Consider the following 70,801-nt stretch of genomic DNA (forward strand, 5'->3'; position numbering starts at 1 on the left):
TTTCTACTTTATCTTTTAACTTGTTTCTTCTATAGTAATATCAATATTATTATCTTTCACCATATAGTTATGTTATAATACAATAATAACCACCAAAAATCTCTAGAAATCAGCTTTAAAGTCTTGTTGTATTCAAAATGTTCAGCTACTAGAAAATCGTGGCATGCTTGAAGATTACGTAAACGTGCTTTTCTTTTTGGAACATATAGGCATTCTTCAAAATAGAGTAGATTTTTTTTGAATTCAAATTTAGAAGCATCATAAAAGAAGGATTTTTGATAACATGAACAAGAGGATTTAAAGACATACTTGATTGAATTTGTTTGACAAAAGTTGAATTAATAGTCAATGTTGATTTCATTACTTTAAGATGAAAATACTTAGGCTTCAAGAGAATCTTTCTTTGTTGATCAAAAGATACATCTCCTTCTTTTGGTGTAAGATAAAAACATCTAGAAAAGGCATTTGACAAACCTTGTTATTTTTCAAGTTGATTTGTGATCTGAAAATAAAATCTTGATAAAAACATATTCCAATGGATTTTGTGACGATTTAACATACGTATTGACATGAAATATTCAAGATTCTTGTAATCTATTTATACAATGATTGGATTCAAAGTCCCTTCTAAATAATAAAGCCATACTTAAAAAGAATCCACAATTATAAGAAATTCTTTGTTGTGGATTTCATAGTTAATCTCGATTGCTAAAAATTTCTTGGAATGAAAAGCTACTAGGTGGAGTTTATCATTTATTTCCATTTGTGATAATACAACATCCAAAGCAAACTCGGATGCATCTGTTTTTATAAAGAATACATTAGAATAGTCAATAAGATATAAGATTGGTGTAGAAACAAAGGTTGTCTTTAAAGCTTCAAATGTTGCTTTTGTTTCTTATTTTCACTAAAGTTTATCTTTATAAGTCAAATGTATAAATAGAGCTACAACTTGAAATAAGTCCTTGATAAAGATTTGATAGTAATTAACAAATCTCAAAAAATATTAGACATCTTGTACCATTTTTGAGATCTTCTAATCCATAATAGCTTGAATTTTCTTAGGATCTATCATAAATGCATCATTTGAAATGATGTAATGTAAGAAGTTAACTTGAGTAGTATAGAATACACATTTTTTTTTTTTTTTTTTTTTTTTTTTTTTTTTTTTTATCTTGGTATAGAGTCTAGTATCTCTTAATTTTTGTAAAACATAATAAATATGAAATTTATATTCTTCTATATTTTTAAAGTAGATCAATATGTCATCTAGATAGCAGATAACAGATAATAAAATCGTCCAGAGACTCTTGAAAAACATCATTTATAAAATATTGAATTTTTTTTGGTGCATTTATAAGTCTAAAAGACATAAAATTATATTTGAAATGTCTGTACTTGATTCAAAATGCAATCTTTCATTTATCTCCTTCTTTGATGCGTATTAGATTGTATGCTCTTTGTAGATTTATTTTTGTATAGATCTTAACTTGATTCAACTAATCAAGAAATATAGATATTAAAGGTAGTGGATACTTGTTCTAAATGGTGATCTTGTTGAATCTTTGATAATCAACACACATCTGCAATGATCCATCTTTTATCTTCACAAATAGAATTGGAGCTTCTGCTAGAGATTTGAAATGGCGTATGAAATTTGGCTAGATTTTCTTTAATATACTCTTTGAGTTTAGGCAATTTATTTTGGGATAAATTGTAGATTGGTCCAAATGGCAGTTATGCTCCTTTTTGAAGATCAATTGAATAGTTATAGGGATAATATTTTAGAAGAGTATCTACATTTTTTTTTCTCAAATACATCTTTAAATTCTTGATATTGGCTTGGAATGCCACTTGAAATCTTTGCACCATTAGAAAGAAGTGTGGCATAAATGAAACAAGATGATCATTTTTTTGCAACATGCAAGAAATTTCTTGCATCTACAAACATAGGTTTAATTGTATTAGAATTGTGATTTTTTACTTGATTAACTACACTCTTAGTTATATTTTTTAAAAATTCTAGAATACAAAAAATCTAGTCTACTCAAGAGTTGTATTTTTTTAACCATAATAAGCCTAAAATGATTGAATTAGAGAAAAATCTAATAATATTAAATACTACAAAGCTATTATGACTATTGGTTATTACTTCTATAGAAAGGGTTTTGTAAATATCATCTTTACTAGATGATGAATATATTTAGTTTTTGTCATTAAAGATATGCTAAGTCTTTTAAAAAAAAATTTATCTAAAAAATACGTTAAGACTCTTGAATCTAACAAGGTAGAGGTTTTGTAATGTTTAGGTCCTAAAATAATATTTAATGTAAAACAAGGAGATGGTTCTAATAAGAGAATAGGACCTTCATTAGATATTGTACAAGATTTCAGCCACATGGTCCCTATTGTAGCTAGGCAAACTTGTTTTCCAAATATTTTTTTCTTTGACATTCATACTCTTCATTTTATAATTACATCATTTTTTTGGATAATGTTGAGTAGTATACTTAGGTTCTCTACAATATAAGCACAATCTTTTTTGATAGTGACAAGTTTTTTCTTGCTCAATAAGAGATTTGAAACATATTTTATCAATTTTCATGTCCTCTACTCCCAAATATATATATATATATATATATATATATATATAGTTAAGATGCACTAGTGTTGCCATTAAATTATAGTAATGTTGAGACTTACTTGTCCAACTCTCAGATCAAAATTCAAAAAGTTGATTGTTACACTTCACAACTATATTAAAATTGGCTAATAAATGCAATATCATCTCACTTGATATCAATTATAAGTTATTAAAATTGTAAAGCATTTAATGTTATGGATTGATTATCTTCTTATAAAATATAGAACTTTTTAGTTGCAATATGAATTATATCATGTTTTCCATACATAGATCAAAATTCCACCAAAAAAGACTTCAAATTATCTAATATTAGATCTTATTGTTCAAGAAAAGATAAAAAAACTATAATAATGCTGAATTTGAAAGAAGTGTATCAATGAATCTAACTTATGAACTTGGAGTTGGATAGCTTTGGAGTTGAAGTTCAATCATGAGTTGTACTTGATTAATAAATCCTCAAAACTTAGATCATGTGCCATCAAACTTTTCAGGCTAGATAACTCTTAGTTTTGAATACCAAAAGGATATTCTATCATAGGAAAAAGGATATGATTTGGTACAGATGTTGAAGTAGCTCCAATCATATCTATATCTTCACTTCTTACCATTTTTATTGCTACTTGTAGTGGTAAATTGAGTTGATGCATTGCAAGCATCAACTCTCTCAATTGCTCTTACATTTGTGCCATTGCATTTTTTATTTTAATAAGCTCTACCATGATAATATTTTAAAAAAAATATCTAATATTACTGAAGACAAGCAGAAGAGAAGACTTGAGAACAAAGAAGATACTAACAACAATATTATTTTAGAAGAGAGTAATCCATAACTTCTAATATATTTATGTCTTATCAAGAGAAAGAAATAATCCACTCTTAATCAAGAGAAGACAAAGCTCTAATATTATAAGTATATTCTTATCAATCTGTCATAGACATGAACTAAAAAAGATGCATAAGCTTGAAAAATCTGTATAAAAAAAAAGTGACAAAATAGAAATAAAATAGTATATATATTAAAAAAAATAATTGGAATGGCTATTTTCAAAAGACAAGAAAACTAGAGACTCTTGAATCTAAACTAGAAGCAAGAAAGAAATTGAGAAGAGTGAAGAGGGCTTCACTCTTGCGTCTATATATACTATCTAACTAAGAGCTACATGGCAATATTCTATAGAACTTATAATATGTATTGACTTTGTAAGACACATACCTTAAGATATAAGGCAAGTTTTCTATATATGTGCTATATAGTTAGCTTGTTCTTTAAGCTACCAACATGTATGGCAAATGGTTAACTTATTGACTACGTTTTTAATCTAAAAAATTAATTATAGATACCTATAAAGTCAAAGCAACATCTATGAATATTTTAAGAAGCTTCTAAAGAAGATATTATGGAATTAACCTACTTTTACCTACTTTTATCTAATCATATAGATAATTATTGGTTTACATGTATATGTCCATGATACAATGTCCATTGCATCCATTAGTTGATTTATTAAGAATTACAAATCAAACTCTTTAAACAAGTTGACTATTGTTGTAAAATTGCAATAAGGCATATATATTAAAATTATAAATATAAGAATATTATATAGAAATAAAGTGAATATAAGTTTATATATGTAAAAATAAACTTTAAGATATAAATTCAAATTCACCTTTGTAAAGTTGTTTGAAATGTATAATCAAGTTAGGTCAAATTTTTTTTGAAATACATTAGAATTCTTCTAATTTTGATTTATTATAGAAAAAATATACATTTCAAGGTTTTTTTTGTATAATATATTATTATTCAAGTCTAGTTTCTATATCATCTTGATTCCAAAATATTATAAAGAAATAAGAGCTTAAAAATATTAAAATGTATTAGACTAAAATGCTAATTGTGAACTTTGATAATGGATAAAAATCTTTATTTGGTATGATTAAAGATCAACAATATAATCACAAATAAACATATTTTGGTTGTAGAAGAATTCAATGAATTGATCAAGTTATTCTAAAAATAATAATAATTTTACTAATTTCAATATCATCTCTATATACACCAAACATTCTTTGTTAGTTGCAACAACTTAAAAAGTTATTGAAACTAATTACATCTTGTACATAATGATATAGCATTAAAAAATTATATGCTTTATTACCTTTATTATTGGATTCATCTTTTTTTTTTACTATCTAAAGTATCTTGCTATCTTTTTTGTCCATTAAAGCAACAAGTTTGGTGAATTCAACATGTTGCATTGGTTGGTATGAAAAAAAAGAATATATTACTACTAAAAGATCTTCAATTTTTCATATAATCTTTATCTTTTAAAAATTCTTCAATACAAGATCAATTTGGTGGAACATACAATGTGTACTATATATCTATGGTGCATAGCTCTTAATTAATGGCCAAGTAACTCTAGTTTGCACTTCTTAAAAGATATTTTTTCTATTTGCCTCAAATAAAATTAATTTTTTTGTTATGTCTTTTTAATTAGAACTACTTCAAATGTGCAATGCATTCATAATTATTATTGTCAAACTTATGGCAATTATATTGTACGCCTCATATAGTGCCAATAATATTGGCTTAAGCAACTGCTATTGCTTCATGTAAATAAGCATACAAATCTAATTTGTATTATTAACATTTTTTATTAGCTACAAAAAAATACCAAAAAATTACAATCAAAGATTAAAAGAGTAGTATGTAATAAAAAAGTAAATTAATTTTTTAAAAAAGCTAAAATAGCCAAACATATTATAAATTGGATGTTAAAATATACCTTATTGTATGTGATAGCTATTTAGTTAGCATTCTTGATCTATATTACATTTTGATTGATCTAAATGTGCATCACTTTCACCATCTCTCAACCAACAATATGATTTTAGTCTTTTTTTTATATATATGATATCTTTAAAAAATTCAATAGGTGGTTCAAACTCTTATATTATATCATTTCTTGACCTACTTACAAAAATCGAAGATGGATGCATATTAGACATGCTTTCTTGTACATTCTCTAGATTCCTTTTGTTTTAGTTCAACTACAATCAATACTTGTCTTTGAGCATATAAAATTATATTCTTTACATATGCATAATTCTTTAAATAGTACAAGTTGTGGTTCTTTATAATACCTTTAATTTTTTTGAGTGATTTATAATGTTTGACATATTTTTTTAGGATATTCTATTTTCTTTTAATAACTTATCTTTAATTTCTATCAACATTACAAATCAAGTACTTAACAAGTTTAATTATATCATTCAAAGCTTTTGACATCTTTACCTATGATAAATTGGTTGCTTATGTTTCTTAAAGTTGCCTTGATGTCTTGTATTATTTGTATTATAAGATATGATTTAGTAGAACAAAATTTTATTGAGTCATCAATACTACTTAATATAAATATTATTTCTTCATCTAAAAAATTAATATATTATTTTTTTATCTTTATTAACAATTTAATTAGAAGCAACATTGTTTTTTTATTTTTATTTTTATTTTTATTTTTTAAGATTAATAAACCTCTTTTTAACTTCTTTTTTTCTATATCTTTTCTTCATCAACTATCTTTCGTTTTTCATTAACTCTAGTTCTATCCTTGTATAAGTAAGTAATCAAATCCAAAAAGATACTGCTACATATTGACTTTTCCAACAATTGCCATTTATATTCTTTTATAGGGATGCAAGTAAATATCTTGTAATACTCAATTTTAGTGATTTTAAAGGATATATCTTGTTTTACTTTGTTTGTAGAGAAGATATATTATTTGAATACAAAAGAAAGCCAATGTCCTTTGCATTATAGCTTAAGTGAAAATAAGCAAGGAAAGACTATAACTAGTTTTGACTACAATTGTACCAATGAAGTGTGTCCATTAATTTAAGGATCTTTATAGACTATGGTAACATTGTAAGTATTGGCATCTTTTGAATTTAAAGTTCTACAAGATTTGGCTACTTTTTAGAATCCAAGTTCTATTATTGTTCTATCATTCAATACTTACATGTTGTGTTCTTCTATAGTCCACCATACAATTAAATTCTAGAAGTCATTTGGAAAAAAATCCTAAATTTATAATTTTATGCTCAAATTCTCAACTCAAAATTCAAGAAAAGTATTTGAAAAAATCACATTAAAAGGTAGAACTTACAAATTACAAAGTACAAGATAACAATAAGAGAAATTATAAACAATGAAGTACAAAATTACAAGCTTGTAATATACTATAATAACAAAAAAAATATACAAAAAAATAGTATAATTGCAATGTTATATATAAGTAAATATAAAAATTATATATTAAAAAATTAAATATATATTAAGAAGTTTTTTGATGAAGCCATTATTAGATCTAAGTTTTTTTGTATAGAATATTATTCTTTATAAGTAGTTACACAACTTAAGTATTTTTTTACTCTGTAAAAGTAATATTAAAATAAATAAAATCAACAAATCTATTCAAAATAAAATTTTAAGTTAGTTTCAAAAAGAAAAAAAAAATATAGATACAAATACTAACAAAATCAATTAAGTAACTATAACTAAACTTTAAGAGACATTTTAATTCCTACCATCATACTCAAGAAATTTTTGTATTATAACATAGCTAATGAATAAAAGAGAGAAGAAAATATTATATTTTAGCAGATCTTATTTTAAAATATAGTAAAAATATTTCTTAAAAATATAGATAATAGTCAAGGAGGTAGTAAAATTAACAAGTGCTAATACTATCTTATTATAAAATAGACTTTTATTTATTTTGTAAAGCTATAAATAAGATAAAAAGATATATTAATAAAATTAGTATTATAGAAATATTAAAATAAAAGAAAATATTAGCTTCTAATAAAAATATCTAAAAAAACTAGATGTTGATATCTAAAGAAGACTAATTATGAAGATAGGTTGAAATCAAACCTTGAGCTATAAAACTATGTCCATACAAAAAATCTAGAATTATTTTATTGATTGAAGAGAAATATTAGAATAAAAAATTTATAAATTATAATTAGATATTAATTTTGAGTAATTTGAATCAATGTTAAATTTTTTATAGCTTTTCAAAGTAAGAGTTGTTTTCAATGATTTGGAATTTTGAAAAATAAAAAATGTTTATATGTTTGCATATTTTGTGAGCATTCCAATATACTAATAAGTAAAAATTTGTGGACTTGTGTATCTCCTCATCTTAGATTTGTTTTATAAATTTGAATTGAATTTAATGATTAGATTATAGATTATTAAAATTCAACCAAGTTAAGAACTCAAAATTTGAATTTTAAAGGTTAATAAGGATTTTTTTGATCTTAAGTAATTCATTAGTTGAATTAAAGCAAAATATTGTGAACAAGTTGTAAACTTAGCTTTTTAAATTTTTTTTGACTTTGAGTACAAGTAAACAATTCAATAAGAAGATTTTGCTATTAAAAGATCAATGTCAAGATTAGAGAAAGAAGACGGTTGGCATCCAAGAAATTAAGAAGTTCTTTTTTCAATTAAAAAGTTGGATTTTTTTTTTTAAAAAAATAAAAATTTTGCTTTTTGTTAACCATTAGATTGCAATGTATACAAAATTTAAAGCAAGATTAATAATTTGATCAATATTTATTAATTTTTTAAAGACTATCCTAAGGTTGATTAGGATTGGTTAGGTTTTGGTTAGCATTTCATTAAGACTTATGAAGGTTTATTTTGGATTTATTTAGAATTTATTAGAATTTTTTAAAAGATTTTGCTAGTATTATTGGAATTTATTTAGGATTTGATTAGAATTTGATTAGAATATTTTTAGAATTTTTTTTTATAATTTCTTTAGGATTTTTTTTTAGAATGTCTTTAAAGTTTCTTTATAATTTCTTTGTGATTTTTTTAAAGACTTCTTTAAGGACTTTTTATAAATTCTTTAGGAGCTTTTTTAAGATTATTTTATAATTTCTTTTAATGTTCTTGATAATTTTTTTGATGTTTTTTTATAAATTATGTAATGATTCTTTCAGGATTTCTTTAAGATTCTTTAAGATTTGATTAAAGTTTGATTATAATTTTTAATAGATAATTAAAGTTTGTTTAAAACTTTATTATGATTATAAGTTGTGAACAACCTTGTGCTGAGTGAATTCCGAGATTAATTTTCCACATAATACAACAACATACTTACATGTCAAGGTTATGACAATGTCATCAAATTGAAGGATGTGAATTTGGTCATAAATTCCAACAAGGTTTACATGCATGTGGAATTACTAGCCACGTCCTTGCTAGCAAAGTTTTGTCATCCTTGTCCAAAATTGTTGGAAGACTGGAAACAAAGATTGAAAACAATGGTGAGTATTAGCAATTGAAAAGAAAAAGAAAACAACAAGAACAATCCGGTTGAAACACCTCATTAGGCAACGAAATTAGGGCAATATTTCGCTAATATAAGAAACGCTAGAACACACCTTAGCGATTGTCAAATATCAACACTTGACAATACCGAAGATCAAAAGCATCCCTAGGTTTTCCAGCTCGTAGCTTCTCTGGTGAATTTAGTAATTCTCTTCTATCTAATGCATCAATTTTTTGGATCAACTCAATGTCATAAACAGCTAATACTCCTCATATATCACAGTTTGAACTACCATGGAGTACGCTGGAGCTGCAAGTACGTGTTGAGTTCACCTCCCTGACAGATTCCTACAGTACCAACTCAAGGTTGTGTCAAGTGGAAAAGCGTGCTCCAAGTTTCTGAAGCTGTTATTGTTACAAATTATGCAGTCTTTCATCACTAGGTTTTTTTTAGCTACACCTTGTCCAGCTCTTGAAAGACAAGACTCGTCTGGATTAAACATTCAGCTACTGGCCTTATCTCCACATTTCTCCTCTCTATGATATTGCAAGAACTAAAATAGGGTTCAGCGTCACAATGCTTGTTCTGAATGTCATCTAGACTCAGCAAGACGTGTTACATTTGGGCAATATGAAGAAATTTTGGGATTGAGATACGCCGTTAACGCGGAGAGCCTGAGAGGCTGGGCTCAATTCCGCTTCAAGGTCAAGTTTTGCAAAGTCTCCCTGAATCACTTAGAGTGATGAAGATCCTGAAGATTATCTTAAATCGATACTGCTCCCCTTTACAGTCATTTCATCTGAAGTTTCTGATATCAATGATGGTTGCCTTTGTAGTTGACGCGACCTGATGACAAAGACCTGACTTAACAAGCTGCCTGACCTCATGTAGTGGTTACAATGTGTAACCGCACGATGGTGTTCGAGCATGGCATGCTTAACTACTGAAGCCGTTGCATGAAACACGAGTTTGAGGGAGAAATTGGACTTTAACAGCACTATTCGCTTCATCTTTTTCGTCTTACTCATTTCTACCCAATGACCCGCAAATTGATGGACAACTAATTGATCAGATCAGATTTTGACACGAAGAGTTAGACAGAGCATTCTTCCAAGAATGACGATGGATCAGGAGGTCCGTTATCGCCATCCTGGGCCTGCAGGCGAAGGAGTCTCGAATGTTGAGGTTGAAAACGTGATGAAAATGCTCATGGCTTACCAAAAAGCTCGAGCGGAAGGAATTGGACAACCTAATCCTGAACTTGATGTGAGTTTTCCACCTTATCATCTCCTGGCAAACACATCTACTTTCAGTTTACATGCATTCAGATATTGGACTTACCAGACCATGTTTACGATTTAGCACCCGAACTTAGGTCAAATCTCTTTCATAATGCTATTGTCTTTATGCACCGTCTTTAACGTGTCGAAGAGTGCATCTGAAGCCCTGAAATCGTAGCAACTTTTGGGTAATCCGTTACGACTGTATAACTTGTGAAGGTACTTTGGGGATGTCTGGCGGACAGACTTTACTTGAAGCCATGCAAAGTGGCCTCCCAAAAGACTACCCAACAGACGGCCCCATCGACGAAGCCATGAAGATTCCATCACATGCTACACAGCCGGCACTTGCTCCCACAAGCGATGAGATTATCCCTAAGCCGTTCTTCGTGCTGAAGACAAAGAATGAGAAGCAGCAGAAAGTGTTTATAAACGTATGCGGTTCCCATAAGGTAACAGTCTTCACTCTAGGGCTGACGATTGCATTTCTCTCGAGCGATCAAGTTGCTTTTAATAACCTAGTCCATAACTGCGTTGATTATGTTTAAAAGCATAATGTTTCAGTCTCTTTCAGGAAGTTTAAAAATAATTAATGATAGAAATTGTCCCTGCTAATGTGATTGCCTTTACTTACGCTCTTTTGATAAAATTTCTTGCCAAAAATTCTAAATTCAATTGTCTGTTGTGGGTCAGATTGGAACTCCAGACTATGGAGAGGAAACCATAGAAACAATTGATGAATTAAAGACTAAGCTTCAGAGATTCGATCCGTCCGAGGATCCCGATTGTCCCGATTTGCGCTTTCCTTGCAGTTGTCTGGACCCCGTTTTTCAGAAGGATAAGAGTTAGGCTTCTTTGGTCCTGGGCATTTTCCACTTTGAAATAATATATTTTTGACAGTACTGATGACCACACAACTTATGAGTATTGGGACATGAGCACGTAGTCTTCTATCATGGTAAGAGAAGTTTTAAGCATTTCATTGTGAGGGGTACTCAGCTTAAAGGAATCCATGTGAACGATGCAGAGGGGAAAACATATGCGATCTATGATGTGTGTTACAATCGCACGGTGGTGGAATCAGCCATGTCCGTGAAGACCCTCAAGGTTTTCATCATTGACATGGCACTGACTTGGCTAAGCCAAAAATACAAGACTCAGCTCAGCGTTGGTAAATTTCTCTATTGAATTCGACTTCATTTTGTCCATTGTCAAATGAATTGTGAAAGAGGGATGAAGGTACTCACAAGCTCAAGACCTGAAAGAAGTATCTTCAGTGCTGATAACCCACCAATTTCAACAGATCATGTTGAACGATCAACTTGCACAGTGCTTTAGCCGAGGGCTTGTGTGTGACCTATCTGCTAAAAAATGTCAACAGATTTCAAAATACTGGAGAGAAAGTACAAAGGGAAGGAGGTCGGCAAACATAGAATTCGGATTGACCCCAAGAAGGGGCCCATCATTTCTGAACTTCGTGGTAAATATTCTCTTCTTTCCACAAAGCTAATAGGAGGCTCATAGTTTGTCTTATGATTGTAATCAGAATCCAATGTCATTTTCGTCTTTGGTCATGATCTTTGTCTGGCATCTTCTTGAGATACATCGACCAGAATGCAAGAAATAAGACAGAAGAGGTCTTTTTGAAGATTAAACAAACAGGAGAATGACGAGAGAAGATTTTGTCAATGCATCAAATTTTCTAAATGCCCTGATTCGTCCAGTACCTTTTCAACGCTTTGTATCCAGATGACGATGAAGATGCAGAACCCACCATTCCTCTGCTCCTACGTGACAAACAGGGAAGAGGTTTGCCAGATGATGCAGCCCAAGAAAACTGCAAGTTAGATGAAGGTGTCGATCCTGATCGCTATTTTGAGCTGCCAGAGTGGGTACCAGATTTCCACGCTTCTGATGCTGATGGAAGAACTGAAGTTGCGCCCAAGAACCAGCCCGTCATAACGACTGGAAGCGTGGAGTCTAAAACTCTGGAAACGAGCGCATCATCTGAGCCTGTTCAGAGCTTGGAATTACAAGATTCCAAGTTTGTATCCTCATTTTATGAAATATGACACTTGAGTCAATGTAAAAGTTTATTGAGTACCAGTTATAACTCGACATAATGCTCCGAAGAGAGTAGGTGCATTAAATATTGCAGAGAGCATTCATATAAGCGTCGTTCACGGAAAGCTTATTCTCGAGTTCAAATCGAACTATTTTATTCTCATCAAAGAGTTAGATTATTGTCTTATTCGTAGACCTTGACTTAGTCTTATCCCCAGGAGATCTTGCCCACCCAGAGTTCCCCAGCAGAGCCATGGCTACCATCAGCAATGTTTCGCGAATTGAATACTCCTCAATCTTCCGAATTGGATCTAAAAGATCCATGTTTCATTTCGGACTTGAACACGTCGTCCTGTGTTCCAAGCCTAGAGTCATCATGTAAGAACTTGGAGGCGCCCATTGATTCCAAGGAGACAATTAGAACGACTGCGAAAAGGCCTACAACAGGTAAATTCAAGTTCAAGGAACTGAAAAAGGAAGTGGAAATGTCTGGAGACTGTGGCAAATCGAACGGAAAAGATGTGCCGCAGAAACCTCTGCCTGAGAATTTGCTAACACCAAAAGTACAAGTCGAATATGTCGGCAGGCCAGTGGTCACTGTTTTCACCATTGTGACTTTTCCTGTAGACTTCGTAAGCATCGCACCCTCCTGTACTTGTATGTGATGCTGTGTGATATCAATTGTTCAAGACACTGTTCATCATCTGGCGCTGTTAGCTTCTCCTCCCTTCGATTCAATGTGAGACGTAGAACCCCTTTATTTAAGATTCTACTTGCTGAGATTTGAGCCGCAGATTGGGCTAGAAGACATGCATGTACACATGACGAGCAATGGCATTTTCATCGACACCGAGGCATATGGCCTTTTAGAGGTGCAATACCCAACATTGTTCACCCATCTAAAACGTGAGGCTTATCGTTGATCTGTTTAGCTATATTGGTTCCAGCTCTGACATTAAATTTGTCCTTCTGAGTGCAGGTGAAGCTGCAATTCTATGTTTCCCCGATGGAAGTGCAAGCCGAGTACAGCAAAACAGACAGAATCCTCAAACTTGATATGCCGTTTTTGTCCTATGCGCAAGCGTTGAAACTCAGATTGGCATGATTCATGGGACCCATGCTTGGTTCAGTTGGCGAAAACAAAAGCCATAAGGTAACACAACTGAAAGAAGTGGGGTTACATGAGATGCTTGTCAGGACAAAAACTTTCCAACTGACGCAGGTATTAAGAACAAACCCTGCCAACCCACACAGGTAACTCGTGTAGAAGAAGTGAAGGATGCCATTGATGTATTTCTCTAGAGGCAATGGCTTACATAGCTCGAAGTGAGATTCGAAGGCAAAGATTTACAATTGGCTGCTCTTTGAATAATTTCTAAGTATGTACGTGTGAGACTTGAGAAATTAGTACACGATTTCGGTGTACTGTTCATTTACTTCGTCTAAAGTCTTAATCAAACCTATCAACTCCGCTCCATTTCGTAACAGTCCCCACGAGGTCCCTGGCTTGTTCTCAGAACTTCTTCAATTTTATCCATTTCGGCAGGCTCTAAAGAAAAGCTCAAAGCTGTTAAATTATCATCTAAATGAGTCGAATTTCTAAGCCCAACAATGGGGTGCACAGGTCCTTGCTGCATAGCCCACCTTAATGCAACAGAAGCGATGCTAACCTCCTTTGAAGCAGCAATTTCGCCCAAAGTACTCAGCAGCTTCCTCCAATGGCCCTCTCCGCCAGCCTCTCGCACAACACGCCAGTACATTTTTAAGCTGGACGTATTGAGATCTGGTGTAGTGTAGTTCACTTTTCCAAAGAGGCCTTTCTTACCTTCTTCTAGATATCGGTTTGATAGTAAACCCCCAGCAAGCGTCCCGTAAGTGAAGAGTTTAATGTCCCTCTCTTTACAGTACTTAAGCATCGCCATTCGTGGTCGTTGATCCAGCAAAGAAAATTGTACCTTCAACATATGATAGAAATACTTTTAGTAGTGCGGCAATAATCTTATAAGGGGCACGAGTTTAAGCTGCCTTTGTCATATTAAGTTAACCATGTTACGCTGCTTTGAAGTGGCTAAATAATTGCAATTAGTTCATAATAGAATCCTGAGTAATCCCACTACAACATGATATAATTGACTGTCCATTCGACGTTTATATTCATATATGTGATGGAATAATAAGTACCTGATTGCAAACAACTGGAACCCCTGCATCGATGATTTGAGAAAGCGCTTCTGTGCTCATATTCGTGACGCCAATGCTTGTGATTAGACCTTTCTCCCTCAATTCTGCAAGCGACTTTGCAACGTCAACCATTCCAGGCATGTCGTAGTCCCACCAATGCATTTGCACGAGGTCAAGTTTTGGTACTCGCAACGCTGCGATGGACCGCCTGATTGATTGTTCGACCACTTGAGGAGTCATTTTCATACGAAAGATGTTGGGGCAGAATTTCGTGAATATCTGAATCACAACAAAATTGAATTAAGTTCTCCACAGCTCCATACAATCAAATAGAATAGGAAACCATTGCATGCAATCGTTCGAGATGGAAGAACATGAATCAGTTTACTGTTTACTGTGTCTCTATTTGCATATTTCCGTCGAAATTGGCGCGCAATTGAATTGTAACGATAAAGCATTGAAAACGTGAAGTACGCGCGATGCCTTGCCTGAACGTCTCGAAGTCCATCGTTCTCCTGTTTATTATTCATCCACTGTTCCCGAAAGGCGCCAAGAATGCTCTCACTCGGCCCATAGATATCCGCAGTATCGAAGCTCGTCAGTCCACTCCGAGCATACATTTCCATCACATGGATAATCTCGCTCTCCACGACACGGCCATGGCCACCAGCCAGAGTCCAGCACCCGTTGATCAGCGGCGCAAACCGAGTGGCACTCCCGTCATTGAATCCAACCGTCTCCACTTCAGGCCTCAAGGCGGTCCCGGATTGCGACGCTTGTGCTCGCCACAACCTTCGCCGACTCTGTGCCACACAATCTCCATTCAAATCCGATTCCAAGCCACACCGACTACCTGTCAAGCACTTGCAAGGCCGGGGTCCATTCTCCACAGCGACAGGTACAAAAAAAGATCCAGAGCGAATTGCGACAGAAGAAAGGCGGTTGTGCAGCGGGCTCACTCGAGAGCTCTCAGCAACGGCCTTCACTGGATTCTGATGCTGGTGAGTGTAGTCATGGCGGGATGCAATAGCACCGGGACGTGACGAAGCCGCGAGCCGGACCGACATGGCTAACGAAGACAATTCCGAAAGTGCAATGGTAGAGGATCACGACCTCCAGAGGCAGAGAAGGCAAGCAAGCAAGCACAGTCTCAAAGGAGGAGGAGGAGGAGGAAGACGAGACGAGCACCACCACCCCTTCGCAATAGCGTCGCCGCTGATTTCCTTTCCTCCAGCTCGAGCTCACTCCCGCACCATCTCCGTCTCCGCTTCGTCCCCACTCCATCTTAGTCTTCGTCCGAGCTCCGTCTCCGTCTTCGTCCCCTCGCCGTAACCCAACCGAGCCGCCCAGCTTCGGCGTCCACGAGGGAGCTTCGGGGATTCCTTATCTACACGAGGCACATAGGTACGCCAAGATGGAAAATATATAAAAACTTGGCATAATTTTGGAGGAAGGGAGATTTTAGACATACGTAGAAGAAAAATTGCGAATTTAATTATTTTTTTATAAGAATTAAATATTCTTTGATAATTTAAAACAATTTTTTTGGCGGTATCTACAAATTCTAGATTATTATTATTTTTTCTAGTTAACAATTTTAATTTATGCACATATTTAGCATCAATATTTGAATAACCAATAATATTTGATAATGTTTTAAGTGAATATGTTGTGCACTTTATTTCATCCTTTTCCTGAAATTTTTATTTATTAGAATTAAAGTATACTAAAAAAAATTAGCATAGTGTTAATTTTTTTAATATACAAATATTGTTTATTCAATTCTTCACAACACTTATTCATTTATAAACTTGTAGAAATAAAAAGTCAAGTGTAAGATAATTAAATTTTTCTTGAATCTTTTTTTGGTCTAAAAGTTAATTTATATGCTTTCATCTATTAATCAAGACTATTTTAGATAATACTTCTTCTTTTTAAATCCATTTCTTGTTGAAATATTGATTTTCAAAGTGACTCTAAAACCTAAATTTCAAAATTATTTCTGAAGAGATTTGTTTTGGAGAAAATCTCACATTTTAGCAAGATTTTTTTTAAAATAACATTATTTTTTAATTGCAAGTGTTACATATATATATATATATATATATATATATATATATGTGTGTGTGTTTGTGTGTGTGTGTGTGTGTGTGTCATATTATTTTTTTGTTCAAATTTTAACAAGTTTATTGTAAAAAACATCAAAACCCGACAAAATATTTAAAATATTAATAATCAAATGAAAATGATATTTAGAAAAATAACTGCTTATTTTGTGGAGCCACAAATAAATAAATAACGATAAACAAAAGATAATCAGATGTAATCTAGTATCTGTTATAATATTAACTTGTACATATAAATAAAGTTTTTAAAACGAAGTTTATTACTTGAAATTTTTATAGAGTTCAAAAGTTATTATTTTTAAACTTTGTTAACAAAGAAGAAGTGGGAGGTTTGAAAACCATGGTACACTTGTTATGGCTAAAGTTTAAAATTCATCATGTATGATAAATTCACATATAAATAATGAAAGTCACAAAAAAGAATAAAGTTAATGAAACATAAAAAATAATATACTTTGAATCTATAAGATGAATAGATGCCACATACAAGACATATGAGTATGCCATATTGGAAACTACAAAGATAAAAATAAACATAAAAATAAATAAATAAATAAATAAATAAATAAATAAATAATGATAAATTTTAAAACCTTAATTCCAAATGGACTTCAAAATTAAATAGTGAAAGGAATTTTAATACTTCTCAGCGATGAAAGGAATTCGGGCGACGAATGCACGCCGTTCATGGATGAACTTCGTCCAAAAAAGTTGGATGAACTGTGTCCTACATCCATATATGAAAAGTATCATAAATCCAGTACAAAACAGTTAGTTTTCTGCTCACCGACAGAGTGCTTCGGCCCTGGGAGAAACCACTTCTCACCGATGGATCGTTTCATGCCCTCCACCGATCACTCCACTGAGCATAAAAATGAAAGCTTCATTTATCATCCCATCCCCCACTTTCTTCACAGTTTAGCTGCTGACTTAAGTGCCGTATAATCTGCTCCCTACACTTCATCAAGTCCAGCACACAAATGCCGAACCTTCTGAATGTAGATGTGTCGATGCACCATCGGGAAACAACAGCCTAGGAAACCGATTATCAAAAGTGCTGCAATTAGATACAAAGAACTCCACGGGGGTCCTTGTCCTTTCCATCTGCTTGCAAGCAGCAACGGCCTTGAACTGATGCCCCAACTCTTGCGGTTGAGAGCGGTAAATTTCTCCACTGCTCGCACATGCTTCAACATCCAAGGTCGGGACAACGTCTCTGTGGTCGGATCCACTTCTCATGGAAACGATTTTCTGGATTCCAACATTAGTGTTGAGGGAAAGTGTTTTCGGAATATCGGGAAACTGTTGTGTTACAGCAACCTAATGCCCCGGTGCCCTGTTTGTGGAGTTAGCGGTGGTTGCAGGTGGATGGGGTCGCTGAAATCTTAAGCGTGAAGTTGCTGGAAGAGTCTTGCTCTCGGCAGTTAATCATCCAACCCTTGACGGTGCGGGAGTTCTTCGCGGAAGTTTCGATGACTACACAGTTTCAGAAACGTTTCCTCGGTTGATTCGTGACAGATGCTTACCAACTCGATGAGACAGTGGAGATCATGTGTTTTCTCGTGTTAGAGGAAATCGATAAACCACCGCCTTTCCCTAGTCGAGTCCTGAGTTTGTCTTGCTGTGTATGCCGACTTCGTATCGAAATGAACGTCACGAAGATCTGGGGTGATCTCTTGGAGGACAAGGACTCTCACTTTGACCCTCCCTTGGACTTAAACTGTGAGAATCATCTGCGCACTCTTTGAAGTGAGACATGTTTGTTTTGGCGACTTCGGTTCCTGTAGTTGTAGGAGGTTTTTTGAGAGTGACCAAAATTCGGGGAATCTCATCCACAACCCATGAGTTCTAAGGATGCATTGTTCTGGCACACACAACTTCCATTCATGGTGAATGAATCATCATCACCAATGGAATCAAGAGCCAAGATATTCTTATTCAATGTACTCGGTTTCACTTGCAATGCCCCTTTTTGTCAATTTCCTAGAATTGAGCAGCCTGAGAGAAACATTATTGCAGATTGGTAAGTTACAGTTCGGTCATTGAATGCATCAACTGTACTACTTTGTCGTGAAGCTCTCGTGTCGTAGACAATTTTGAAAAATAAAAATAGAAAGAACTGCTGCTGATTTATACAAAACAAAGTAGTTCTCTTTCCTTTCATGTATAAAACAAAGTACTTCTCTTTAAACTCATGCTGAATTATACAAAACAAAAATCACTGATTGTTAAGGAGAAAGAAAACACCGAGAGAATGAATTGAGAACCAATACTGGATATGTAGCTCACACGGTGAGTGCTAAGCAGGTTGTGCATGATAATGGTTAAATTGCGTCGTTGTACCAAGTTAAACGAAGTTTCTGTTATTGGATGTTGGAACTGTGTTCCTCAGAAATTCAGCTTGTGAATGATGTACGTAAGTAGAAGGGCTGAATCTAACGACCTCAAAAGCTACCATCTCATGAATTTTTAGCACAACTCCACCACAAAGCCAGCCTGGAACGCCTGCGTGATGGGAGATTCAACCCATTGAATGCAGTCAACTAAAAATTCATCCTCTCAGAGGGCCGTGCTCCGTCATCTTTGGTTGAGTTTATTCTTGCAATAATCCTGCAGACACTGGTTGAAACTGAAGTCGTTTTCATTGCATCGTGGTAACCTTTGTGTTTTGCTTAAATAAGAAATTGGGGTCCCTATGAAATGTTCATATGTTGATTCCAGATAGAACGTCGATGAAGAAGTTCTGTCTTACAGTCTAGATTGAGACAACTACATTGCAATGAAACTGAGGTGTTTTACAAAAAGACTCACGAACTTCTGCGACTTTAAAGTTTGACATAGAACGGTTTAAGATCATCTTGTTTACCGTTGGTTGTAAAGTCACAGTGGTGCATGTTGAAAAACTACAATCCCAGTCAAAAGCTAGGATATCGACAAGCGATGGTACACTACTTACTGTTTCTTTCCCTAATTAATGAGCTAGAGAATCTGTGAGGAACCTAAATGTTAAAACCCCGCGGAGGTAATGACTCCTCTGACCATACTAACGGATCGAAGTGGAAACATGCATAATGTGATCACAATCAGGGAAGAAAGATCATGCTCAACGCAAGTATAAGGGTGATCGAAGGCAACACGTACGACGAAAAGGGTTGTTTTCAAGGTACTCTGCACACCCTCTCCTAAAGCGATGGCTCAGGGCCTTCAGAGGGATTTTATCTAGATTCCAAGCCTTGTACAAGCCAGCTCAATAACTCCCGTGATGGAATTAAATGAACTCAAACAGTCTTACACAGAATTCCGTCAAAATTGACATTCGGGAGTAGAATGCGAGGAAATTGTCATAAATTTAATCATTCTGTGCCCAGCTTTCAGAAATTTATATCCCACGTGAAAAGGATAATTTCCTACCCAAATGATCAGCGTACCATAACTTGAGACTCGGGGTCCAGTCGGATATTTTTTTGGTTTCTGCTGTAACTTCACCCATGGTTACGGTATTTAATTGGAATTCTGGCGATGTTTCAACGGTGGGAGGTTGGTGACATGTCCACGTTACCAGTGTGACACTAGTGTTTCCAGACTGACAAGTCGTGGAAGTGTCAGGGGAGCAGCTGTCAGGCGAACGTTGCCATTATACGAGACACCAATTCAACTGGCGCCGTCTACACCTTCACTGACAGTGCATTCATACTTAGTTACCCAAGCACTACTTCCGCTCTACAACATCCAAGGTAGCTGCTCAGCCCCCCCAACTGATTGCCACCATCACCTGATTCATCGCTCACACCAGCTTTATTGTTCTTTTGACACACCGTACGACAGTGATGGGGACTCGGAAGCTGCTTAGGGACTCATGACAAGCACTGGACTACTTACGGACCTCATCTCACCATGCATCATTTCGCCTGAACGTCTCAGGGTTGCACCGTTCGCTTTCGGAACTCTACAAGCTATGCCGAATGCATAGCTTTTAAGAAGCTAGATAGATTTATTCTTGACTCGGCCATACGTGCTTTGTACCCATCGACACTGCTGTACGCCAGAAAATCCAGCTTCTTGGCCACCGTGTACTAGTGTTCTATAAACGATGCTGAATCTTCTAGTCTTTGCCACTAATTGAAGTTTTCGTAGCAGCTCTCCAATTTTCTTCTCTCTCGTCATCGAGAACGTACCCTTTGGTCGTAGAGTTGTTTGGAGGGGAGGACGCTCCTACCTCCAGCATAGTTTTTTGATACCTCACCAGGTGAGGTAGTTAGTGTAACAGCGGTTGTCATGTCTCTCCTCCATGTAACTATCATAGCGATTCTGTTGGTTTCTTTTCCTCCGACTATCACATGCAGTAGGCACCGTTTAGATAACCATCAATCCACTGAACAAATCGCAGACAGGCAACCGCTTAGGCCAGCGAGAGATGACCTCGCCTCGGGAGAGTTTGCGAAATGGGTGAAGAGGATTGGGGAGAAGCACATGAGGAAGCAGGCTATGAGGGCGAAGGCTAAGAATAATCCTCAGCTTTTGGACCTGGATCCGTCCACAGCCGAGCCAGACCTCTCCGAAATCTACCCCGGGATGAAGCAATACCTGGATTGGGAGAGTGTGGTATCGTCTGCAACGTATATTATCGTGGATCAGAATGGGCTAGGTCAGTTCACTGGAATTTCGGCTGCTCTGGATTCTATTCCCAGTGATATATTTCGCCGCTACCGCATCACTATTCAAGTTAATGCAGGGATTTACAGGTGATGTTCATTTTTTTACCATTCTTTGACACAGCGTTGCAACCCTTTTTCTTCTGTTAGTGTAAATCCTACCACGTGAGCCTTAAATCTCTGCTTGTTCATATTTCTAGGTTGAATAGGACCGGGCAAGCGAAGCAGATACTTTAGTCTTGCGAAGTGTTTACCTGCTCAGCAAATCTCTGGGCTTTTTCAATATGTATACTCGGAAAAATCGAACCTCTGTGATGAATCGCCACCTGACAGAGTCTGCTAGAACTCACATTTGTTTTGAGAAGTAATGGTTTTGGAAAATCCATTTACAAGAAATTCATACAGAGCACCAGGTGCAAGAAGCTATGTCGTTCTAACTTAGGTCACTCATTTAATGCAGGGAGAAGGTGTACATTGGTAAAGATAAGCCATTCATCACCATGGTAGGAATAGGAAATCCTGTGATAGTTTGGGATGACAATAAGACAAATGCAAATAATCGAACTTTTGAGAGTGCCACATTCGGCGTGGGAGGAGATTTCTTCATGGCTGTCAATATGACATTCCAGGTGAGTGCGAAACATCAATTCCAATCAATAGATATTAGTTTTGGTTCTGTGATGCTACATTCGAGGGAGTGCGGTCTATAATCCAGTTAGAAAATATACGAGTAAACTGGAATTGCTAAATTAACTCTATTTACATGCGGAAATATGTGCGCAGAATTCTGCACCAGCTCCTGAATCAGGAGCCATCGGAATGCAAGCTGTGGCTCTACGAATCACTTCAGATGTTGCGGTATTCTACAGATGCAGCATACTGGGTAACCAGGATTCATTGTATGACCACAATGGTCGTCACTTCTTCAAGGAGTGCTTCATTCAAGGAAGCATCGACTTCATCTTCGGAGACGGTCTCTCCATCTACTACGTATGAGACTTTTTGTTTTTGTCCTGTAACGGCTCGGTACCTCGTATTCAGTACGCAGGCAGCTTTGTTGGATTGTTCATATCCTTTTTGCATATTTGTTCAAATCCTGCACTTCAGACACAACAGTACACCTGGCCTATGTCTGATGCCATTTAATTGACTGTCTGCACCTGCCATCACACTTGCAGAGATGTGAACTTAATGTGGTGCCAACTTCCTCAGGCGCCGTTACTGCACAGAAGAGGCAAAATGCAACCGACAACTCTGGTTTTTCGTTCCAGTATTGCTGGATCACTGGAGGAGCTGGCCAAGTATACTTAGGACGCGCCTGGGGCCCATTCTCAAGAGTGGTGTACTCCTTCACGTGGATGAACGATATCATTTATGCTCCTGGCTGGTACGACTGGGGTAATTATACCAGACAAGCGTAAGCCCACTGCCTAGCCTTGACTATTCCTAATGCTACATTTACTCATGCAGCTTCAGAAACCTTTGTCGTGATAGTCAACACTGGAATGCTGTGTGAATGGGTTGTTTCCAAAAAATATGCAAAAAGCATGGAATGGCTCACTAGGTTTAGAATCTAGACAAGTTGTTCCGCCGTAGAAGAAACATCTGCGGCTCACTGCAAGTGAATGAAGGCTCCGCTAGTTTTGACTCCGAGGTCAAATAATAACGGTGACGGTGTCCCATGGTCTGCAGAACGGTGTACTATGGGCAATACAAATGCACTGGGCCGGGTGCTAATCAGGCTGGCAGAGTGGCTTGGTCCCATGAACTCACAGACTTGGAAGTTGTCCCATTCTTGTCCCTCAGCTTCGTGGACGGAGAGGCTTGGGTTCCGCAGAACATGAGACCTGTAGAAGGTGGACTATAATACAAAGAGTACCATCCTTCATTGGCAGAGATGTGATTAGAGATGCTTAGGACCTGGCCAGACACGCCAAGCTGGAACCTCGCCCAGGCTTGGGAGCTCCCCACTCAACGCACCGCGGTAGTTTTCCTTGATCGATGTTTTCTGATCAATAAGGCTCCAAATGGGCTGTGATCTAGACACGCAGGGTAGTTCTATTCGTTCCAGTATTCTTTCAACAGAGCCTCAAATGAGGCATGTCTTACAGGATCTGACCATAAGTGGCCGTTGAGCAGTGACGACGTTGTCTGTGCTGCTTACCATTGTGGACGCAGGGAAAGCTTGTGCCCTATTCTACAGGACGTTGTTGTCTCGGGGCAGAATTTATTTAATTTTTAATTTTTTTTTTTTGATTTTTATTTTCTTGCGTTGCACTGTAACGCGTGTGGAAATAATACCAGTAGTACTAATAATTTACTGAACTCCCTTTACATTCTCATACACGAGGTGCCCAGAAAATGTATTCATCCTCAAGCACAAAAGTGCGCTCTTTCACAATCATATTACCGAAGTATGCAATCACACTATCCGAAGTAACAATAAAAACAAATTGAATTTTCAAAATTACAGTATTCATGAAAACAAAAAAAACAAGACAAAAAAAACATGTTGTTCTACAGTAAACTGTCAATACCCACATACATACAACAATACACAAGCACAAACACAAATGCAGGGACATGAAAAGAGGAAAGCAGACATGGATATGTCTCTACTTTCGGAGCGTCACCTTACAAGCTCAATTTCATGAAAAGTGCTCAGAAAGCACTCAAGAATGGTGTTTAGCAGCGACCACAGTGAAGCTCGCAGCGTCAAAACTAGAGCAATAGCGCAGGCAATCAGCCAGGTGTCCTAGAAATTTCGATGCGGAGATATATATATATATATATATATTAGTGAGCAATGCAGGGAAAGGCATGGAAAGGGGGGAAGAAGAAAGGGAGAGAGAGAGCCTAGTCTTGTGGTGCACAAGCCACAACCCGAGCCTGGTGACGTCCCAGCCATCGACTGCATCGCAGCCAGCCAGCCTTCAGCTCCACCCAGCTCTCAAACAGGCTGCGAATCTCGAATCTCCACCACCACCACCACCATCACAACCAGCTCTTGCACTAGCAATCCTTAGCAGCACCAGTGTGGTGGTGACCATCGTCGTCGTCGTCGACGTTGTTGTTGTTGTTGTCCAGGGGTTGGTTATGGCGGGACGTCTCATGGCCCTCGCCTGTGCCCGCCCCTCTGCATTGCCTTGTGCCTCACCCCCCACAACCCCAGGCATCACCTCCCAGCACTGCTCGCAATCTCTTCCCGGGATAGCCATTCGACGTCCTCGTTTGGGTAATTCCTCGTCTTTTCGATTCGGGGGAATTGTTTTAGATAGTTACAAAGTGGTGTCTGTTTCGTGGTTTTAAGAGTAGAGTGTGGGCGTTTCTAATGGAAGTCTGTGGTTTGGTGCGAGAAATCCAACGTGGGCGTTTATTGGGGGGCCGAATTTGGGTAATGGACATTATAGTTCGTGGTGGAGTGTTGTTTTTTGGTCAAAATTTTCATTCAAGTTGGTTTGTTTTTCTCAAGCTGGTGAGTCTCGGGGGTGAAATTTCGGAGAGGAAGTGGTTTGCTGTGACTTGTGCGTGACACGAAATTCCAATTTCAGTTCACCGCTGGGATTGTTCTAGATTTTGGTGTTCGGCGTAACAGGGGTTAGATGTTTGGATCAAAATGCTCAAGGTATTTTTCAGTTCCAATGCCTGCAATGTCCTACTTCTGAATTTGAAATGAACCTTGCAATTCGCTTCAAGAAGCGTAACCGTGCGGTGAGCAGCTGATTCCGGAGCAACTGTCTCAAGTATTCCTCATAATTGTCTGATGGTGCGCGCAATGCGAATTGCTAAACATTGTGTGTCCACTGCTGCGTAGGCTTAGGGAAGCAATTCGAGTCTGACTATGGGCTATGCGGCAACCAATTGAAGAGGTCGCAGCCCGTGAATGCCATTTTCGGTTCAGACACAAACTCATCTGCAAGTGCAAGCGACAATGATGACGATCTCCCTCCGGCTGGTTGCAGTCGAATTAAACTGGAACTCAAGAAGCCTCTAGGTATGCATCACCCCCCTGCTAATCCTCGTAGTCGTTTCTTTCGTTTTATCTTCCGACCACATTCAGAAACGCCATATTGTTAGGGTTTCGTATAATTAGAGGAAAACGAAGCAGGATCTAGCGATGGCTACCCCACTGATCATTGCCAAAACATGGCTCCGTTTCAGGCATTGCCTTCGAGGAAGATAAATTCGGCAACGTGATGGTGGGGGAAGTCATCGAAGGTGGAAACGCATACAAGTCAGGATTGGTGGACGCTGGAGACCAGCTCATCGCCACGAGCGCCATAGTCTACTCATCCGAGGATGAGTATCAAGGTGTGGTCGTCAGAAAGGGTATGCAGAAGGTGCGGCTCAACGTACGCGGGGAGAGATTCGAGACGGTTTGTCCCTCACACCACACTCGCTCACACTGCACAGTTTGCACTAAACCCTAGTTTATCCATCCCATGCTCCAGTCGTTTTTTTAATATAAAACCTTCAAACAATCAAAATGTGGATCGGTACCTGAAATACCTTACCACTCAATGAGCTGCTCAGTTTAACCAGGTGATGGAATTCGGTGACTGCAGGTGATTGCAGCAATCGGCACCCATCCGTATTACATTCCGGTATTACAATGCTCATCTTGCTTTCTCCCTTTCTTGAAATATGTTACATTCTCGCCCGCTGCTGTCATGTGTCTGTACCATTGCGCTGAAAACAAGCCTATGTGCACTGTGAAGGTGGCGCTGGAGTTCCAGAAATGCAAGCCTGTGGTGGCAGAATCTGCAAATGGGTCTGCAACGAGCTGAACAACGCAGCTATGAAGCCTGATGCCATGGTTGCTGAGATGAGAGCCACCTCAGCTTACAGCACCACTTGTGTTTCATACCCTCCAAGAACTCCCTCGCCTTCTGCTTTTTGTCTGTTGTTTTGCACATCCACAGGTGGGAGTTGCTATGGCTTTTGCATCTCTTCCATTTCTATGCAAAGTTGTAATGAATCCAGTAATGTTTCGGTTCATGAATTTCGGCTAACCTTGCTTTTCACTAGCTTGTAGTTTTTATGGACATTGCAGCATGTAGACACTGGGTTTGTTGCCATGAGAAGCATGAGCATCTTTGTACTCTAAACTAGCTGAACCCGTGCAGTTGTCACGGAATCTTGAAAATCTGATTAGTCGCATAACACATGTGACTATATTACCTAGTTCAACATGTGCAATCTCGAGAATCTGTAATTTCCGTTGTGTGTGTTATGTATCTGGGGTCTCAATATTTTTTGAGCGAATTTCAAACTGTGAAATGTTCTGGAAATGGACAGTATTTTGCACCATTGGGATGTATCCCTGCAGCTGCTCTGAGTTCTCAAGGCTGTTAAGCTATTGTAGTTAAAGAGAATTTCACTTCAAGTTTTCAACATTAATTTCATGTCTACAACAAAAAAACGAACTCCTTTTGAACATTGTGTGACAGAAGCACTTCTGATCACCTCCAACAGAGGTGTTTAACATTAAAGAAAAAGGCTTAGAAACCAACATAGTGAGACAGGTCACAGATCGGGCGTATTAACAAATAATCCGACAATATGCTGGCCAAGAACATGTCCAATCTGGAACTTCCTGCTACCGTCCTCTCCTCTCGCTCTTTGTAGGATCTACCCTGCCAATGTTGCCAACAAATCGAACACTCCGCTGCAAGCCAAGGTCTTGGCCTCCCGCTTCGCAACATCTCCCCCTCGCTCCTGTTGTTCCATAAAATCACATCACGTCAAATGTACATTTAGGTCAACGGGATAGCCGCAAAATACGAACATACATCAACTTCCTGTCAAACGCTTCAATTGTAAGTGATACATACAATATTATTATTGTAGATCTCATGATAATTTCACTCTCTAAATAAAATTCACGACTCCATGATCAAATCAGAAATGCAGATTGGTGCTCCGCTCCTTTCCACGCATGCAACATCCATGAACTCGCAAACACTGCAAAATCACTCTTAGAGGATGCTAGCAGGCCATAGTAAATAAACACCAACACCGGTTCAGTCCTCACCTGAATGAAGCTCAACATTAATCGCCATGCCACAGCTAACTACTGCTCCTATAACTAATATACAATAGAATAGAGTAAATTACATTTTCTTCGAAGTGAACAACACACACCATGAAGTTGTTTCCCTTGGAAATTCATTTCATCGTACATGCGTCCCAATGATCAAGATGAATGGAGAGAAAAGCGTACTTCACCCCACCATTACAGCTGCATGGAGACAGACGAAGAACTGTATAAATTATAGTGAAAACAAACACATAAACAAAGTAGGTAGATCAAAAACACAATCTTATCGGAAGACTAATTCTAATACTCGATTGACAAAACCTTGAATCAAGAGAGATTTGAGTGAGTCAACAGAAAAATCAAATTCTACCTGGTCACATGTAATGAAGAGAGCTGCGAGTTGCTCCTCTGTTACCTGTGGCACATATTGAATCGAAAGCCAAAAATTTCCAATAACATATTAACAACCAATACTTATAAAAAAATTAAAATTTTTGGCAGAAAGGGAGATTGGCAAAAAGATAGAAAGGAAGTTTGTGCCACTAATTGCACTCACTCAATTTTAATAAAATTCAAGAGAATTCACTCATTCAAGTAGACTGTCTCTAGCATGAACAGAGGAGTTTGCACAATCAGCCACAACTTTAATAAAAATTACGGTCTTGTTTCCTTGTTTGAGTTACATTTTCACCATTAAGCATCGAAGAAGGTGCAGAACAAAGAAAATGATCCATTTAAAACGTCCATGTGAAAGCCACTAAACCCTAACCTCTGATCACAAAAACTCAGATTTATCAAAACTTAGTATTCACCTCCCCAACACCATCTCTAAATCACACATATCAGGTGCAAAATGTTAATAAAAATCCCAACAAAGTAAAAACAAAGAAAATACTAAAAAAACGGAAAAAAAACAAACAGGAACCAAAATTTACCTTTGTTTTCCACGCACAACTTTCAACCTCTCACAACGCCTGCGTGAACTATGACTCCTTGCATTCAAAAGAATCCACAAGAAGATTTCAAGTGAAAAAAGCTGAAACTTTTTCTCATGTGATGCAAATGTAGAAAAAGATAGGTCATGTTTTTTCTCATGTAATAAAGAGTAAACATTCATGACAACGCTTACAAAACATAAAGTTCCATTCAAAGAAGCAAAAACAAATAGAACCTGTATATTCAAGATACAATAATTTTGGATTTACTGGTTACTTCCTTGATAAAGATGTAGTTTTCGTCAAAAGAGGCAGTAGCAACCGTCTCCTTGTTTTTTTGTTAAAGATGCTTTCTTGCAGCAATATTTCAGTCAAGAAGCCAGTTTTACCCTTGTGATCAGAAGTTTTGAAGAATTTCTGCAAAGTATGTTCCTCCTATTGAACTTCATAGTTTGCAGCATTAACCCATTATCTTGCCATCGCTTCTTTTATTTCTTCCTGGTCTTGTTTTGTTTTGGCTTTTTTTGTGTTACCACCTGTGTTTGGATTCAGCTTAGGTCTGTGTTCCATCTTTTCCTCCACGCCTTAAGCTGAACTAATTAACACCTAATTAATGTTGCAAGATCATGTTTAGGTAGATAACTATGATCAACGATTCTTGAGATGAGAGTTGATGTTTACCTGGTAGCACAACAACAAACTCTTCCTCCACTAGCAAGGATACAAACTCTATGTCGTTTGTTATGTCCGTAGACACAGAACGGCCAATTTTCACTTGCAAAATAGAAAGCTAAAAAGTTAAAATGATGAAGGCTAAAGAATGCCAACTAGATGATAAAAAATGAGACTTTTGGAAATTAAGGCTTCCCAAGCTGCTACATATGCACGGCTTTCGTGGTTAGGATTGTGAAGCACCCAATGATCCATAAGGTTCAATAAGTAATAGGCAAGCTTTTGTATTATTGGAGAGAATAAAGCGTTAGATACAATTTGCAAACCATTTCAAGCTGCGAGTGGCTTCTCTGTTACTTGTGGCATATATCAAAAGCAAATAATTTTCAATAACGTTATTCATGGTTATTTTGTTTCGGCGAAGAGGAAGGGGTTTTATTTGAGCGTGGAGGTTTGAAGAAGAATCTTGTAGCAGATGTGACATCAAAAAAACCTTCTCAAGCTGCGGCACATATTGAAAGCAAACAATTTCAAATAACATATTAACAACCAAAACTTATATAAAAAAAAAAAAAAAAAAAAAAAAACTTTGCTTCACTATGTGCTACGGAATCCACATTCAAATGTTTTGAGCTTTGGATGTTCTCTAAGTATCTGCACAACAAATATCTGAATCAAACAAAAAAACATCCATTGATACTTACAGTGGCTTACAAATGAATGAAACAACGCACGTTGTTGTTAAAAATTGTATTTGAATGCAATCCTTGAAGTATAAAATATTTTTGAATGTTTACAATGCTAATTGAACACCCTCCCGTTCCTCTCAATTGTAATAAAATGCTAGTTGAACACCTTCCAGTAGAACTCTTCATTGTAAAATTTTACATCTGCCATACCGCAATGGAATAATTTTGCGCATATTTAAATATTGAAACAAAGAAACTGAAGAGAGATGCATGTAACAAACACATTGTTCAACAAAAATTTCATGCTTTGTTAAGGCTATGTGAATTCCAACATTTCACTTTTGATGAAAACAAAGAGAGATGCATGCAGCAAATCAGAGTGCCATTTTGTCTGCGCTGTTTATTCCATGTATTTGTCCCCCTCTCCCTCCCTCTCCACTGAGCTGTTTTATATAAGAGACTAGCTAAATTTGTGTTGTTGTCGCAGAAAGTATGACTTGAAAGAAGCATTTTTTTGAAGATATATTTGTGAGCCAAAAACTATTTCTACAATTTTTTTAAGAAACAAAGAAATAAAATACACAATAGAACTTTTAGTGGACTAGTTAAACTTGTATTGTTGTTATGTATAATATGCAAAAAATTAGTTAATTTTGTTTAAGGAACTATTTGCTAAGGCATAACCATAAAAAAATATAAAATTATATTTAGGCATTCAAAGATGTACTAAATTCAAATTTTGTAACTATAAATAATTAAAAATACATATTTACGTATAAAAAAATTATTAATAATTAACTAATCAAAACTTCTAAAAAATAATATTTAACATGGAAGTTGAATTCTTCTTTAGAAGAAGAAGAATCTTGATAAAACATGAAGAAGTGGATCAAGAAAGTATTACATAAAATTGACTATGGAAAAAAACAGTTTGTTGTAGATCCAAACCAATATACTTCATAGAATGCCTTAAGAACTTATTTATTTTTATTATAAATCCAAGACGTTCTTGCTTATTCTTGCTTTTAAGGATTCTTACTTTAAAAACTTTATCCATTAGTCATATAATTACTGAGTAGATTCTATTGCAAAGTCCTTGGCGAGGAGTAATATTTCTTAGTAGCATCACCAAAGATCCAATCTTGAGACAAGGGCTTAATTTGGCCATTCTAGATGGATTAAGTGACTTGATAAATTTAACTAGATAAATATTATTGTTGTTAGCACTATCTTTGACAATAACTTCATTGGAGCTTAAATATTCTTGTTCTTTTCTAAAAAAGATGAAAAGAACTTTTTCATTAATACCTTTTATATTATCATTTCATGCCAAAAAAATGATTCTATTTCTTAAAAAGCTATCTTTTGCTACAATGTTGTTGTGTTTTGTGAAGTTTTTTTGAGAATGCATTAGATACTTGGCTGTGAAAGACAAAATAGAATTTGCAAGAAGAAGATCTTAACAATTCTAATAGAACCTTAAATATACTCCAACTAAATTATAACAATGCTAATCAATCTTTGATTAAACCTCCAAAGAAGTTTCAAAGAATTTATAAAAAAACATAAAAAATTTATAAATTAATCTTAAAGAAATATATTAAATAAATAAGTCCTAAAAAAATATCAAAAAAATCTTTTTAAAAGTATTAAAAATAGAAATCTTAATTGAACCCTAGACCAAATCCTAGACCAAATAATTTGTAAGCAAGTTCTAAAAAACAATCTAAATCCTAATTCTAGATCAAATCCTAATAAAATCTTAATCAAACCATAATCAAATCTTGAATCAAATCCTAATAATTTCTTAATATATTCTTAATCAAATCTTAATCAAATTCTAGATTAAATTTTAATAAAATCTTAATCAAATACTAAATCTTAATTCTAAACCAAATTTTAATGAAATCCTAATCAAATCTTAAATCCTAATTCTAGACAAATTTTAATAAAATCATAATGAAATCATAATGAAATCATAATGAAATCTTAGCAAAATTTTAATTCTAATTAAATTCTAATGAAATTTAAAACCCTAATCAAATCTTAAATAAAATTTAAATAATCTCAAGAAAATTCTAAGTAAATCTTAATTAATTACTATAGTTATATTAAAAACTCAATTAATATTAATTAAATTGCCGATCTTGACTAAAATTTCATCCATATATCAATCTACAAGCAATTAAAAAGTATAAAAAATTTGAGAAGAATCAATCATATTAATTGAAAGAAAAGCTTTCAAAACCTCTTAGATGTTAGTTGCCTTCCTTCTTTAATTTAAATATTAATCTTCCTACAAAGATTTCTCCTTATTTATTATTCAATTATTCTAAAAAATTTCTAGTATGTAGGTATTTAAGTCAAATTTTCTTTCACTAATTTTTGCTTCAATCGAACTTATAAATATTGCAAGAATGGAAAAATCCTCACTGATCATAAATTTCAATTATTTGTAATCCACAATCCACAAAAACTCTCACAATTTTCAATCTAACTACTTGATTGACATCAAATTTTTCACATATATTTACAAGTACATTAACAAAATAAAAAAAATTACTTATAAATATATTATAACATTTACAAAATCATTAAATTTATAAACTTCTTTTTATTTCATAAAATCCAAACCTATAGAATACATGTCTCATTTTGAAAAGCTCTCAAAACCACAATATATCTTCAAATCACATATAAAATAAACCTTCTTTGGATATTATTTCTCTATATTTTGAGATAATTTTTATTTAAACCTATTTTTAATCTTTTTTTAGACATACCTTTATTAATTACTTATCTTTTTTACTTTTATTTGGCTTATTTATATTCCTACAAAATAAATAGAAGTCTTTTCTATAAAAAAGTAGCATTATGATTAAAGTTTTTACTACCTTTGTATTAATTATCCATGTTTTTTTTATTATATCTTTCTACTAAGCTCTTCTAAGATTAAATAATTTCATTCTTCTTTCACTTAATTGCCAGGTTAATATACAACATTTTCTTTTGCCAATCTTTAATAAATATCATCAACTAATGACAATATTTGTTGATTGACAATTATGTAATCAAAAATTATAAGTACATTATCAAGCAATAAGCTTGTACTATTTTCAATCTAATAAGTAGAAAATAAAATATTAATTAATCATAATGTAATCATAAAAAATATAAATATATCATCATTATATATAATATTTATATATATTCCATACATGAAGAAGCCAATTAACAAATTTAATATCTACTTTAAGTGATTCCAAATTCGACTTCATATTTTCTTTTAATGTATGGATCTTTATCTAAAGTCAAAGTTTTAAATATCAAAATATATTGCTGTAATTTCTTCTTGAGTTCTTTTCATAATTACTAGTAATATTTGGCAAAAATCTTTGCTAAAGACTATTATAGCTCTTTCAAATGGGCAATCAATATTCCAAATGTTTATAAAAGAATAATCAATTTTTCTAAGATAATGACAATATTGCATCAAACGTTTATTCCAAATAATAAGCAAAACTTGGCAAATAAATTCAACATGATTGAAATTCTTATTAATTGAATAAAATGAGTCTTTATTATAGTTTATTAAAATCTTAAATATAGGATGGATGGTCCTTCTACTATAAAGTAGTAATGCAGAAATTCTTGATGATGCAACACATATAAAAAATCTTTTGCATCAATAAAACTTTAATTGCCAAAGCATTGTAAATAAATATCTTACTAGTTCTTACATATTTACTTGAAAAAAATGTGTATCCATGTTCTTCTATTATGAAGGCAATAATATCATCATATTTATTTTTTTGTTTAAGATTCAATTGTGAAACATATTAAATATCTTATGTTTTTTTCTTTAATAATAAATTTATTTCAATTAATTGTTGCATTTTAATTAATTCTTGATAATAACATCAGAAAAAAAATATGCAAGCATTATATTGGAGTCTTATAAAATCTTATTTAATAGAAAGAATTCAAAGTTCTTGATCTATTCTTTCATTTGATTGACGATTCCATATTTTCTTTATAAACTAACATTGAATTCATTTAAGATGTTTTCTTAGAATCTTTTCCATAGATTTAATAGATTTATCAAATTTTTGTGAAATTACAAAACAGTAAAGAACATCCTTAATTGAAACCTACTTTACATTTTTAATGCCTCTTCTAAACATTGTTGCTACTCTTTGTCATCTTCAAACAATCTTAGAATTGCATATGCACTTTTAAATGTTTGATGGAAAATTTTGTCAACAGTCTTTAAGTGGTCAAATAATTGTGGATCTTTAATGAGGATTAATAGAAGCCTGAGATAATATCTTTTTTATATTGCCGGATGTACTAAATACAATCTTTCTTATCTTATGCCAAATAAAATATTGTAAAAATTACTGGTATATATATTGTCTTACCATCGCCATAGTTGTACATATCTTAAAAAAAGAAGTTAATATTGTCTTTTATCTTTTGGCTTGTTTCAAAATTATAATTGCCTTGTCATTTCAATCATGTACCACTTGATGTATTTATAAAAGATTAAAGGCCAAACAAACAATACTTGGCATTTTTTTATAGATCCACATGCCAAAAAGCCTCTAAAGAGCTTTAAAAATTATAATATATCTTGGATTTAGATATTATTTGATTTCATCTTGGTGGTTTTTAAATTACATTGTAATATGATCATGGCCCTCATAGATGTACTTATGGATATACTTGATTGCACAAATAGATGCATATATTTCAATATTTATATAAAAATAATACTTCTAAAATAATTTTATATAGAACAATATAACATTTCTATTATCAATAGTTATTTTTCAAACTTCAAATATTCTTCTATTATTTTTTTTATTGATATTAGAAAAATTTACATAAATTTTTGTTTTTTCTACAAACACATTTGAATACTTCTTTATACAATAATCGTCTTCCATACAAGGTGCTTGAAGATTCCTTGTTCTATACAAATTGTATACCTTGCATCATAAAATAACTTCAAACAACTCTCGATCATTGTCTTTATCCAATTTTTTTGCAAAAACTATATGATTGATATCTACAATATATCTAATCTTCCTTGTTCTATGCAAAAAAATCAAGATGTGTATCATTAGTCTTCGATGCTATCTAAAGGTTCTATGTGGAAAGAAGAAAATATAGTGAAGGAACAAATTAGGAAGATAAGCCTCATGAGTCTTTTCCAATAATGCACTACTATATAGATAAATAATAATATTAGAAATTGCATTAAACTCCAATCTATCTCTAAGCAATAAAATAAAAACCTCTTTAAAAGTAATACAAAGATTATATCAACATCTTTCAATCTTATTCATAAAGTATAAAGAAATTCTAAGATAAATTTCTATTATTTCTTCATCTTGTGCGTGAGATTGTATTTCATATGCATATCTATGTAATCCAATAAATAAATTATTTTTTCTCAAAACTTCTCTAATTTTTTACATAATTTGATCCAATAAATCATGGTAACATCTCATCCTTCTATCTTGTGCAAATATTGTATTGTGGATGTAAAATTATTCATAAGTTGGGCCGATACCTTCTTCTAGTAACAAAGCTCTTGTCAAATGATACAACTCTCTATTTATTCTAAAATTATATAAAACATTTCTTTGAAATATAGATCAATCAATATTTGCACCTAAGGATGTATATGTATGTGGACTATTGTATTGATAGATATTTTTTCAAAAATCTCTTATTCTTGTATCTTGATCTTTAAATGAGCATTTCAAAAGCAAATCCAAAGAAAGTAGAGATGGTAAAAAAAAACCTTTCTTTAAAAACAATACTATCTAAATAATGGTGATTTTCTTCATGACCGGACTATATGTTTATTATACTAATACAATGCATTATAATGAAGACATAAAACATTCATCTTGCCTAGATTATCCATGGCTTTAGTACTTATTATATAAGTTCTTCATAATTTTTTCTTTGTTGCAATTGTATCCTTTTGTAGTTTCGATAATTAATATCATCTTACTATTTTTCATCTCTCTCATGATTTCTTTGATGTTATTAACTGATTTTTTTCTAATAAAAATTAAAATTCTCATCTATAATACTTATCTCCTTTCTTAAACCTCTCTCTTAACTTTTTTGACTTTATTAAGTAATTGCATTGCGATAAATACTTTTGTCCTTGTATATAATTGTTTTAGCTTTTTTTTGTACTCTTTCACATTCCTTATGTTGTTGTTGAGCAATTTCTCTCTAATTAATTTCATTCATTATTAAAGCTAGACCAATGATAATAACATGAGTTTAACCAAATAAATAAAGTGAGCTTGTTACAAAAAATTAAAAAAAATTGTACCTCAATAAAATTTTAATAAAACTACATTTTTCAAATATTTGAGTAAGATCACATAGTATAAATAAAATAAAAATGAATGCATATAATTTAATTAACCAAATTATAGTACCTAATATTCTGACAAAAATAAAGATCTTATAATTATCTCTATTGATCATATTTAAACATATTTTCAAAATAACTTATTATAACAAAAAGTTTAATTTTTTCAAAAATTATATTTTATAAATAAAAATAAATAAAAATATATTTATTACTTTAATTATTAAAATATATTTAATAAAAAATATTTATCATTATATATATATATATATATATATATAAATAGATATATGTATATATATATATATATAAATAGATATATGTATATATATATATATATATATATACATGAAATTAAATATAGAAAATTTTACATAAAAGTATGAAATAAAATTTTTACAATAAATTAAAATTTTTCACTTTCAAGCAACTATTTTTTTACATATATAGTTTTTCAAATAAACATCATATGTTTTGATTGAATTAAAGCAAATATTACTTATCGTATATTGTATGCAACCATTTTGAATATTTATCTATTTTAAACATCTTAGCCTAGATAAGCTTACAAAAATAAATATGTAACTATTTTGAATACTTGCAACACCTCTAAAGTTAAGCCCCCAATACTCATAATATTCAAAAAAAATAACAAAAATAAGAAACATGTTGTGAACATAAATAGTTCTAAAAAATAAAAGAAAAAAATAAAAAAAGAAACATATTAAAAAATAAAACATGCCTATAAACTATCACCCTTGTACAAATTTTATATGCAACTTTATCACATGATTCTATAGTTAAGCCATTATTGCCATATAATACAAATTACTAAAATAATATATATCTATTGAAACCATAGAGGAATTCTATCTAAATTATTACAATGGATATAGATTTTATTATTATAGATAATTTGTACAAATTCTATATATAACTCTATGATATGAATTATCACATGAATCAGATAGAATTTGAATTTATGTTGATTTGTAGAGACTAAGTACTCTAGAGATTGATACAACTACAAAGACTTGATGAATTACATATGATATATATCAAATCAAAAGTAAAAAAAGTCTAATATTAACAACCAATATTTATGAAAAAAATAGAAATTTTTAGCAAAAAAGAGACTCTATCATATAAATTATCATATAAATTATTACATGAATCAATAGATTCAATTGCCAAGACATAATGAAATACTTGTAGCATAAAAAATATGAATCATAAGTTTGATATTAAATTTGATGAATGATGAAAATGTTAAATTTATTTTTGGATACTTTTATACCTTTAAAAAATAAAAACCATGATATAGTTAATTATAGAAAAAACTTTATGAATTGATTAAAAAATTGCAATATAAAAGTTAGTCTTGTTCCAATATAAACATGGTACTTGTGGTATGGAAATGGAAATGGGTGTTGAGTTTTTTTTTTTTTTTTTTTTTTTTTTTTTATTGATGTCTCATTTTAGAATTTGAAAGTATTTCTTTTGATTTTTATAGCGATTTTGTTCATTTTTTGGTTTAAGGTTTGAAGTCTCTCATTTTTTATTTTTTTATTTATTTTTGTGTGGTATAAAGAGATTATGTAAATTCCATAGAAATGTGAATTTTAATTAGCATCTTCTCCTTATTTAAAGAAATTATAAACTAATTATAATTAATACTCTAAATGTATAAATTTAAGATAATTTTTTGATAAAAAAGCATTTTTTTTTTGTCTTTTTTTATTTATTTATTTTTATCTCTCATACCAGATTTTTTAGTTATGTAGATTTATAACGAAAATGCTCTTGATTTCAATTATATAAAAAGATAGTATTATTATTAAATAAATAAAAATTAGATGTATAGAATTATTATAATTTTGGATTAATTGAAAATATAATTGTGAAATTGGCTACATAAAGATCAGAAAGTATGATATAAAGATGTTACAAAATTAAAGATGTATAAAAAAATTAAACTTATTAGAAGATAATTATTAAGTTTTCTTTATGAATATTAGAAGTAAAATCTACTTTGATAATAATATTATTAAAATATAGCATTTAATTTTAATTTTTTTTGTTTATATATATATATATTTATAAAAAGTACTATAAATAATATGAAGGATAGGTAAAATATTATTAATTTTTATTTCAAATAAGATAATTTATGGTTAATTTTATTATAAATATATTTTATATATTAAAATTAAAAATATATTTAGTATACATTTAAGGCATTATAAAAATATAAATATAGGTATTATTTAAATTTTATCATTAATTGAATCATGTGGTTTATTTTTTTATGTCATCAATATTAATCTAAATATTTTACTGAAATATATTTTTAAAAAAAATTTATTTAGAATTCTAAAAATAATTTTAATTGATATGTATTTCTTTTTATTGTAGTATCTATCATCTATTTTAGTAGTACAAAAATAGCTATGATATTAAATTTAAATCATTTATTATAAACCATTTAAGAATGACTATTTTATAGTTGATTGTATTAATCTCTTTTGAGTTAAATATACTTACAAAAATTAAAAAAAGACTAAGCGGTTTTTTTGTAATTATTTTGACCTTAATTTTAGATATTAAGAAAAAAATTGGAAAAATCTATTTAAATCTTATCATTAAATTTAACATTAAAGAGATTTCTATTTTTTTAAAAGAAGTGTATAATTATTTATCTTTTATATAAAATTTAGATATAATTCATAGTTAAAATTTAAGAATTGAATTAATTTTTTAATTTTTTTAATTTTTAATTATTATTTTTAATTATTATTTTTAATTTTTTAAATTATTTTTTATAAAATAATTATTATTTTAATAATTATTATTTTTTTATTATTTATTTTATATTATAAAATAATAAGTATACTAAGTGCAAATATCTATTCTTAAAACCAATACAATTACATTTTAAATCAAGAAATTTAATCCATATGCAATTTTATATTAACTTTTGATATTTGAAATATAAAATATTCATATATGATTATAGAATTTATTTTTTTTATAATTGGAAATCAAAATCATAAAAGAAGTTAAAGATAATTTATAATAAAATTCATACTTTTATTCATAAGATTGTAAAAGAATAAAAATAAAAATTGAATCATTTTGAATATGAAATATAATTTTTTAACAATAAAATAAACAAAAGATAACAGTAGTTTTTTTAAGAAATTATATTTATTTTAAAGCTTCTTTAATTGAATTGTATTAATATATATATATATATATATATTAAATAAATAAATAATATATATCATCTTTTAAGATCATTCTATATTTAAAATCCCATTTTGAAAGGCCATGGTTTCTTGCTTGCTAAAAAGTTTTTTTTAGAAGTCTTTTTTTTATGTATAGTATAAAGTAAGAAGAAACTATGAAATAAATTAAATTATTTTGTATAAAAAATTTAAATATTTAAGTTCATATCTCATGTAAGCATTGGCGGATCTTATAAACCAAAAAGTGCACGCACTTATCACAAAGGTCATCATTAGAGACATGACTGCAAATATCAACAAAAGTGGTGATAAGATAAGGGAATCAAGGTAGCTTGATTAAGTATAAATTTAGTTTATATGCACTCAAGCACAAATCATATCAGTTTGCATAAGCACACAAGCTTTTATTAGAACAAAAATATAAAGTAAAGTACATTAGCTTGCTAAAATATACCTCCTTTTTAATCTTCCATTCAAACTACTGAGCTAGTAAATTTATTCAAACCCAAAGTGTATTCAAATGACATTATAATATCTCTATCAAGTCTATTAGAAAATTATCCAAGTTGATTGGTGATAAACTAAGGTTCATTGGCAATGAATCCAACTTAGATGGTAATACAATGGTGGATGGATATGAAGCATGAATATTACAAGAAGAACAAGTATAGATATTATGCTCAATATCTTTGTAATTTTTATAATAGTGTATATTTTTAAATGCGCCTTTGACATATTCAAATTGTGATAAAAATCATTGTATAGAATATATATTTGATTTATTTTTTGAAGGGCATATATAATCTTTTGAATGGTGTTGTATTTTATGAAATTTTCTTGAAAATGCACAAGGCACCTGATTATGGAAGGTAAAATGGAACTTGTAATAAGAAGATTCTAACAACTCTAGTAAAATCCTAAAAAAAATCTAATTAAATTATAATAATGCTAATCAATCTTTAATTAAATCCTAAAAGAAGTTTAAAAAAACATACAAAAAAACATAAAGAAATCATAAATTAATCCTAAAAGAATATATAAAATAAAATAAAAATTTAAAAATATCAAAGAAATATTAAAGAAATATTAAAAACAAAAATCTTAGTTGAATCCTAATCAAATTCTAATTGAATCTTTAATAAATTACAAACAAATTCTAACTAAATCCTAATAAATCCTAATGAAATTCTAAATCCTAATTCTAGACCAAATTCTAATAAAATCTTAATCAAATCCTAAATCTTAATTAAATCTTAATCAAATTCTAATTAAATCCTAATCAAGTTTTAAATCCTAATCAAATCTTAAATAAATCTTACACAATTCTAAGAAAATTTTAAATAAATATTAACCAATTACTAGAGCTATTTTGAAACCTTGATAAATATTAATTTGATCATAGATCTTAACTAAAATTTTACTTAGATTTTAATCCACAAATATTTTACAATCATATAAAATTTGAAAAGAATCAATCTTCCCAATTGAAAGAAAATCTCTCAAAACCTCTTAGATATTAGCCGTCCTCCTTCTTTAACTTGAGTTTTGAGCTTCCAACAAAGATTTCTTCATGTTTAACCATTCAATTGTTCTAAAAATTGGCTGGTGTTTAGGTATATAAGTTTAAATTTCTCTCACCAATTTTTCTTTCAATTGAATAGATAGATGTTATAAGGTCATAGAAATCCTTGCTAATTCTAAATTTCAATTATCTAAGACCATAACCAACAAAAACTCTTCCAACCTTCAATTTAATTGTTTAATTGATATCAAAATTTATATGCATGTTTGTAAAAAGTACAATAATAAATTAAAAAAAAATCACTTATAAATATATTTTGATTCTTAAAAAATAATCAAATTTATGAACTTCTTTCTATTTCTTAAAATCTAAATTATGAAGATAAATTTTTTCTTCAATCCAAATTACAAGATAGCCTCAATTAAAAGTTTTTTGTAATTGGTGATATAAAATAGAAATTATAATAAATTAGAATAAAAAAATACAAAATAAATAAAATAAATATAATAAAATAATAATATACAAAAAAAATAGTCCATATTTTATTTATTGAGTTTTTTATTTAGTAAAAAATAAAATAAAATATTCAAAAATATATTTTTAAATAGATAATTATATTATCTTTTTAATAACATAAAAAATATATAAATTCAAATTATTATGAGTAAGTTATGAAAGCTTAAAGATAAAAATAGAATAATTAAAAAATTTAAATAAAAATATTTTACTTCAATCATAATTTTCTTATAAATCAAGGATTTGACTCTCAACAAGGTTCACATGTAGTATATATAGATTGCTTAAAGAGGCCTCAAGGCCTTAGTCTTATCTTTCTATCTATATTGAAGGTGCTACAATCTATATGAGACTTGTGTACCTTCTGTCAAGGACAAGAACTCGATAAAAAAATAATTCAATCAAGTGAGCCTTCACTCAAAGAAAGGCAACAAAATATAAAAAAACAAGTATGTATATTGAAAGAGAAATTGGAATAGCTATTGCCAAAAGATAAGAAAATTAGAGACCCTTGAAACTAGACTATAAGCAAGAAAGGAGTTGACAAGAGTGTAGAAGACTTCACTCTTGTCTCTATATATACTATCTAACTATAGACTATGTGGTGACGTTCTATAGGACCTCCAATGTGTGTTGACTTTGTAGGACACATGTCTTGACTTACAAGGTAAGTTTTTCTATGTATGGGCCTGATAGTTAGCTTGATCTTTAAGCTAACAACATGTGTGGCACATGGCCAACTTGTTGACTACGTATCTAATCCAAAAAGTCAATTAAAGATACCTATAAAGTCAAAGCAGCATCTATGAAGCTTCTAGCAAGCTTTTATATCAAATAATATAGAATTAACTTATTTTTACCTACTTTTACTTACTTCTACTTATTTGTATATGTAATTACTGGCTTACATGAGTATGTCCATGACATTACCCTCCTTTCTAGGGACGAGTTCCATGAGGAGCATTCATCATATGTTGAGAAAATCTATGATGCGATGGATTATATTCGCTACATATTCTGATCTTTGTTCTCTTCAAAGATGATTGATAGGGCCTCTTAACCATGAATAGTGTTCTATACCAGGGCAGAAAGACCACCTAGTTATTTGATCATTGTTGAGGCCTTCATGACTTCCTTCGAATAGAACATTTGGAACACCATCAGGAGTTGTTCTTACCTCTAGCAAAATCATCAAACATGGGGAGTCCCTTCCCAAGTCGTGATACCAAATGCGTTGTATCTTGCCATCTATTCAAGGAAGAACAAGTCGTTCTTGAAGATCTTCATTTCAATTTTGTCATCTTGAAGGTTGTGACAATCGTAATGTCTCATTGGGCAGGTCAATAAATAAAGGCTCTTGAGTCGAATCCGCTGGTTGTTGGTTCTTCATCTTCTGAGCGTCACAACTACAAAGAAGTTACAAACAAAGATTGAAAGTAGAATGTTATCTTGTCTAGATGTTGTTTCTTTTTTAAAGAAAGTTTTCATCTTAATTTTGATGGATGTCGTCGATGAAAAGCCTTTGTTGCCTTTGCTGCATTTGCAAGATTCTTTACTAGCTCCTATGTGTGTTCACTAATATCATATCCACGTAAATTGACATAGTTAGCTTGGTCTTTAAGCTAACAACATGTGTGGCACATGGCCAACTTGTTGACCATGTTGCTAATCCAAAAAGTCAATTAAAGACACCTATAAAGTCAAAGCAACATCTATGAAGCTTCTAAGAAGCCTCTATATCAAATACTATAGAATTAACTTATTTTTACCTACTTTTACTTACTTCTTCCTATTTGTATATGTAATTACTAGCTTACATGAGTATATCCGTGACACCTTTTTTCTTACAAATACTAAACTAATTACTAGACTTCCTATTTTCTATTAATAGAAATTATATTTTTTCATTTTTGACTTTATCATGATGTTTAAAAATACTCAAATAGCCTAAAAATCTTAAATGGCCTTCAAATTATGTTCAATTTTTTCATAGTTGCTCAGGTGATAAAATTCAATTTTATCAAAATCTTAAATTTATTTCTAAAAAATTCCTAAATAATTATAAATTAATTTTAAATAAATAATAAAAAATATTATAATATATTTATAATACAATTAAATATTTAATACTATATTATTATATTCTAATAGTTTTTTATAGTAATAAAATCAATCTAAATCCACTAAAAATTTAATTTTAAGAAAATAATTAAAAAGAGAAGAGGTTCTTTTTTATACTTTTTTTTTATTACTAACTTATTATTAATATAATTTTTTAAAGTGATAAATATAGATATGAAGCTAATGTAGATATTGATCTCAAATACTAATCATTAATATTCAATAATAAGTAAAAATACTAAACCAACTAAGATAATTATCTTTAAGACTTAATAAAATTCTATTTTTATAACTTCACTTTTAATAAGAATTTTTTAACTTATAAATATTTCTAAATTCTAATAAATACTCAAATAGTTAAAAAAATATTTAATTTTAATATTTATATAATTAAATGACTTAAAACTACATTTTTAATCAATCCACCAATTTAGATGTATTAGTAGGATTCACATCTAAGACTATTTGTAAGAATAGAAAGAACCCAATTCTTGCTTTTAACACAATCTATGAAAAAATAAAAAATAAAAAATACATAAAATAGATACTATTATGTAATAAAGAAATAAAATTTAAGAAAAAAATTACTAATTCATTGAGATAGGAACCAAAAATAAATAAATTGTCTAATTTAGACTCAACATATCTCTATATGTAGCAACTTCTTGTTTAGTCACTAGCTTAAGATTTAATAGCACTTATATTTCTATTGAGATTTGAATTGAAGATTATATGATTGTAAATTCATAACAAAAAAATTGACTTCTATAAATTATTTGGAGGATGACTATGACTTAAAGGAAAAAAATACTTAATAATACTTGCTACCTTTGTCTTGAGCCTAGTCTTACAAAACTTTAAGAATAAAGTAACCTATAGATTTGACTTAAAACTACTAAAAGATGATAAGTTATATTAGCAATGAAACTATTGGTTATACCTTATATTCTTTAGAATAACTTCTATTAGTTTGTGTAAGAAAGTCTATTCCATCTAACATCTTGAATTGGACTAAATTATTATCAAACACTTCTTTGATAATATATGATGATGTCCAAAGTATATCGAATTTGGTTAAAAATTCTAGATTCTTAATATCTTGAACCACCATCCACATCATTAAAATAAAATATATATATCTATATATATATATATATATATATATATATATATATTTTAATCAAGATTCTATTTTCTTCTATTTTCTTCTGAGTTGCTTCTTTTTGTTGCATTGACAATCTTTGAGTTTCACTTTATTTTTTTAAATGCTCTAATTTTTATTTTAAAGATTGAAATACATCCAATCTATGGTCAATGGTAATATGTAAGGATGATGCTTCAAACTCTACAAATCAAATGTGAATGTCTTTTTCTATACAAGATTTTTTAAAAAAATATTTGAAAAAATTACCTTCATTTTTATATTCATATAATCTAAGATCAATACATTTTATTATTAGTCCAACAGTTAAAGTTGAATTTGATTGGATAAAATTGGTTTAATTAGTTTCTATGGTTGGTTGTATTTTCTCTATTAGAACCAAGACTTGAGATCTAAAATAATTAGATAAGGTTGTAAACTATATTATGGTGCATGCAGTAACTTCCAAAGCTTATATTTTACAATGGTTGTACAAACGTAACAAGCATCAAGATTTTGGTGCCATGACACTCATCTTTCACATCTATGCATCTCCACAATAATATATTGGATGTTGTTGTTAATATTTCATTTGTTTCATAGATAATAACCACCAATTAGTTGCATTTTCAAATAAGAATATGAGTATATCCAAGAAAATAGAGCCTTGCTTTGCCTCAATTATAGTTGCTCATCTTTTTTCATAATTAATGAGAGCTCTATGCTTTCTTTCTTATATGCATGCTCACATACTATGATGTTTCTCTTGTTGTTATAGGTATCATTATTATTAAAGTAGTTTTTAAAGATTTCTTTGCTTTGGTTGGTTCTTCTATTAACTAGACAATTGTATACACCCAATTAGACTAAGAAGTGGTGTGGTGAAGGTGTAGTCGATTGGATGGATTGTAACATAAAAATAAGAATATATAAATAATATCCTCATGGTTGAGTTGATATCATGGTTGAGATTACAACAAGATTCAGTAGATGATTTGGAATAGTTATAGGTTGATTTGCTTGCAATTATCAATAAAAGTTTGGACCTTGTCATAAATTATAAAGTTATATGGTTTATTGAATTGTGAGATAGGTATTGAAGTGGACTCTACATATTACTATTATTCATGAAAATAGTGGCATTATAAAAATAGTCAACAAAGATTGTTGTACTTTATGTATTTTATCTAGAAAATAAGCAATTACAAACTCAGTTAAATTAGGGAGTTTTGTGGTAAAGATGTGGTAGAATGGATGGATTACAATATAAGTATAAGTATATGAGAGTCATTTCTATAAGATTGATTATTTATTTTTTAAAGTATTTTATTTTAAATTTTTTTTAATAGAAGTAAAAAATGACTAATACATTGTATTGATTGAAAATCAAAATCATTTTACATTGAAAAAAAATAAATTTAGTTAGAAGTTGAATAAAAATAAAATAAAATTATGTAACTTCATGAAATAGAAATTTTTATAGTATAATGAAAAATTTTATTTTAATATATATATATATATATATATATATATATATACATATACATATTTAATACTTCACAATCTTTTATAGATCATGATATTTTTTTATTATATTCATTTAGATTTATACTTATGTATATTAATGAAATAATTAGAAATTATAATATTATATTAATTTTGTAATTTAAGTGAAGGATTTTAATACTTTGTTAAGATTACATAAATATAGATTGAAGTATAATTTATAAGTGTGAGCTAAAATATACTTGCATTAGTTAGAAGTTTATTCTAGTTCACAACCAATGAATTAATTGTAGAATTCTACAAAATTATAGTTCTTATCTAATTTTCAATCCATTCATTATTAATTTACTTGAATCACTAAATATAAGAGAATTAAACCTCTACTAATTGGAATTTATTCTAGATTATAATAAGTAAATTAAATATATAAATTTAATGAGTTATAGCTCTTAGTTAAATTCTAATTAAATCATTCTTTGAATTGCTTAAGACACCCAAAATATTAAGCAATATTCTACCATTGACTCATTCTTGTAATTTATTCTAAAAATATATATCAATGTATTTTTTTCTTTTTAGGTCTTAACTTCTTATTATTATTATTATTTTTTATTATTTATTTAATTTTTTATTATTTATTTACTTATTTATTTATATTATTTAAATTCATCCATAAAAGATCATCTAAATACAAATTATCATATACAAATCACTTCTCATTTATAAATAACTTTTCATCTTTAAATAAAAATTCATCTTATTATTTCATCTATGACTTAAATTCATCCTTTAATTAAACTTTATTTAACATACTTTCATCCAAATCCTAATTCAATCTAACCTTAATTAAATTCGTACACTCTCTATCTTAAATCATCTTAGTAAGACTTCATTTGCCTAGAATTCATTCACCTTGCAGCTCGCATAGCAAGAAGGCAAATGTCAAAGGCTTCAATCAAGGTGTGGCGCCTTCCTGCAATGAACTCTTCAACCATCACCTACTAGATCAGCCACCTTCCTCATAGTAGTACTTATAATGGACTAGATTCTTACCTATAGCATGATCACCAACTCGGAAGGGCATCAATGAAGATACAAGAATTCTACCTAAACATAATTAGAATCCGCTTACAGGTCTTCTGCTAGTTCAAACTGCACTCTTTGTCAAGGACATGAATCTCGAAGAAAAAAAATTCTCAATACACTCTTGTATCACTGAAGAAACTAGAAAGTCACTCAAGAGGTGATGTAATATTTAACTAGAATAGCTATTGCCAAAAACAAGAAGACTAAAAAAGTCTTGAAACAAGACTAAGGATTAAAAAAGAGTTGACAAGAGTAAAGAAGGCTTCACTCTTACCTCCTTATAGACTTATAACTAGAAGTTATATGGCAATCTCCTATAAGACCTCTAAAACATGTTGACTTTGCTAACCACATGTCTTAATTTGCAAGGCAAGTTATCTATATATGTGCCACATAGTTAGCTTATTCCACAAGCTACTACGTAGAATTAACTTATTCTATAAGCTACCAACATATGGTTAGCTTTTTGGTCAAGTTTCTAACCTACAAACATATCTAAAGTCAAAACCATGTTGTCGTATTACATCTTCTCTTGCTTAAAAATGCAATGGGCACCTAGCTATGGAAGATGAAGTTGTATTTCACAAACATCTAAAAAATCTTAATAGGTTTCATCTATATGAGAAGAATATAATCCAAATTTTGATTCAAAAGTGCTAAAAAACACTCTTCTTAGTAGCCTCAATCACATATAAACCTCAATTACTTTGTTACTTTCATATTTAAGCAATTTAGATTTTTCTTATAAGCCCCAATTCTAATCAATGAGCTTTAACCAATTGTAGCTTCTAATCTGACTGTCCACTTATTATATAATTTTGCATGCAATTGTCAATGCAAGTCTTCTATATGCCTAAGAATTTTCAGCCCAATTTAACTTGAAAATTGTGAGAAAACCTCCAAAAATTGCAGTGATGTCACTCAGCTGCCAACTTGAAAAGTAAAGCAAAAATCCTAGTAGTGATTTTTCCTTCTCCATTTGTTAACTTTAATTCAAAATTAGTGTGCAGCTTGATCTTCAAGTTCTTCAATACCATGAAAAATTTCGCCTTGATCCAATAAGTAGATCTCTAGATATCATAGAAACCCTATCCAATCCCAAACTACCAACTTCCAAAATCCTCTTGAACTAAAAACCAGATATCTCTAAACCACACCATTAGATTATCACAAAAATTTGTATATACTTAGCACACCTAATAGTCCAAATAGTACCAAATTTTTAACCATAGATGTTACTTCAATTGCACGAACTAGCCAAAATTGCTAGTCCTAGTTATATTATTTTAAACTCAAATCACCAATACAAACCTTGAGTTTGAACAATAATTTTCAAGTCTTCAAAAATCCTAAAAAAATAATCTTTATGCTCTTAAAGAGAACTTAAAGCTAGCTCTCAAAATCTAATCTCCAATCTTCAAATGAATTCCTAATTTGCCTTAGGCGGTTATTTTAGAGATCAAAGGTCTAATTTCGATCCTATCTCACAAATCGTCGACCCTTGGGTATCAATCTAATCTATCCTAAGGATTTTTTAGCCCAATCCTACCCTCAACTTGATTCTAGTATCAACCATATCAACTATTTACCTCTTCTATCTTGATTTTATTAATTTATGGCCTTTTTAAGGCGGTAAAAGAATTTTTTTATTTTAGAAGGTAAAAATATTAACGAACTTTTATCTACTTGCTATTATGACAAAAAAATAGGCTAAAAGACTTTTATAAAAGCCTTATTAAAATATTTTGAATTTTTACTGAACTAATATAATAGAGTATTAATTAAAAAATAATTTTTAATCATATTTTCACCATATAATCATGTCACGATACAATACTAGAATGGAGACTTAATTTTCTATTAAAACAAGACTTAATTCTTTACTGAAATACGATTTAATTCTTTATTAAAAAAAAACCTAATATATTCCTAAAAGCTAGAAATTTATCTCTGAGAAGAGGTTTTATAAAATTGCCTATTGTCATTTATTCTGTGGAACAATATTTCAAATCAATTTATTCTTTCTCTATATATAATCTAATAAAATGGTATTCAATATCCAAATACTTTGAACGACTATGGTGGATTGAAATTTTGTCAATAGCAATGGCATTCTAATTATCTTTATAAATAAAAATTCTTTTCACTCAAAAATATCATAAAGCCTAAGTACTTTATGAAGCCACAAAGTCTCTTTTACTGCAACAGCCAAAGTTGTATACTGTGCCTTTGTTGACAGGACAAAAACTAAGGATTATTTCATGCTTGATCAAATAAGAGCTCTCAATTATGCTCTAAAATTTAAATTTCTATTATTTTTCTATTTTATTATAATTGAATATATTAGATTAAGATTTATATAAGTAGAATTTTGTTTTATAGAATTTTTAGGATTTCAATCTTTGATAGTATAACTTATAGCCTAATTCCTTGAATTAGGTTAATTAGGATTGAAGTGATAAGAGTTAAAAAATTAAAATAGTAATTTAGTTAATTTTAATAATTTAGAAGTTGTTAATGACTACTATGAAGGTTGATTAAAAGCCTATGAGTGCATCTATAATCATTTCATATGATTAAGAATGAATTAGAATTATAATTCTCTAAAAGATTTAGTGAACTTTAGCAATGATAGTTTTGAGCTTTCTTCCAAATTTGACAAATTTAAGTGGCTGTCATGGATACAGAAATACAGACTCGAGATCTAACAAGAAGTTCAAGAAGAACTGGCAAGAACTAGATTAATCAGATGAATATAAGAACAACACCAGAGACGTGAGATAAAGCTCCAAAAGATGTGTTGTCGAGACTGAAGAACTCTTCAGCCTCAATTCCAATATATACTCCTATTTAGGAAGCTTCTCAAGCAACTTCTACCAACTAGGAAGCTTTTAGAAGGTTCCAAAGACTTGCTTCTAGAAGGTTCTAGAAACTTATCTCTAGAAGGTTCTAAGGACTATGTCCCTAACATCTTCTACCAACTAAGAAACTTCTAGAAGGTTCCAGAGACTTGCTTCTAGAAGGTTCTAGAAACTTGTCTCTAGAAGGTTCAAGAAACTTGTTTCTAGAAGGTTCTAAGGACTATGTTTCTAACATCACCCCCTCCTTTAGCTTCGAGGTCTCTGAGAAGCAATGTTACTGTTAATCAGTACCAACGCAAGAAAATGAAGATATGTTATATAACGTCTGCTATGAACTCCAACTGTTGTTCACAAGGCAAGTGGTTCATCGGCCCTTGAAGCCAACGGTAGTGGCCTACTTCTTCAACTTCTGATCAAGCATGAACTTTTGTATCCTCATTGTGAAATTGTCCTGCAAACACGCCTTCTGCTTGACCATCGTAAGCAGGCTCGGACTCAAATACAATCACCAGTGATCGGTTACTCGATATCCTCCGTCATCGTCATGGTGTAGGCGGTTCTTCATCTCGGGATCGCCTTCGTGAGCTAGTCGGTTGAGATAATCTGATTGACATAATATCTATCTCTTGGCTATCCATATCAGAAGACCAAATTATGGCTACTGAAAAAATTCTATTTTATCTTAGAGAAAATAACTACATCAACTACGAATTTTGATGGTGCTCTCCCCCTTTCTTATATTCTTGAGTGAGCAAGCTTCAGAAGGAAGCTATCGTCAAACCAACTTAGGTTTATGAGAATATTGTTGATAAAACTCCTGTACCTTTTGCGGCGCATTGGCGAGATTTTTAGTTGGCTCTTACGTTCGCTCATTAATGTTGTAGCGACACCAATGAACAAGATACTCCAATTTGTCTCACCTTCATCGTGAATCCAGCACCTTTTCAACCTCGTATTCTTTGTGGTTCTCGATCTCAATATTAGGTGGCAGACATTGCACTCTTCTAGGAAAAGACGACTCTCGATAAGGCTCCAACAGAAAAACATGAAAGACTGGATGTACCTTCATAAAAGCCGGTAATTCCAGATGGTATGCCATTGGATTGATTTACTTCTGGATGATAAATGGTTCCAATCTTCTATAGTCCAACTTATCACATGGTCACTTGATCTTGATATTCCGTCGAAGAAGCCATGCTTTATCTCCAATTTTGAAAGTAGGTGCTTGATTCTAAAATCTATGTGCACATGCCTTGTAGGATTCTTGAGCGGATTGTAATTGAAGCTTCAATGTATTTTGAAGCTCTGATAGTTGTTTCGCAAATCCTTCAGCTGCTGGATTGTTATTTGTTGACGGACTCAATAAATCAAGCTTTGGATGATACCCATAGTTAAAAAAGAATGGTGTGTATTGAGTCGACGCATGGAGGGTGTTGTTATATGAAAACTCGACTAGCGGCAGATATGTGGTTCAATTGTCTTACTGATAGTTGATGCTGTATCGTAAGTATTGTTCCAAGACTTGGTTCACCCGTTCCGTTTGGCCATCAGTTTGAGGATGAAAAGCTGAAGAAAGTTTGATATCCACCTTTAGTATCTCAAAGAGAGATCTCCAAAACTTTGATACGAACTGGGTTGCTTGATCTGATACGATATCATCTGGTAGTCCATGATATCGATACACATTATCGAGAAAGAGCCTTGCTGTGACTTCATTGGACGATGTCTTCTTGCAAGGGACAAAGTGCGCCATCTTTGTAAGCCGATCTACTATGACAAAGATGCTGTCAAATGAGTACGATGATGGCAAGTCCGTGATGAAGTCTATAGAAATTGAAGACCATGGTCGACGTAGAATCGGCAATGGCTGTAGGAGTCTATAAGGGCGATGCCAAGGATTCTTGAATCTTGAACAGATGTCGCAGGAGAGGACAAAATCTTTCACATCCTTCCACATTTGGAGCCACCAAAAATCTCAGGAAATAAGCTCCAAGGTCTTATTGAATCCAAAATGTCCTACAGCTGGAAAATCGTGGGGAGATTGAAGAACTCGGAGTCGTGCTGGTCCTTTTGGGATATACAACTGCTCCTCAAAGTATAAAAGATCTCCCTCCACCTTGAACTTGTCGTCATTGGCATGCTGCTTAATATCAATGGCTATTGAATCTTCAATGGTCACAACACGTACCTGATTCAGGAAGTCAGCATCAATTGGCATAATAGTAGCGCAAAGTTGAAATTACTCTAGCTTCAACAATATCGTACATTGTTGATCAAACGCTGCTTCTCTAGCCTTTGGTATAAGATACGATCTCCTCGATAAGGCATCGGATAGTCCTTGGTGCTTTCCAGGTTGATAAGTGATAACAAAATCGAACCTAGATAGTAACATACTCCACTGAGCTTGACATCGATTTAGAACTCGAGCCGACATGAAATACTCCAAATTCTTGTGATCTTTGTATACGGTCACTGGATGTGCAGCTCCTTCAAGAAAGTGACGCCATTCTTGAAAAGAATCCACTATAGCAAGAAGTTCCTTATGGTGGATCTCATAATTGATTGCAACAGCAGAGAACTTTCGAAAATAGAATGCAATCGAATAGAGCCTCTTGTCTTCTCCTATTTGTGAAAGTACAGCTCTCAAAGCAAAATCCGAAGCATCAGTTTCCAAATAAAAGGCCTTTGTAAAGTCTAGATGTACCAAGATTGGAGCCGTAGTAAATGCGGTCTTCAGGTCTTGAAATGCCTTCTTCGCTAGAGGTCCTCATTCCAGCTTATCCTTGCATGTCAACCGAGTGAGAAGAGCAGAAACTTGAGAGTAATTCTTGATGAAGATCCGATAGAAGTTGGCAAAACCAAGAAAGCATTGTACGTCTCTAACCGTCTTCGAAACCTCCCAGGATACGATTGCTTCCACCTTCTTGGGATCTATCTTTAAGTCTTCCGTAGTCGCAATGAACCCCAAAAACTCCATCTTTATTTGGTGAAATAAACACTTCTCCAACTTGGCATATAGTCCTCGCTCGCATAGTTTTTCCAAGACCAAATGAACGTGCTTTTCATGCTCTTCCCCGTTTTTGGAGAAAATATCATCCAAATAGATGACAACAAAATTGTCAAGGTGCTCTCGGAAAATTTCATTCATCATATGTTGGAAGATCGCTGGAGCATTGATAAGACCAAAGGGCATGACATTATACTCAAAATGGCCATACCTTGTACGGAACGCTGTCTTCCACTCATCTCCTTCCTTGATTCGTACGAGGTTGTAAGCTCCCCTTAGATCAATTTTTGTAAAGATCCTTGCACGTCCAAGTTGTTCTAAGAGACCAAAAATCAAGGGTAACGGATAACGATTCTTCTTTGTTATCTTGTTGAGGCATCGATAGTCCACGCACATCTGCAACGAGCCATCTTTCTTCTTCACAAATAAGATGGGTGCTCCAGTTGATGATTTTGAATGACGGATGAAGTTCTTGGCTAGATTCTCGTCGATGTACTTCCATAACTCCGCCAACTCCGTCTACGATAAATTGTAGATTGGGCCAAAAGGTGGTTGTGCTCCTTCTTGCAAGTCTATGGCGTAATCATATGGTCGGTGTTCCGGTAGCATGTCGGCATTCTTCTTTTGAAACACGTCTTTAAAATCCTTATATTGCTCAGGTATACTTGTTGTCAAGATCTTCTCCCCGATAGTTGGAGCCACATAAATGACCAATGGTATGCCTTCCTTAGACGATCTTATAAATGTTCTTGCTCCAATGAATAAGGATTTCTCTATTCAAGATTTTCTACTAGGCTTGCTCTTGGGTGGTTTTGTAGAAAAGGTCATCTTCCGCAACCTCCAATCTATGGATGGATTATGCTTTTCCAATCAGGAAAGACCAAAAATAACAGGATTTGATGGAATTCTAATAATATTGAAAATAATATGACTACTATGGCCCTTAAACATCACTTCTATAGGTTTTGATTCATGAGTGATACTACCAGACAATAAAGGTCGCCCATCTATGACCTCAACGTGAACAGATTTGGATTTTTGTACTAAAGGGATCTTATGACACTTCGCAAATTCTTCGTCTAAGAAACAAGCAGATGCTCCTGAATCTATTAATGCTAAGGTTCTCAGTTTCTGAGGGCCAATAAGTAAAGGGATTGTAAAACAAAGGGCAGGTTGAGCGGAAAGAAAGGAACCTGGTTGTTGTTGCGATATTTCACTGTCCAGCCGCACGGTTCTTATTGTGGCTGGGCATCCTCGTTTTCCTGAACAAACGTGCCCCTAGTCTTGACAATATGTCAATTTTACTTCTTAGGACAGTTTCGAACTTTGTGGCCTTCTTCACCACAATACAAGCATAGACCTTCCTCCATACGCGGCTTTTTTTCTTCTAGGGTAAGGGATTTGACACGTATCGCATCAATTTGCATGTCTTCTATCTTTGAATGTGAATTTACGCTGCTTACCGACATAGTTGGGGCATGGCGAATCGTATGTTGTCTTAAACGTTGGTCTTAGTGGCGTTGGAATAGGCGATTATCGCACTTCACAGCTTGGCTAATAGCTTCATTGAGCATTTGTGGATCAGGACGAGTTAACAGCAAATCCTTCACATCATCCCTTAAACCCCAATAGAATTGACTCATCAACGCTTCTTCGTCCCAATTGATGTCGTATGCTAATTGCCTGAAGTCCGATGCATAGACTGATGTAGAGCGCATCCCTTGTCGTAGTGACCGGATCTTTGTTGTAGCCCATCAAATCTTGTCGTGTTCACCAAATGCTTCCGCAAATGCCTCCAAAAAGATTTCAAAGTTGTTTAGTATGGACGATCGTTTCTCAAACAAAGGAGCAAACCATGATAGAGCTTGCCTTGTAAGTAAGGTTCCAACAAGCCCAACACGTGACTCCTCCGTTGGATAGCGTTCGGGCTATAAAACTGTTATCAACTTGATTTGATTGACAAATCCTCGAAACTTGGAACACGTACCATCGAATTCGTCCGGAAGGCTAACTCGGGCCTCTTTATGTTGTAGAACCATCGGTGCTTCTTCAACCTGAGGCAAAGTTGCTTCTCCAAGTGCAAAAGTTTGAGGCTGGTGCAACCTAGATTGTGCCATCCCAAATGCTCCATCATTATGAAGCCTTGCCACAATTCCTTTAATCTCTGTAGTTCTTTGCGATAATGTAGCGAGGGCATTCATGATAGCATCCAACTTGGACTCCGAACTTTCCGTCATACTAATGTCTTGGCCTTTGGCCATTCTAAGAGAAGGACAGAAATGACTCTACAAGAAGACAATATTGGTTTAGAGGAGGGTACTCTACAACCTCTAAAATGCCTTAAGAGCTTCAAGAAAAGGGATAATCCACTCTCTCCAAGAAGAATAAGACTCCAATATTGTAACAAAAGAAATATCAATTTAGAAGAGGGTAATCCGCGACCTCTAAAATGCTAGTATACTTCCAAGCAGAGGAGTAATCTGCACTCTAACGAGGAAGAAACTAACTTTGATATCTGAGGTGAGTGAAGTCTCGACAAACTATCACGGACACAAAAATATAGACTCAAGATCTAACAAGAAGTTCAAGAAGAACTGGCAAGAACTAGATTAATCAGATGAATACAAGAACAACACTAGAGAGGTGAGCTAGAGCTCCAAGAGATGTATTGTCGAGACTGAAGAACTCTTCAGCCTCGATTCCAATATATACTCCTATTTAGGAAGCTTCTCAAGCAACTTCTATCAACTAGGAAGCTTTTAGAAGGTTCCAAAGACTTGCTTCTAGAAGGTTCTAGAAACTTATCTCTAGAAGGTTTTAAGGACTATGTCCCTAACATCTTCTACCAACTAAGAAGCTTCTAGAAGATTCCAGAGACTTGCTTCTAGAAGATTTTAGAAACTTGTCTCTAGAAGGTTCTAAGGACTATGTCTCTAACAGTGGCATGGTAGTTCTTCTAATTAATGGGAGTCTTTTGAATGCAATGGTGGCACTAAATTCACTCTGTGGAGTGAAGAAAATAAGATCAGCACCCTCTCCTTCAAAATACAAGTGAAGCAATGAAATTCTCATTTTAAAGAATTTTACAAAAAAAATTGCTAAGATCCTTATAAGTAAAAACTTCTATGAAAATTGCACTTGAATATGAATTGAAGCATGTGAATAGTCAATCATAGCATAAAAATGTGTTTTGAACACAATAATGAAGTTAGATTTACCAAAAAATGCTTTCTTGACCACTTACAAGAGCCATCAGCCTTAGTAACGAAATTGGCTCTTGGATGAATGAAGGCCGTAGATCTACATTAGGGATCTTAGAAATCAAGGGTGGAAAATAAAAAAAAAATAGTTTTATTAGTAGAAATTAGGAGGACCAGCAGCTAGTGTAGTCCTTATAGGAAGAGAGGTGTACAATTCCCACATGGGTTGTAGCACCTTGGATATAGGTACAAGGTAGGAAGATAAGATTAATGCCTCAAGGCCTCTTTGGAGACCAATGTACACTACTTGTGAGCCTTGGTGAGGCTCGAACTCTTGATTTCTTAAGCAAGTTATCCTTGAAATAAAAATTATTTACTTAACTTTTTTATTATTTATATTCTATTTTTAATCTATCATAACTTATTCATAGTAACTTAAAATTACATGATTTTTATGTCATTGGAAAGATAAAAAATTATCTATCTAAAAATTTAATTTTTAATTTTTAATTTTATTTTTTTCTAGGTGAAAATCCAATGAACAGACTGTGAATTAGTTTTGGATGTTGTGATTACTTGATTTCATTTCTTTTACTTGTATTGTGGTTATTCCTCTTGGTTTTTGCCAAATTGCTTACTTCACTTCACACCACCAATTATAAGTAACTCTTAATTAAAGCCATCTTGTAATTGGAGTTGAGTGAAATTTACACTCACATAAATGGTACCTTTGCTTTGAGATGGTGCTTCTAATGGTGTGTGAGAATGTGAAGTTAGCTTTTGGTAAATGATCTTGCTTGGACTTATTGTGTGAGCATTGCAACTTTGTCTTCATTATTTGTAAGTTTTCTGCATTTCTCCTTGTTGGTATAAATAAGGCCTTCAAATTTTTAAAAATCAAAAGATAGTTAAAAGTTATGTTGTTGAGTAGAATGTTGATTTATTCTCGGATTTTTGTCAATCAGTTTTTGGGTGTTTGATAATTAAAGTTGAAACTTTGCTAGCATATGTATCTTACTAATAGCTTTCTAAAAAATTATTATACGCTCGATTTGGAGCTATTGCAAATTGGTGGTGAGTTTTCAAACACAAGAGAGTTCATTGCCTTTGCAGTTTTCTATGCATTGAAGCATATGCTAATACTTGATGCCATTCAATAAGTATACAATTCAAAATAAATAAATTCAAAATTGTGGCAACTTCTTCAATTTGACAAGATATAAGCTTCACCAACTAGCGTGCCTTATGTAAATAAATTACCTAAAGGTAGAATCCAATCAACTCCATTGACATCCAAGTTGAATTTGCAACCTTTCTTGTATAAAATTGCAATTGATAATAAAATATCATGTAATCCAAAAATCCAATGGACATTCTTCATAACCACATGAATGTATTTTCTTTTAGGATGTAAAACTGTGAGATGTATCTCACTTGAGCCTCGTCATTTGTTAATGCCACCATCATAGCCTTGGAATTGAATAGTCCCATTTTTATTGAAGTTAAGAAGTTTATTCTTATCTTGTTGGATGTGTACATTTGTTGCACTATCAATACGCATATAATGTTATAATTCAAATAATGATGCAATCATTATTTTTGAATTAAATGATATTTCTTAAGCTGAAAGAATAATAGTAATTCTAGCATTTATTATACCATTGCTATTTATTTTAGGACATTCTACATCACCTCGCTAATACCTTTTTTGTCCACAAGCCTTACAAATACTTCTAGATTTATTGATCTTAGGTTTTTGTTTTTGTTGTAGATGGTGCTTCTTTAGGAATTATTTCCCTTTTGCATGCATTGTTAAAGTGGAAAATAGAGAATTAGTCTTTTCTTTTTTTTGTATCTCCTCCTAAAGAAGAATAAATTGCACTACCTCTTCTATAATGTCATGGACATATACATTTTCCTCAATAGTTACTTATATGATTAAGTAGAAGTAGATAAATATAGAATAATTTCATAAAGACTTCTAGAGAAGCTTTCTAGAAGCTTCATAGACGTGGTTTTGACTTTAGCTGTGTTTGTAGGTTAGAAACTTGGCCAAAAAGCTAACCATGTATTGGTAGCTTGTGGAAAAAGTTATCTCCGTGTAGTAGCTTGTGGAACAAGCCAACTATATGGCACATACATAGATAATTTATCTTGCAAGATAAGTCATGTGGCTAGCAAAGTCAACACATGTTGGAGGTCCTATAGGACATCACCACGTAGCTCTTAGTTAGATAGTATATATGGAGGTAAGAGTGAAGCCTTCTTCACTCTTGTCAATGCCTTTATAGTCCTTAGTCTTGTTTCAAGCCTTTCTAGTTTTCTTATTTTTGGCAATAGCCATTCTAGTTAATATTACATCACCTTTTGAGTGACTTTCTAGTTCTCTTCAGTGATAGAAGAGTGTATTGAGGATTCTCTTTCTTTGAGATTCATGTCCTTGACACATAATTTCTTCTCTTTTTTTCGATGCAATCAACTAAACAAGTAGATTCCAAGATTTTGGTAGTGTCGTAAGTATAAGAAATGCCATACTTTGTTTGTCCATTTCACCACCAAATTCAATATATTAATCCCTAAGATTAAAAATCTCTCCAAGAAAAATTTCAATGAATTCTCTGTCCACAAATCAAAAATTATACAATTTCTTCAATAAGTATATCTTGATAATGTCTCTTGAGGGCTTATAGATCTTAGCCAATGTATTCTACATCTTCTTTGCAGTATTGCATTTGCATATATGAGTCAATTACAAAGGCTTAACATTAAGTGCAATCAATGCGTATGCTTTTGCTTCACTTTATTCCCATTTTAATTTTCCATCAATACTTGTAGGACATTCTAATGTCCTATATGCATGCATATAGAGCTTGCGGATGTCCATCAAATATTTCATAACAAACGTCTATGTACCATAGTTTTTTTCATCTAATCGATGAATGCAACGATCCATCGAAGATGACATTGCTTAATACAATTAATGCGATAGCAACAAATAACTATAAGAGAATCATTAATAAGTGGTTTACAAAGTGTAATATTTGGAGAATAGTAGTACTAAGCTATATTGGTGCAAAATAAACTTGTTTTTACTACGAACAATAAATAAAATTTGATTAAATTAAAATCAGCTTCAAATCGAATCAAATTCCAATTCCAATAGCTCCAACAACTATGGCAACTCTAATATCTCTAGTAGCTCCAACAACTTTGGCAGCTCCAATAACTCCGGCAATTCCAGTAACTCCAATAGCTCTAGCAATTGTAGCAACAATGGAACTTCAGCAACAAGCAAATCATCCAAATTTTTATTCAATGAAAACATATATTTTTTCATTCAAACTTTGTCTAAAAATTTTTTATCTATGATAATGTTCATCTAGCTCTGATACCATGTTACAAAAATATGATAGGTTATGAAAAATGATGAATACCACTTGTTGCAAACAAAATGTGCTGAAGCCAAAAGAAAGAACACTTCTAGTGTCTTACTTAAGAGCTGGTTAAGTCACAGCTTTCAGTGCACATAGTATGGGACATTCAACACATTCAACAAAATCATGTAGCCACAAATTAAACAAAGCTCCCTCATAAGAGGAAACGAACAGCTCCATCCAGCAGCTTTGGGATAAAAATAAAACGGCCATGCAACAGACATTTCTATGGCTTGTCAACTCAGGCGGAGTACCCACAGGAGGCTGGTGCATGCAAATGGGCTACCCAGTTATTTGCCTAATCCGTAATCACGAGGTAAAAGAAACAGCTGAACACTGCTTGGAAGGGTGAAACCCGCTAAAAGAGTCTGGAAGGCCTTTGAACCAGTCTGGAAAGCGTTTCAACATCCCACAATTCACTCTTCAAGAAATTTAATAATAGGCGTTCCACCAAGGTCACACAAAGCGGATGGCGCCTACCACCCCACAACTAGTCCTTTTGCACCTGCACTGGATGTCTTGTGAGCAGCCATCCTCTCGCAACTATGGTGCGTCCACTGCCGCTTGGTTTCTTCAAAAGAGAACCTCAATGCTCACCGGATCTGCCACTTAGCCTAGAAGGACACTATTTCGGAGTCATGGCTGTTAGGAATCATACAATGAGATTCATAGGAAAATGTGGGGACACAAGAAAGGCAGAAATTTCGCTCGCCTTTCAAGTCACCTGGTGCCACCAAACAGTTTTCTGTTCAGGAGGTTATAACCCCCACGTTGGCACTTAGCATCCACTCTTATTCATCTGCCAACCCGTCTGTGGGACCCAGATTTAACTGTATTAAATTTCTCATAATAAAAACCGTCCTTAAAATTAAAAATAAGAATGTGGAGCATAATTGAAATAGACCGAGGAGCTGTGCAGCGAGGTTCACATGGTGCGAGAAGAGGCGTTTCTTACGGCGGATTAACTTCCGCGGTGAATATCACTCACTGTGTCGACACGAAGCCAGGAACCCAATTTTTGTGAAGGTGAATGAGATGGTGCGATGGCTCCAGCTGGGAGGATGCGAGATCGCGTGGCACCGAACACGGACCCCCAAACCTTGACAGCCGGAGCTGATTTGGCGTAGCATTGGGGGATTCAGGGGGGTTTTTCATCCGGAAGCGAAATCCAGCAAGACTGCCGACCCGTGAGTTCCTTGCGTGCGCGCTATGACCTGGCGCGCACAGTCAAAGTTTTCCTATACGACGAGTTGAGGGGCCTTTTCTCAAATTGTTTCTTTAGCTATTAGTGAGGTTCTCCGCTGTGCCAGTCTTCAATGTCGAGGGAAGGCTCGGAGTCGTGGACTTGTCGTTGCGTGGCTGTGTTTTTTCATTTCAAAAAACAAAAACAAAAACAAAAAATCTAACCTGTCCTGTAAGTCCTGGCTGATGTTCTCGCGCATCTCTTTTACTGCTCTTTGAATTTGTTCGGCTATTTGTGCGATGGAGACCATACTTCCTCCCATGTCAATTCAAAACATTTTGAGCTGTACCTCCATGCGGTTTGTTCACTTCGGAATCCTCGGGATGCGTTGGCTTTTTTTGGGTTTCTAAGAACCTTGCAAATTTGGCGTGAATCCCACAGGCCACGCCTTTAATGCAAACGGAGCACCTGATGATAAGTTGGATTTCCTTAAAAAGGAAGCCTAGACTTCCTTTTTCCCTCCTTGTGTGAGGCTCATCTACCGACCTATTTCCCAAGGTGAATTCCCCCATCTGGGAATAGTTAATCTTTCGGTCTATTCAGGTGAGCCTCCCTCAAGATTAGGCATATCATGGCTTTTCGTAACCATATTTTCAGCGAGAATTTATTACAAAAGGAAATTCTGGGTCTACACGAGTTTTCCGCAGGGCTGCACCGGAGAATTAGTTGGTGAAATACGCCGCTCTGGCCTACCAGTTCCGAGGCATTTAAACTCATACTGCAAATTTGGGCTCAACGTGTGTCGCGACCACACATACGAAATCTTCAGATTCTGAGAAAAATCTCTGATTTCGAAACTTACAGATTCTGGTTAACTAGCTAATTACACAATATTGTCGCTAAACTTGGAAAAAGATTAGAATTTTCTGTGCGAGACGAACGAAAATTCAAAAAAAGGCTTGGAGAATGTAGAGTAGTTGTGGAAGTTCGTAAAACAAATGCTTACCGACGCGCTGAAGTAACTGTGGAGTTTATCTACGAGGTCTGGAAATGGGAGATTGCCAGACCTGCGAACGATTATCCAAGGAATCAGGATCTGAGGTCCCTCAACCCAATCCAGACGAATCCAGCCCTCGTTTGAATCAAATCCGCGTGGCACCAGCGTTGAGCACAAGCCAAAAGCTGCACAGAAGCATCGCCGCAGCTGGAGGAACCAAAAGAAGCCAGCGGCATGCGAGTCCACTGCTCCAGTGACAATATTTGCATCGGGCGCGCACCCCTTGTGCTGGTGGTGCGAACAAACTCCCAATCGACGAGTGCCGATTGACGAAGGCTTGATGACAAAAGTATTGACGTTTATCTGTCTGGTTTATGAGCTTCGGAGCGCGGATTTATTTTTAGCAAAGATACACTCATAGCTCAGCAAATGAGTTGTGGATGTTGCTGCGGAGTCGTAACGGACCCCAGTTCTATCCAAGGGGCCATCGCTCAAGCTCCAGTGACTGCAGGCGAGCCATCGCTGGTGGGGTGGAGGTCTGGATGCCACAACTGCAGGAACCCACGTGCTCTTTTTTTTTTTTTTTTTTGTTTGTTTGTTTTTCACAAACAGGAATTATGCATATTTGTGAAAGCAGGTCTATTTTTCAATGTTTGTGTGCTTCAACAATTGTATAAACAAACATAAATTGCTGATCGTCTGAATAATCTTCTCGAAAAGAAAAATAAAACTAATTGAACCACGTCATTTAAATTCACGCTTGAAGATTGAAATAGTACTGGTTTTCCGTAAGCACACCAAAACCATCTCAAAACAAAAATTTACGATTTCAATTACTGATTATGCAAACAATCTAAATTTACAATAACTTTTCCTGGATAGTGCAATTGAGCTATGCTTGGCATCGCATCTTTCCAAAAATTTCCTAAAAGATTCGATCCTTCTCATAATCAATAACATGAATTATAAAGCAACCTTTACTTCTTAGTTTTCACTTAGTATTTCATTATTTTCTAGTTATGTCTCTGTGGACCACTTTCCAGATAGCCAATTATTCAGCCCTACTTCATTCTATGAAGGATTGGCACTCCCTGTTGATGTGGCTTGCAAGTTGTGCTGTCTGAAGCGCCAACTACGTAGGTCTGGGTCACAGACATCCCGGTTATTAGAGCAAATTTCGCGCGACAACAGTTCGCAGGAATCGATTCCATATGAGTCGTGTGTGGCGGGGTTGAGTGCACGAGGGAGGGAGAGAATCAGGTGTTACAGAGTTCCAAAAGGAGTAGCAGACTGTCGAGTGTGGAGAAGAATCCTGGATTGCAGCCGCAGGGAATGGGTCGGTGGCGAAGGTCGTGGAGGGACGATGCGCAGTCTGGAGGAGGAGGAGGATGCATCAAAGCGTGCCATCCTATCGCTATTCCCTAGATCCACAACGACGAATGCTAGTCGTGGGTAACAACAGGAACCTCAGTGAGACCTGGAGCAGCTGAGGCCAACCTAGTGCACTTGGAGGCGAGCTAGAAGTAGGAGGTGGTTGTAAGGGACGAAGAGCGCGAGATGGGTGCGACAGAGGAGGTGCGAAGCGTGGTTCCTACGTTGGAGAAAGCGCTGGAGAATGCCGAGCTCGAAGCCATCAGGACGAAGACATGTAACTTAGACCAGGTGTTGGTGTTGTCCGCGACTGACTGCCATCACCCGACTGTGGCCGCAGCGTGGCGAGACACCCTGCAGGTTTCGGGCGAAGCGGACATTCTGTTCCCTTCTCGCAGGGTCGCATCGCTCGTCGTCGAGAACTCCGTGGATCCCCAAGCAGTGGGTCACGCGCTCGTGCTTGCGTCCTGCGGGGGGTTCATCAATTGTGTGCGCCGCCTTCGGGATATCATGAGCGCCAACCACAGCCATGGCATGCTTGTGCCCCTATTCAATGCATACGCGTTTCTGAAGGCTTGTGAAAACGGCCACCAGGATGTTGTGCGGGAGCTCCTGCGGCCGAAGACCTCCGCGAGTACTGCTATCATGGGCTACATTATTGTGACGAGGTGGAAAGAGAAGGATTCGTCTTCGTATCCGTTCGTGAAGCAGACGCCCAACATTCCCAACAAGGAGTGGGTAACCAAGCTCATTTCCAGTAAGAATATGCTTCCTGCTGCAGCGCCCATCCTCCGAGCTGGTGGTTGGGACCTGAAGGGTATGCCGGGAGTTCCTGAGGAACTTCATGACTGCATCCGCGCTAGTTACAGTCTCTTCCTGCTTTGGCGTGCGGGAGTGGTCGCCGCCACAAGTTGTCATGTCGAGGTGTTCAAGGTCCTTCTCCGGCAACGCGCGTTGGAGAATACTATGCTGGCAGATTCCTTCCACGACACGTCAGTGCCGAAGAAGAGCTTCGATCATGACGGGAGGAGGATCATCAGCGAACGCGCGAGGATGGACACGCTCATGTACCAGCTGGTCGAAGAGTTGAGCACGAAGAACTATAATGACGGGATCTTGTATGCTTTGTGGGCTCACATTCAGCGTGGGGGACGAGACTCTCCTCGCCCCGAGGTGAGCAGGCCACGGTGTGTTGCACAGGCGGCAAACGGCGTCTGGGAGATGCAGTTGGAAGTGCCCCAGTTGATGATGCCCGTGGAGCATGCCTTGCAGGAGGAAGAACCGCTCCGGCGCTACAAGCAGCTCACGCAGCTCTTCAGCCAACGCGCTAAGGTCAACATTCAGCTCACTTCGACTATTGAGTCTCTCCCCAATTGCCTCCAGGTACACTCTCTCTTTCTCGTTCTCGCTTATATTCATGAAGATTCTGTGATTAGCCCTCGAGGAAATTCTGTTAGGCCTTTGGATTGACTGGAAATGGGCGTTTCTGTGATAAATTTACGCAGGTTGTGGTTGGAATTAAGCACGTGAGGTTCAAGGTGGAGAACGCACGCTTCGACAATGAGTGCATGGGCCATTTTCCGAGCATGATCACCTTGTCCGTGACGCCGATGACGAATGAGGGAACTGGAGTTACAATGACGCACTCGTCTTCTAACATCATTGTGAAGATTGGAAAAATGGAGAGAATACAGCTCGGATCGAATGCCGGTGACGGTGCCAATCGAGGTTTGAGTGGCGGTATTGGCGCGGCGGCCTCCGTTGGTGTGACGTCCACTATGAAGAACAAGCCGTGGCGGTTCGAGCAGCTCCCATTGAAGGATGAGCGAGGGGGTAGCTTTGTGTGGACACTGCAATCAATGAAAGGTGTTCTATTCGACCGGTCGAACCCCATGCGCATGGCAGAGCGGAACTCCAAGTGGAGGTTCGGGCGAAGGATGCCCAGCAACCCCCTGGACGAGCTTCCCTTTACAAGCGAGGGTGGTGTCATCTTCACCAGCGCCGAGTTCGACGACACCATGATGTGGCGCTTCCCGAAGCACATGGAGGGGTGCAAGATGCGTTGGAGCATTGAAGGTCAAATACACTCCACTTTCACTACCACCCGCTACTTCGAGACGCGGATGGCTACCTTTTGTGGCGACATCGAGGAGCCGCTCAAGCCCCTCGAGGTGAAGGACAAGAATGGGATACCTAAGAATAAGATAGGGGAGAAGGGGGAGAAACCTCCTAAGGCTGATAAGGGTGAGGAGAAACCTCCAAAGAATGACAAGCAAGACAAAGGTGACCATAAGTCAAAGCAAGACAAGGACAATAGCAAGGAATCGTCACCTGAAACCTTACCGACCATCAATCCAACGCTCTATACCACTGACGCTGAGTACCTAGAGTTTCTGGAATTCAAGAGGTTCAGGGAGGGAATGAGGAACAAAACTGTGAATGCAAAGTGGACCGACGAGCTTGGGAAATCCAAGGAGATCGTGGGTTTTGTCGTGCCAGAGCTGGACCAATTTGGCAACCAAGATGCGATTGAGATATAACCCCGGCGGCGATCGGCGTTCAGTCATGGGCGTGGGGCAGATCACACTTCAGATGAGAGTGCGTCAGACACCGCTGACGACGAATACTTCGACAGTGGGGACACTACCTCCCGGGTTGAGAGTGCGGAGGCTCCACGAAGATTGATAACAGGGTTGTCGGTGAGGACTCGCACCGGAACGTCGGCAGACGTCGGCAGATGATCCACCACTCCACTCCATCTGCGACCGTCTTTCGCGTGTATATGTGTAGAGTATGTCAGGAGAGCAGCAGCAGCTGCAGCCATGATGTCCATCTCGAAGCCATTTGTTGGACAATTCTAACGACTCGGGAAGCTAGCAACAGGACCCTGTATTATCCATTTTGCCGTGGTCTTCGCGTTCGGACTCTTGTGTCTAGTCCGTGGCCCTCGATGCCGAATCCCTGGCCACCGACAGACGTAGCTGATTCTAGACACGCATTCGATGTGTCCTCGTTTATTTGTTTCAACTATCAGAAGTGAGCGGAACCACTCCAGGCAGTGTCGATCTCTGGGTCGCTTTAATGTTCCTTGACTCATTCTTTAGTCCTTTTGATGCAATGCTCCCTTCCAAACCTGTTCATATTCATCAATTTATATCCACCATCTTTGAGGTTTCGACCAATGGTGGGTGTCCTGGTTTCCTCTTTTGCTTCAAAGCCTGCATTCGACTTCACCTTGAAATCTAAACGACCATCCTTTTCAGTAAATAAGAAACTTGCATGAAAACTCGTAGTACACAGTGTGACTCTTTCCTGTAAATGATCTTTAGTTGCCCGTAATCTGGATCACTGAATCATTGATACTATCTACTGAAAAGAAAGTATTCATCTGCAATGAGTAAAGCTGACGAATTAGCATATAAACGACATGAACACACATGCCTGTATTCGGATGAACAGCTCTACTTCTATTGTCAGCATGTGGTTTTTTCTCTTCGTTGAGACCACAAGAGAATGTGTAGATAATATAGTTGGCGGTCATGCACCTCATGAAATGAGGATTATCAGCAGAGAGAAAGAGTTGTGATGAAAAATACGCAGAAAAATCTCTGATTGGTAAATGATTAAATACTCTGAAGTATTATCATTTTGCGCGCTGAAAGGATAATGGTTATAATCAGTCTGACTATTACGTCCAGTTAACACTCAAACAGAGTCTTTCTACTCCACCTAAAAACCTAACTTCTTTTTTCTTCTTCTGCATTTTTTTTTTTTTTTTTTTTTTTTTTCCACACTAATATATTAAGCTAGAACAAAACATGTACTCATAGACAGCAACCAATTTGCATCTCACCTTCAAACATCTTCTCTTCTTTGCATGATTTACTCTACTTGACGTCTTCCTTAACTATTATGATTTCGTTTGGTTTGTCCTTTTTGGTGTACATTTGTATTGTAGTTAGTATATTATAAATCTATCACAACATTATGTGCAGATTTTTCATTTTTATTTTTCCCTCTTCGAATGAAAATTATGGTGTTATGGTATTTCACTTTTTCTTTAAACAGATTGGCCAAAGTTCACAGACATGCAAAAACATATCAAAACTAACACGTGAATACTTTGTAGATATGTATTAAAAATTATATATTATTCACAATTATTAAAAATAGTAATAATATTCATACAAGAGATTGTTTCCAGATTATTTCTTTTAAAATTTTAAATACTCTCATCTAACTTATATAAGGACACATAGCGTTTTGTCCGCAAATAAGAAATAAAATCCTTTCATAAAGGGACAGTTGTATGATCCTAATTGAGAACTGGAGTTGTAAAGATACACCTTCATGGCACAAGATGTTGATCACACCAAACAAGCATCAAGTTTGAACTTGGGTAACTAAAGATTACATATTTTTACTGATTTGTCAAACCTTCCAAAATTGTTGACATATCTTCCTATGCACTATCGCCTTTGTGCTATTTTCCCTTGGGCTTGAGCTACTCTCATTATTCTTCCCTTGATCTGGGATCAACACATGCCAGTTGAAAATCCTGATGTCACCCAATAAACCACCCAATCCGTTTACAAAAAATATAAAAAGTTTCCATCACAGTAAATGCACGGAAAACTGCTAGTTTTACCCCACCAACAACAGACGAGCAGCAAAGGAAGCATCGAAGGGCTGGGCGTGGAAGTGGATAACGTTTTTTAGACGATTCGCACACTGTCCTGCATCTGCCCATTTCACATTTGGGGACGGCGAGGGAATCTCCCACTGCAGACACGCGACGCTCACCCACCCGCATTTGTTTTGGGGCCTAACTGCAGTTCACGCTTGGAGTTCGCCACACTTGCCATGAAAAGACAGTACCATTGCAGTGTAGTAGCCATGGGATCCCCCACTGGAGGAGAAAGATCAGGGTGGATGTGTCGTGATTGGTGGATTGAAGTTCGGGGAGGAACATCATGGTGTAGACGGATTGGTGGTAGACTTGAAAGCAATGGGTGGGCAATCACTGGCCGGCATTGTTGATTCCAATCACGGCTGCTCACACTTCGAACAAAGGGCATCGACTGATCGTTGGCTTGTGGCGTCCGAGTGCATGCGCCATCTCCGAAATTTGACTAAAAATAGGGTGGATCTTTGATTATCCCACAGAGTTCGCAAGAATCATGCCGCTGAACAGTAGTGTCATGGCGCCGGTTCTTGTGTGTGCTAGAACACACCAAGAGTGAGAAGTGTTTCCTAGCTTGCTTTCTGAGTGTGCATTTAGCTCTTCAGATCACGGTAGTTTACACAAACAGATTCAGACAGAAGCACATGCAGGTTTTTTGTAGCTTTCTAACTAAATTGCATTTCGCTAGAACTGAGATGTATCGTGTTGTGCAGATAAGATTGTTGGCGTGTAGTGGCGAGTTGGAAGTATTCACTGACGAAAAAGCGCATCACCGAAATACACTGATTTCAAACTTTCCAATTGTACAATTTTCCAGAAGAGCGACAGATGGACAGATGCCAAAACTGAGCCGTTTCATTTCCAAAGTTGGAATCACACGGAGCTGGGTACAATAAAGACGAAATGTTACAAGGATCTTATTTTTACAGCTTTCCAGTCAAAGCAGAGTGATGGTATGTACTGAACAGTCCTCAGCTGCCACGGAATGTAATAGAAAATATACGATAAAAGGTAGACTCTTCAAATTCGATGACGAAGGAGGATGTCGACCTCAACAGCAAGTGCAAACCGCAGAAATCGATGTGGTAATCAACACTTATTGGCAGCACCAATGCGACTCACCACCAATAACAATAAAATTCCGTCGCTGATGGGCCGGAATCAATCAATCGTTCTAGTATTCTGAAAGAAACACTCAATTTTATTGACAGAGGGAACCTGATCTGTACCTGCACACAAACAGCCTGAGGTAATGAAAGTACTATCTGATAATTGATACTCTTAAGCTGCATGTAACCTATGTAGATTTTTTGTTTATTCGTTTCAGGAACCGTGCTCAGCACATAGAAGCTTCCAAGCGAACAGGTAATGTCTTGAAGCGAATCTAGCGGATGCACAGACATCCAGAGATTGCTCCTACGGCTTTCACAAATTGCTACAGTATTTCAAACAAAAACTGTTGGTTCATGATTTCGAAATCATTCAAAACTAACATTCTAAACCATGGTTACCGTATTCTAATTCCTTGTAAATACTCATCCTCCTAAAACCTGCAAGAGTAACATAAATCGATGGAGGCGCAGTCCAGATAGGAAATTCGACACAGTAGCCTGGAACTAAGATGAATCCTAAGATCCACCGCTCTGGCCTACGCTAGTATCTGAGCTAAGAAAGCGTGGATAGCACAGAAATCCTCGCGTTAATCTATCATAACACGAAATAAAAAATAGATGAAGACAAAAAATTAAAAAATTAAACAAAAATAAAAAGCGCAGTGGTCACTGTGGGTGTGAAGACCAAATAGCTAGACAAACACAGAAGATGAAACAGAGATGAGACCTTTACAACCACGACCGAGTTTTGGAAGACTGATTGATGGAGAATGGAAACGAAAAAGAAAGAGAAAAAGAAAGAGAAGTAGAAAAGCTGTATTTGATGGGAGAGAAAAGAGATAGTTTGATGGAACCCTTTCTGACCCAAAAAAATAATTTGTGCATATTGTAAACAGGCTCATGGTTCAGTTCACTTCAAAATCGTCAGAATTGCTCCCGGGGCCTCCATGTTACATGCAGGAGGGTTTCAGTGCATGGGACAAACTCGCCGCTGAGCGCACTTTGGCACGCTCAAGCTGGTCAGAAAATAAGCGGGGCAGAACGTCGCCCTAAACGTGGTAGTAGCTAGTGAAGAAATGTACAAGGATAGTCGTCCCCTATTCAAATTAACGGGGGCGAGCTATCAGGCTCAGAGTGCAAAGCCTTCAACCCATCGCTCATTCTTGCCTTTCTCAAAATTTTGCCTCTTCAAGAAATTCAGGTACTCCGCCCACGTGAAGCTTTTGTAGCGTCGCTTCCCATCTGCTTGGATTATCGCATCAGGAGCAGTTATCACGGTCTCTAAAGGAGGAGCGTAGAAAAATACTAGAGAAAGACGCGGGACTTTGTCGTTCAGGACAGCTCTGTGCTCCACGCTCTTGAATCGTCCATTGGTCCACGCCTGGAGATTGTCTCCGACATTGACGACATACGCGCCTCGTCGAGGCTTGACAGTAATCCATTTGCCGTCCTTGCACACTTGCAATCCCCCCACTTGACACTGGTGCAACAGAGTGAGGGTGTAGGGATCGGTGTGCGCGCCCAAACCGAGGGTGAGATCTGGGGTTGGACAAGCAGGGTAATAATTCAAACGCGCAATGGAATGACTAGGATTCATATGCTTGCTAAAAGTATCAGGAGACAGGCCTAACCCCAGAGCGCACAACTCCAGGGTAAGCTTAGCCAACTTCTCTGCCCCTGAGCAGAAGGATTCCACAGCTGTTTGGAAATCTTGGAATGCTTGGCCTTCTAGTAATCGCTGCGCCTGCTCTCGGAGATTGGACTTGGGAGACCAGCTGC

General features: G+C 34.4%; 7 protein-coding genes and 1 long non-coding RNA gene across 16 annotated transcripts in view; 5 read left to right on the forward strand and 3 right to left on the reverse strand.

The window, feature by feature from the left end:
• Positions 1–8,636: 8,636 nt before the first annotated feature.
• On the forward strand, positions 8,637–13,771 carry LOC112279315 (uncharacterized). 5 transcript variants are annotated; one of them, XM_073532388.2, is made up of 10 exons: positions 8,637–9,695; positions 9,828–10,257; positions 10,517–10,723; positions 10,965–11,115; positions 11,299–11,442; positions 11,653–11,751; positions 12,021–12,318; positions 12,547–12,967; positions 13,130–13,207; positions 13,315–13,771. In XM_073532388.2, exons 2-10 carry the CDS (start codon positions 10,108–10,110, stop codon positions 13,438–13,440), a joined length of 1,674 nt encoding a protein of 557 aa, XP_073388489.1. In that variant the 5' UTR covers positions 8,637–9,695; positions 9,828–10,107; the 3' UTR covers positions 13,441–13,771. The 5 variants fall into 5 exon arrangements, with proteins under 5 accessions (XP_073388489.1, XP_073388490.1, XP_024369411.1 ...); XM_073532389.2 differs by having other exon boundaries at positions 8,637–9,306; XM_024513643.3 differs by having other exon boundaries at positions 8,637–10,257; positions 12,021–12,319; positions 12,554–12,967.
• LOC112279317 (pyridoxal reductase, chloroplastic) lies at positions 13,600–15,795 on the reverse strand. 2 transcript variants are annotated; one of them, XM_024513646.3, is made up of 4 exons: positions 15,476–15,795; positions 15,005–15,319; positions 14,517–14,795; positions 13,600–14,290 (listed from the first exon to the last, which is right to left on the reverse strand). In XM_024513646.3, exons 1-4 carry the CDS (start codon positions 15,581–15,583, stop codon positions 13,799–13,801), a joined length of 1,194 nt encoding a protein of 397 aa, XP_024369414.1. In that variant the 5' UTR covers positions 15,584–15,795; the 3' UTR covers positions 13,600–13,798. The 2 variants fall into 2 exon arrangements, with proteins under 2 accessions (XP_024369414.1, XP_024369413.1); XM_024513645.3 differs by having other exon boundaries at positions 15,005–15,795.
• Positions 15,796–17,444: 1,649 nt separating this feature from the next.
• Positions 17,445–18,870, forward strand: LOC141045244 (uncharacterized). Of its 2 annotated transcripts, none has more exons than XM_073533030.2 (2): positions 17,445–17,803; positions 17,995–18,870. In XM_073533030.2, exons 1-2 carry the CDS (start codon positions 17,645–17,647, stop codon positions 18,148–18,150), a joined length of 315 nt encoding a protein of 104 aa, XP_073389131.1. In that variant the 5' UTR covers positions 17,445–17,644; the 3' UTR covers positions 18,151–18,870. The 2 variants fall into 2 exon arrangements, with proteins under 2 accessions (XP_073389131.1, XP_073389132.1); XM_073533031.2 differs by having other exon boundaries at positions 18,007–18,870.
• A 1,485-nt stretch (positions 18,871–20,355) lies between these two features.
• On the forward strand, positions 20,356–23,638 carry LOC112280596 (putative pectinesterase 53). Its single transcript, XM_024516238.3, has 5 exons — positions 20,356–21,384; positions 21,755–21,923; positions 22,078–22,284; positions 22,473–22,711; positions 22,987–23,638. The coding sequence occupies exons 1-5, from the start codon at positions 20,918–20,920 to the stop codon at positions 23,159–23,161; spliced, it is 1,257 nt and encodes a 418-aa protein (XP_024372006.1). The 5' UTR covers positions 20,356–20,917; the 3' UTR covers positions 23,162–23,638.
• A 459-nt stretch (positions 23,639–24,097) lies between these two features.
• On the forward strand, positions 24,098–26,484 carry LOC112280597 (uncharacterized). The gene is made up of 5 exons (XM_024516239.2): positions 24,098–24,529; positions 25,109–25,288; positions 25,456–25,670; positions 25,860–25,898; positions 26,013–26,484. The coding sequence occupies exons 1-5, from the start codon at positions 24,115–24,117 to the stop codon at positions 26,079–26,081; spliced, it is 918 nt and encodes a 305-aa protein (XP_024372007.1). The 5' UTR covers positions 24,098–24,114; the 3' UTR covers positions 26,082–26,484.
• A 34-nt stretch (positions 26,485–26,518) lies between these two features.
• LOC141045221 (uncharacterized) lies at positions 26,519–30,698 on the reverse strand. Of its 2 annotated transcripts, none has more exons than XR_012217222.2 (5): positions 28,951–30,698; positions 28,270–28,805; positions 27,705–27,749; positions 27,412–27,535; positions 26,519–27,012 (listed from the first exon to the last, which is right to left on the reverse strand). It is a non-coding gene; the product is annotated as an uncharacterized LOC141045221 (long non-coding RNA). The 2 variants fall into 2 exon arrangements; XR_012217221.2 differs by having other exon boundaries at positions 27,329–27,535.
• A 32,126-nt stretch (positions 30,699–62,824) lies between these two features.
• LOC112280539 (uncharacterized) lies at positions 62,825–66,442 on the forward strand. The gene is made up of 2 exons (XM_024516137.3): positions 62,825–64,609; positions 64,732–66,442. Exons 1-2 carry the CDS (start codon positions 63,413–63,415, stop codon positions 65,764–65,766), a joined length of 2,232 nt encoding a protein of 743 aa, XP_024371905.1. The 5' UTR covers positions 62,825–63,412; the 3' UTR covers positions 65,767–66,442.
• A 2,755-nt stretch (positions 66,443–69,197) lies between these two features.
• Positions 69,198–70,801, reverse strand: part of LOC112280324 (gibberellin 20 oxidase 1-D) — a 3,156-nt gene continuing 1,552 nt past the window's right edge. For both annotated transcript variants that reach the window (XM_090249238.1, XM_024515692.3), the window contains one exon: positions 69,198–70,801. This exon is cut by the window's right edge. In XM_090249238.1, the coding sequence (XP_090105364.1) occupies positions 70,152–70,801 (650 nt within the window). In that variant the 3' untranslated portion in view covers positions 69,198–70,151.

This window comes from Physcomitrium patens, chromosome 3, assembly GCF_059467195.1.
Source record: "Physcomitrium patens ecotype Gransden chromosome 3, ASM5946719v1, whole genome shotgun sequence".
Taxonomy (NCBI): Eukaryota; Viridiplantae; Streptophyta; class Bryopsida; order Funariales; family Funariaceae; genus Physcomitrium; species Physcomitrium patens.

What these genes read in the sequence shown, in the direction of transcription:
- LOC112279317 (XM_024513645.3), bottom strand. Translation starts at nt 15,583, where the DNA reads ATGTCGGTCCGGCTCGCGGCTTCGTCACGTCCCGGTGCTATTGCATCC. An exon ending in ATGGACTTCGAGACGTTCAG is followed by an intron (nt 14,796 to 15,004) that starts GCAAGGCATCGC and finishes GTTGTGATTCAG; the next exon opens with ATATTCACGAAATTCTGCCC. An exon ending in TTCCAGTTGTTTGCAATCAG is followed by an intron (nt 14,291 to 14,516) that starts GTACTTATTATT and finishes CATATGTTGAAG; the next exon opens with GTACAATTTTCTTTGCTGGA.
- LOC112280596 (XM_024516238.3), top strand. Translation starts at nt 20,918, where the DNA reads ATGTCTCTCCTCCATGTAACTATCATAGCGATTCTGTTGGTTTCTTTT. An exon ending in GTTAATGCAGGGATTTACAG is followed by an intron (nt 21,385 to 21,754) that starts GTGATGTTCATT and finishes CATTTAATGCAG; the next exon opens with GGAGAAGGTGTACATTGGTA. An exon ending in CTGTCAATATGACATTCCAG is followed by an intron (nt 21,924 to 22,077) that starts GTGAGTGCGAAA and finishes ATATGTGCGCAG; the next exon opens with AATTCTGCACCAGCTCCTGA.
- LOC112280597 (XM_024516239.2), top strand. Translation starts at nt 24,115, where the DNA reads ATGGAAAGGGGGGAAGAAGAAAGGGAGAGAGAGAGCCTAGTCTTGTGG. An exon ending in GGAACTCAAGAAGCCTCTAG is followed by an intron (nt 25,289 to 25,455) that starts GTATGCATCACC and finishes GCTCCGTTTCAG; the next exon opens with GCATTGCCTTCGAGGAAGAT. An exon ending in GCGGGGAGAGATTCGAGACG is followed by an intron (nt 25,671 to 25,859) that starts GTTTGTCCCTCA and finishes CGGTGACTGCAG; the next exon opens with GTGATTGCAGCAATCGGCAC.
- LOC141045244 (XM_073533030.2), top strand. Translation starts at nt 17,645, where the DNA reads ATGTGTCGATGCACCATCGGGAAACAACAGCCTAGGAAACCGATTATC. An exon ending in AACTCTTGCGGTTGAGAGCG is followed by an intron (nt 17,804 to 17,994) that starts GTAAATTTCTCC and finishes TTGTGGAGTTAG; the next exon opens with CGGTGGTTGCAGGTGGATGG.
- LOC112280539 (XM_024516137.3), top strand. Translation starts at nt 63,413, where the DNA reads ATGGGTGCGACAGAGGAGGTGCGAAGCGTGGTTCCTACGTTGGAGAAA. An exon ending in CTCTCCCCAATTGCCTCCAG is followed by an intron (nt 64,610 to 64,731) that starts GTACACTCTCTC and finishes AAATTTACGCAG; the next exon opens with GTTGTGGTTGGAATTAAGCA.
- LOC112279315 (XM_090249237.1), top strand. Translation starts at nt 10,108, where the DNA reads ATGACGATGGATCAGGAGGTCCGTTATCGCCATCCTGGGCCTGCAGGC. An exon ending in AACCTAATCCTGAACTTGAT is followed by an intron (nt 10,258 to 10,516) that starts GTGAGTTTTCCA and finishes TCTGGCGGACAG; the next exon opens with ACTTTACTTGAAGCCATGCA. An exon ending in ACGTATGCGGTTCCCATAAG is followed by an intron (nt 10,724 to 10,964) that starts GTAACAGTCTTC and finishes GTTGTGGGTCAG; the next exon opens with ATTGGAACTCCAGACTATGG.